The sequence below is a fragment of the Xenopus tropicalis genome, chromosome 2 (assembly GCF_000004195.4).
Source record: "Xenopus tropicalis strain Nigerian chromosome 2, UCB_Xtro_10.0, whole genome shotgun sequence".
NCBI lineage: Eukaryota > Metazoa > Chordata > Amphibia > Anura > Pipidae > Xenopus > Xenopus tropicalis.
Genome location: NC_030678.2, coordinates 145,040,234 through 145,112,322, shown reverse-complemented (window position 1 = coordinate 145,112,322; position 72,089 = coordinate 145,040,234). Strand labels below are relative to the sequence as shown.

Sequence of the window (72,089 nt, the reverse complement as noted above, 5' to 3'; positions counted from 1 at the left end):
AATTGGAAGAATAATGATCTTCTACTTTATCTCATGCTGGGGATTAAGGCTGATGCCACACGTGGCGTTTTTCCGCTGCGTTTTTTCTCAGCCTAAAAACGCCGTACAAGCCACACAGTTTTTCAGCCTAGTACTGGTGACGTAAGCAAATCCCGTTTCCATGGTGCTAATAGTGCGAAATAGCAAAAAACGCTGCATATTTCCGCTAGGTCTGGCAGCTGCCTTTGCGTATACATAGGAATAGCTTGCTTTGCAAATACTGGCGTATTTCGGCCTACGCTTGAAAAATCCGCGCTATGGCGTTTTCTAGCGTATTTCCGCATTGTGTGGTTTACTTCGAGTCTTTTCAAGCTATTTCTATGGATGATGATATCAGGCGTTTTTCAGCCGCCGAGAGAATTAGAAAATACGCAGCGGAAAAACGCCACGTGTGGCATCAGCCTTAGTAGCTAATTTCTAGCTGGCTACAAGCAGCTGCTATTCGTCTCCATTAGAAATATAAGCCTAAAAAGGTTACTAATGGTCTGTAGCTACACTCAGAATAGCTATTTGGTCACATGCTTAGGGCACAGTCCAGCTTGGCTCCTATAGTAGTGCCCCTCAAGCAAGTCTCATTTCATCTCATGGCTGAAACGTCCATGGCCGGTTCTAAACAAAAGGTCGATATAATCCAATTTCCCCATAAATCATTTTTGTGGAGGAAAAGGAGTTGGGGAAGAAATACACCTCATGCTCCCATTAGAGAATAATATTCACTGCTTGGAATCTCTTAGAGGAGCTTGTGGTGGGCAGAAAGACTATAGTTCCATGTCTATGGTGAGTCATGCCTAGCTTTAATCTGCTATATATGCAATGGGTCTGGAATCTTTATATGTCTGTAATTATTGTGAGGTCATCCATTAACAAGGACATTATTAATTACAACTCACATTGCTGTCAAGCAGGGGTTTCATCTGCATTTTGTGGAAGGAATAGAAGCGCTTAACACTGAATCTATGATCATTTTTGTTAAGTTAACTGTTTGGTTCCTCAGTTTTGTATTAGCCATGGTTCTAGCCTAAAAATCCTGTCAGTGATGCCCACCATGGCCGCATGTGTAAGACTGTGGGCCTATGAGTAACTCAGTGGTTGTATCTCACAGGTTAGTGGAACACAGTATTGACACATTTTCTGGAAAAAATACAGGCCTTCCTATAGTTTAATCTTTTATCCCTATTAATAACATTGGCTTCAAACACTGGCCAGTCAGATGGCAACCCTGGAGGAACTTGGTCATCCAAATGACCCACTTACCCACTGTAGGGTGAGCTTAAAAAATGATAGCCTTCACACTGTTGCAAAGATTAATCACCATGTGTAAAATATATTATCATTTACCCTGCACAGCCACACAATTAAAAGTCTAATATTCATTTTTCTAGATGCTTCAACTAGACAATATCGCTTGTTATGGGCGTTTTCATTGGGGCTGGATAGGGGTTCTGGCAAGTTGACCTATTCTACCAGGATATGTTGAAATTGTTCATTAATTACGACTTTATTGGGCCCTCTACAATCCTGGCCCCCCTGCATCATCTGTAGTTATGCCCCTGGTAGCCCTGGAACAAGCAGGGGGGACAAAGACCAGATTTACAGGACAACTAGTAAGTGATAGGTAACAGTGTCAATGATGGCTACAGGAGGATAGAGTGGGTGAGATTAGCACTGTATCTATGGGTTATAAGGGAGGGTATCAGCTCTATATCATTATGTCCCATGGATGTCTTTCCGTAGTTTGGATCATTTAAATCTGCTAAAATATAATTTAAGCAATAATTAAACCCAATAGAACTGTTTAGCCTCCAGTAAGTATAAATTTAAATCTTATTTGGGATTGAGTACAAGGTACTGTTTTCTTATTAAAGTTATTTATAAAGATTACAATAATTTGCTTATAATCCAGTCTATGGGAGATGGCCTTCCCGTAAATTCATAACTTTCTGAATAATGGGTTTTCAGATAATGGATCTCATACCTGTACTCTAATATTTTGCAGATTATTGTGTCAGTTTAATAACTCCTGTTACAGATGTAGAAAATTATGAGCAACCATAAAAGAGTTGGGCAAGCTGGCACTGCCACAGTCAGACTTTCATTCCTAATTATACCATGGTCATAAGTAGAGCATGCCCTGGAGAATATAGAGCCCACTCGTGCTATGGTGAATGATCTGAGAGAATTGATCACAAGTAAGAGGCCCCACCCACTGGACATGGTAATTACAGAACCCTATTAATTATAGAGGAGCAGCTGGGCTCACCCTTCTGCCTTCTAGCGTCTCTTTTGCTGCTGATTTCATCAAGGATCCTTAAAATAACTCCCAGTAATGCAGCTGATCTGACATGCATGGTAAATGGTGGTTTGTAAACACAGCCTGTGATTGTGGTGGGATGTCATGTACTTAAACATTACTTTCATCTTGTAATTGCCTTCCCGCACGAGGCACCTTTTGATGACCTGCAGTGCTCTTTGAGGTTAGACACCCTCAGATGTGGTACAGAGGATTTAGGCTTCACTGGTGTCCTGATACTAGATTGTAAGCTTTTGTGAACAGCACACATAGGGCCCGATTCACTAAAGTCCGAAATAAGGAGTGCTATTTATAGCATGTGTTAAAAATCTTATCACTTCTTATTTTTCGCTCGATTCACTAAAAGGACACTTGTCATAATTAAAAAGCGATGTTCTTGGCGTTATTTATCTTACGATGACATATTTTAATGAAAAAAACTATGCGATAAGCGTTATAGGGGCCGATTCACTAAAGGTCAATAACGCTTATCGCATAGTTTTTTTCATTAAAAAGCATGCGATAAATAAGTGCCGATTCATCAAAGTCATTTCGCATGTGTTAATCCGCATATCGCACGCACAAAAAAAACGCATTGCGTTAATTAGCGAATAGAAATAGTACTAACGCATGATTCACAAACACATATGAAGCGTTAAATGTGCAAAATATCGTGTTAATCTGTGTGAATATTAACCCTACTTGGGGCAGGCGGTACTTAAAGAAAATTGCGGTTCGTGAGCTATTGGCAACACAACATGGAGTTTGCAGTCGTATTTTTTCAAGTAAATGTTGGCCCTAGAGTGATGCATCCTCCAGTTTTCAGGGAAATGGTGGTTTTCAGAAAGTAATGGTTACGTGCGTAATATATTGCGCTCTGCGTAATATATTGCGATCTGCATAAAATATCGCGCGCTGTGTAATATCTTGTGCGCTGCGTAATATATTGCTTGAAAATATGTCATCATAAGATAAATAACGCCAAGAACATCGCTTCTTAATTATGACAAGTGTCCTTTTAGTGAATCGAGTGAAAAATAAGAAGTGATAAGATTTTTAACGCATGCTATAAATAGCACTCCTTATTTCGGACTTTAGTGAATAGGGCCCATTGTATGTTATATCCCAAACAGTATATGCATGGCTACTTAATATTCATTAGCCTCTTAGTGTAGGTGCTTTTATGCCCTCTGGTTTGCGCCTGCATAATGTTTTTACTACTATAGATATACTGTTAGACAGAATGGGGAAAGGTAGGTATGGCAGAATGTGGGTGCTGTATTTCAGGCATGGCAAGCCACAGCAGCAGCACTAGCTACTAAACCTGAGCAAATTTCAGGAACAGGTAGGGGGGGTGAAACATGAAGACCAGTTGGCCATGGACTGTCTCTACTGTAATCTACTGACTTAGCCAAGGTGGCAGCTAATAGGTATTTGTAAGGGACCCTCCTGATGGCCTGCCCAACAGATATCTGGACAAAAAACAGCCAGATGTCAATTGAGCAGGTTAGAAAATCCCATTAGGCGACAGCTTCATGTTGCAGGGCAGCACTGATCTTATTTAAATTAAACTGCAACCAGTTTACCACTGCTAGTTGCATTTTCTAGACATTTCCTTGAATGATCTATTAATTTGCCCTGTGCTCAAACAATTAGATCAACCTAATTTGGCCAAATCAGTAGATATTTTAGTGTTTGGCCAGCTTGACAAAGCCCCATTAGGATATCTGTGGGGGGCTCACATGCATGCCAGCCGGCTACTGAAACTGGGCCAGCCGGCAGCCAGCCACTGCTGTGTATTGCACCTTTACATTATAAGATTTATTGGGCAGGAAATGTCTGTTCTGGAAACACTGCTATGTGCAGAATTGAATTGCTGACCATGCACAAGAGTAAAGTTCAGTTTAGAATACAGCAACTGCTGAAAAATCTCCTATGGGTTGTTTTCTTAATTCCTTTGGATTTTAGGCCTTTTTGCCACAGACACAACTTTATTTATATAAATGATAGCAAGAAGCCACTGTGTTTGGTTGTGAGCAATAGGATCACTTTATAAATGGCATGTCCTGCCAACTGTTCCATCTGCAAAACAACACATATATTAAATACTGATAACATAAGCATACCGCAATAGTGCAATGTACAGTGAGAAGCACATCCATGGCACATCCATGGCAGTAGCTGTTAAATGCAGCATTTTGTTAGGTTTCCTGACTGCAGAACTCCAGTCCAGCTCCAACAGCTCCTCTTATCTCTCTGGGAGATAAACATATTGAAGTGGTTGGGCTGCTTGCTGTTTGTGCGCCTGAGGCAGCGAGCCAAGTGGAACGGTTTGAGTTCACGTGCTAACACGTCCAGTTGTATCATTATTATAGTTTAAAACCGTTATCTTAAATGGCTGGTTTGCTAATTATGGGTAGGGAGTCTATGGGAGAGCAAGTGCTTTCCTCGTGTCAGGGGATAGAAGTTGACTCAGGAGTTACTTTGCCTTTTATAGCCTTGTCTGGGATATACCAGTGTCAGTGTGTCTCCCAGGGAAGCATTGCTGGGGCTTACACAGACATAGTGCTGTCTCATGGTGCTAAATAATGTCTTTATCATGGTACTTACTCACTCACACGCACCAATGTCCCTTTCAGCATCTGCTATGGTAAGCTATGACTTTACCCTTTAGATTTCACAATTGATTACAGAAATAATGAATAGTAACAATGATTTCCAACAGAAGCCTATCAATCCCTTCCATATCTCACTGTTTTTTTATATGTGTATGTGTGGTTAGCACTTAAAGGGGACACATTGTGTTATAAAAAAACAAAAATGTGCATTAGTCTTCTAAATATAGAAATATAAATATGTTTTATAAAAATTTGTGTTTTATTTATTAAAGTTAAAAGTTCCCAAAACCCTACTAGTCTTGCCCCTCTGCTCCACTTCATGCTGCCTCTTTTCCCAGGCCGTGAAAGGGAGTTGGCGACTCCCAGAACATTGCACTGTAGTATAGGGACCAATCAGCAGCTAAGCTGACCTGATAGGGAACTGAAGCCTGTCTTTGCTTGTGTGCCTGCATGGCTGTGATTGGCTATCCCCCTCCTACCGTGCTTCTGGCAGGAACCGTCAGGACACGCCCACCCCTCATTTGAAACATGAACAGGGGCTGTAGAAGATCTACAAGGAGCTCCAATAAAGGGGCAATAATAAATATATTATAAACATTTTATTTTTAGCAAAAGTAAAACCAGCACCATATCTTATTCATTATTGCCTACAAGATTTGTCTGCACTTGCTGAAGTAGACATGATGCCCAATGTGTGCCACAATGGACCACAGCCCTGGGAAGAGAAAAATGACAAAATGGTGATGCCACAAGAAAAAAGCAAAGAAATAAAAATAACAATGATGTAGAGCTCTTCCAGTTGATTATAACGACATCTGATGCTTCTGCCAAACGTTATCTTAGGTGAAAAGTGTGCGAGTGGGCCCCCAACCCTGGTGGGTCCTGGCCAAATGCTCCTTTTGCCCATTTATTAAAACAGCCCCGTTTGCACCCTTTCCCACCCTGAGAGCATGTGCGCACAGGTCTTTGCCCTCCATAACAAAGCACTTTTCAGCTGGATACAGCACTACCTGCTTTTGGCAGGTCACTTCAATGACAGACGTTAATTCACTGGCAGAGCAAATAAACCTAAAGGGTCATCGGTGTTTCTCACTTCTGTTCTATTCCTGAGCTGGCCCAAGTTATATAGGTACCCAAGGCTGTCTGAAACCAACCTCTGCCCCCACCACCCCTCACTGTCTGCCTATAACCCCTGCCCCATCACTTGCTGACACCCACCTGCTCTCTGCCTGCAACCCCCTAATTTGCTGCCTGGTCACTGCCACTTCTCCCCATTTCAGATGAGTTTAACCTTGGCCAAAGCACCTGCCTGCCCCTAGTTCTGGCCCTGACCCATTCCTTCTACATTCCTTCTCCAAGATTGAAGCCTTGGGATGCCTTCAATACCCATAAATCATATAAGTGAAATATGAAAGGATATGGGTCAAAGGAAAGACAGTGCAGTGTGTAAAGAGAGCCTGATCTCTTCTCTTTCCTTCAGTGGCACATCCAAAATGGTGCTGCCCATGGGCACCACATGGGACACGGTGCCGGCACAGTAACGTTAACGCACAAGCAACCAGGTTCATTGTCCAAATATAGGACTTATTCTGCACATGCCTGTGTGCATTCTAAATTGCTTTTCTGATCTACCAGTTTCTGGCTTCGCTGTCCTGTTCTGACTAACTTGACCTGTGCCTGAAATTGACTTAGAGACTTTCTAAACCCTTTGGATACCTTGTTTGTATTAAGTGTTACCTGCCAGTAGTCTGTTTCCTCTTTGGTCCCAACTCCAACCCATAAAAGGATGAGCAGGCCCTGCAATGTTCCTCTTAAGGGTGCAACTGTGATGCAGGCAGGGGGAGGCTGAAGGCTTGCCAGAGGATGCTGCAGGAATCATTTCTAGAGAATCCTTGCTAGTCATGGCCTGATATCTATGCTGGACTATGGCCAGGGCTGAACATCAAACAGAACAGGGCCTGACAGCCCAGCAACACTAAAAAGATGTGAATATCTAAACAATGAAGTCAAAGGAGATTTCAATACTTGTGCTGGGCTGCCAAAAACTAGTAATACTAGTAGTGACCCAGTCTTGGGATTTTAGATTAGCATCAAAATGAACCACTGAGCATCGTGGGTAGATAAAAATCATCTCTGGGAAAAGTGAACAGCATATACATAACAATTCCCCACTTAAAGGGTCATTTGAATGGGTATATCTACCCCTGGGTCTATTGTAATGGACACTTCAATCCAAGACATCGGGACTTATTGAACAACAGAGATTGTAAAACGCAAGTATAGCTGCCAAAAGCAACAAATCAAAAATTAGCTTTGACATTATTATTATTAACATTTATTTATAAGGCGCCAACATATTCCGCATCACTGTACAATAAGTTTTCAAAGTAATTCAAAGCCAAAAGCTCATTGGTTGCTATGGGTAACTGAGCTGGTGTCATTGATGGATATGCATACCACTAATAATAGAAAGAATGTAGGTTGAGTTTTGCCACTTCTAATGGAAATGAGGATGAGATATTTTTTATATTTCTCCATGGACCAATATATGCCAGTGTAGAAACTGCCTTGTGTGGCATTAGGTACATGGCATTTCATATAATCAAGATAACACTATGGTTACAGAAGACTAAAGGTGCCCATACACCTTATGATCCGCTCACTTGGCGACGATATCCCCCATCTACGGGTGGGCGATATTGGGAGAATCCAGGCTAATTTGATCGTTTGGCCCCAGTAAGGGGGAACTATGATCTATACTGCTACTTGAATTTAGGTCCCCATACACGTGAAAATTCGCTTGCTTGGCGTGGTCACCAAGCGAGCAGATCTTCACCTGATATCCCCACCTACTGGTGGGCAATATTGGGGAACGTGTAGGCTAATTTGATCGTTTGGCCCTGGGGCCAAACGATCGAATTATAACAACGGGTATAGGCAAAGTCGGTCCGGGGACTACATCAACGAGCCGATGCGGTCCCCGATCCGGACCCCGATCCGACTAGATTTGTTAACCTGCCCAATCGATATCTGGCTGATTTCAGGCCAGATATCGGTCGGGCAGGCCCGTCGGTAGTGCTCATACATGGGCCGATTCTAGCTGCTGATATCGGTCCCTTAGACCGATTCGACAGCTAATCGGCCCGTGTATGGGCACTACCGACCTTAAAGGAACAGTAATACCAAAAAATGAAAGAGCTTTAAAGTAATAAAAATATATTGCACTGTTGCCCTGCACTGGTAAAACTGGTGTGTTTGCTACAGTAACACTACTATAATTTATATAATAAGCTGCTGTGTAGCCATGGGGGCAGCCATTCAAGCTGGAAAAAAGGAGAAAAGGCACAGGTTACATAGCAGATAACTGATAAGTTCTGTAGAATACAATAGTGTTTTATCTGTTATCTGCTATGTGCCTGTGCCTTTTCTCCTTTGAATGGCTGCCTCCATGGCTACATAGCAGCTTATTTATATAAATTATAGTAGACTTTCTGAAGTAAACACACAACTTTTACCAGTGCAGGGCAGCAGCACATTACATTTTAGTTACTTTTATACACTTTCATTTTTTGGTGTTACTGTTCCTTTAAGTGAAACCTATTTTTTCAAAATGCTCCTTCTGGAGGTTCCTAATCTCTTATCCTTATCTCTTATTCCCTAAAAAAAACACACATTTTACCTTTTTGTGTTTATTTGAATACTGGAAATGCACTTTTTACTTGCCGTCTCTGCATGCAATGTACAGCATCTAGTATAAGAGCTAAAGGCTATAATATATTTATTAGTAAAGCTTTTTGAATAAAAAGTTCTAATGTACAGGTATGTACTAATAGGGGTTTTTGCTGTAAATGTGATCTCTATAACGTAAAGGGATTCTGTCATTATTTTTATGGTATACTTTTTATTTCTAAATTACAGTGTTTACATAGGAAATAATTATCTCTACCATTTAAAATTTTATTCTAGAACCAACAAATGTATTTTTTTTAGTTGTAATATTGGTGTTTAGGCGCCATCTCAGTGCATTGTGCCTGAGTCTGAGCTTTCAGAAGGAGCCAGCGCTACACATTAGAACTGCTTTCAGGTAACCTATTGTTTCTCCTACTCCCATGTAACTGGAGGAGTCCCAAGCCAGACTTGGATTTCTTACTATTGAGTGCTATTCTGATATCTACTGGGAGCTGCTATCTTGCTCCCTTCCCATCGGCTGCTGGGAGGGGGGTGATATCACTCCAACTTGCAGCGCAGGAAGTTGGAGTTTATGAGAGCACAAGTCTATGAGAGCACAAGTCACATGGTTGTGGCACCCTGGGAAATGAAGAATATGGCTAGCCCCATGTAAAATCTTCAAATTAAATATAAAAAAATCTGTTTATGTTTTTGAAAAACAGATTTCAATGAAGGATTCTGCTGGAGAAGCTCTATTAACCATGTTTTTATACGACAGTTTTCCTGCCGGTTCTTATTTTTTGACATTTGGGTGAATCCCGATCCTTTAATATAGGAGCCAAACGACAGGGTTAGCCCATATTAGGTGGCCCTATCCAAATGAGCGCATCTTATAGGGTATGGCCAGCTTTAGTTACCATCAAGCACAAAATACTGTTTTATGATTAAAGATAACTATGTATTCAGCACAGTTCCTGATTGCATATATATTCTGTCTCCCAATACCCTGGATCACCCTGATAGTGCGGTACATTTGCTTCACCTTGGAGTTTGCATAAATGGGGGCATATTAAGCAGAGAAGTCTGAAGGCTACTGTCATGGGGTCAGATAAGGTAAGGACAAAGTGTCCTAGAACTAAAGAAACTTTCTTTATTAGACTTGATTTACAACACTGCTGTCATGCTATATAATAGGTCACTGGAAGAGGAAACAATATATTAGTCATTATTATGATATGGATTTGATTATTGCTAGTCATAAAACACAGAATGCTTGGAATGATACAGAGATAACTGTGCAAACATTGTTGATTCCAATTAAGGACACAGAAGAACTTTACAACCTGCTGTATTAGGTCTAGAATGAATTGTACATAATAGGTCATCACACTGAGCCAGGAAATGGGGAAAAGGATTTTGGCTGCTTACACATTGCCATGTGTCATGGACAGAGGCAAATGGGAGTGAGACAAGAACAGAACAGATTCACAGCTTAAAAAGGATATAAATATATTGTCTGGGGAACTTGCATTTAGGTACAAATGACACTCAAATACATAACTGAATTAGCTTGTTAGGCTCAAATACCACTGGGTGTTTCCTAGGAGAGCAAAGGGTTAAAAGGTGCACAAAGTAAATAAGCGGTGACAATACTCATACACAGTCTGACAGATGATTCCATTATAGGCTGGGTTTCCTGTGGCACCCAAATGACCACTATATCCATGTCACTAATTCAAATCAGCGGGGATCAGATGTGAGCAGCAACAGGACTAAAGGTGGCCATACATTGGGCGATTCTAGCTGCCGATATTGGTCCCTTAGACCGATTTGGCAGCTAATCTGACAAACCATTCATTTGCTCAGGCCGTACCATTTTAACCAGATGGACATCCATCATGTCTGATTTGCGACAACATGTTTATGCAGTTACATTAATTTTCACAACTGGACGCAATTGTGCGAGACACGGCACAACTCCGTTAGAGCAATGCATGCTTGTGTCTCAATAATGCTTGCATTCTGGGAAAAAACCTTGCATTGCGGGGGAAAACAGGGCATTTGCGCTGTATAATTGCACTATGCTGACTGCAGACCTAAACGAGTCCTATTAAATATAGGGCCCTCTAATACCTGTCAGTTCTGCACTCTGCTCTGGATTTTCAATTAAGAGTGCAGTACCACTAAATGCAGGCAGGGGCACACGTACTAATTATATGTTCCATTGTGAGATTCTGTCTTTATTACAGAATATTGAAACCAGCAAGGTCCAAATCCAGGATCTGAGCTGAAGCCATTTCTTTACATCACTGCTGGATTTTAGCCCCTAGACTAATGTCTGAAGCACATGTAGCAGTGATAGACAGGCGTCGGTTCAGAAACCAGTGTTTTTGAGTGGGGGTCCTTGTGTTACCGCATTAATATGGGACAGCTGGTGTAGAAAATTTTGACCGCTGCTGGACACTATATTTAACATTAGCCTTTACGGCATTCATTTGCCAAGTGATTGAGATAAGGAAGTTTAGCAAGCCAAGGGAAACAATGCCACAGCTGGATCTTATTAGAAAACAAACATATTTATTAAGAGAAAATTGTGCAGAACTAATTGGGAGTGTATAAAAGGGAAATAGAAATATTTAAAAACAAGAGATTTGGACCAGATATTCCTTTAATACTAAGGGCAGGGGTACACTGGGAGATTAGCTGAGCCGCAACAAATCTCCGTTGTCGCGGGCAGCTACTCTCCCCGCAATGCAACTTCGTCGACTTCGGCAAATCACGGCACCGCGTATGCCATCCTACAAGCGATTTACATTCTACTTATTGTACAGCGCTGCGGAATATGTTGGTGCTTTATAAATAAATATTAATAATAATAATAGCCGGTGGGATGGCATTGCGGGGAGATTAGTCGCGGTACAACTAATCTCCCTGTGTACCCCTGCCCTAAAGCTACTTATAAATCAAAACAACCCCTCTAAGCAGGCAATTTATAGATTAAAATGATCTCTCATATTGGACTCCTTTGTTAAATGATTTATTGCCTGTATTTCCTGACCTGTGCAGCAGCCGCCTACAGACTCCCAAATACAAACATGTCCCTGTCCCAATCTGTACTAACTCTGAGACTCATGGCCAGCACCCACAGCTTTGCTCTTCGCTCCAGTACAACCAACACTTGTTTCAGCGTATCTAATGAACTGCCAATAGGCTCCTACTGTATGTGGTGGCCCTCCTGCAGCTCACCCAGTAGTACCCTAGGTGCCTTCTGCCCTGTGGTGTCACTCATGAGAATCATTTATCAACAATGGGCAAATTTACCCTGAGCATTAACATAGGGCTAACAATCACACACTTGTAGACATATAAACAAGAGTAAAGTTGGCCATGCTATCTACATGAGTTGGTTTAGGAATTGGCCACATTTGCCTATGCATCATGTTGGCATAAGTTGATAAGGGAGTTATAAGGAGCCACAACTTTAATACTGACCACATATTGAATTCACAAGATCAAGAGATTTTAGCAAGTCTCTAGATTGGCAACTGTACAAAAACCAACATCAAACAACTGCCTCCAATCTATCAAAGGGTTAAAATGCATGGGCTTCTATTTTTATTACCAGAAAATTGTTATTGGAAGACTTTTCTGGATTAAACACGGACTCTTGTTAAATCTTAGAACAATAATCGGTACTGTAATATGGCAGCACAGCGAGGGCCAGGAAACCAAGGTGGCTACACATAAAAATGGGTGATGCCTGGCTTGCAGGTGGCCACGGCTTTCAAGAAATGGTTTACCTCTGCTCTGCTAATGCAGTGTAACAGATGTCAGTCTGCATCGGGCCAGCAAGAGCCACACACGCAGAGCCAGAACAGATGTAAGTCAGTTTATATACGTGACATGGTGGATAAACAGTCCTGTTCCGGGCTGCTGTCTGCACTCCAAGGCCCAAGGTTCTTGTTTAAAGGAGAAGTGATGTATAGGTCCATCTTGCACTAAGATCAATGCAGCTCCCGGACCAATAATCATTATTCATCTTTCAGTCTGTCGTTCAAGTAACTGTCTTGTTGCTATGGACAGTGAAGCCCTAATGAAATCATTGTAAAATAACCAACACAAAATATATAAATGAAAAAAGCTTAATAGCACATAGAATAGTGTTTCTTTGTTTAGAAACATTCTAATATTAGGGTGAATTCTGTCTTTAACTATGTCACCATAGTGGGGAACACTATGGGGAGCATGTTAATCCGGTGCATAGCTTAGAGGGTTGGCACCCTTACAAGAAGGTAGAAGGAGGTTGAGTGGCACAATGAGTATCGAGTAAGGAGTATCATGCAAGCGGGGCTTAGCCTCTGCATGTTTATTGAAAGTATAGCAACGTTTCGGGGGTGTAGCCCTTCCTTGCTATGCTTTCAATAAACATGCAGAGGCTAAGTCTCGCTTGCATGATACTCATTGTGCCAGTCAACTTCCTTCTGCCATAGAGGGGAAAACACATTAAAAGCTACTTCTCATTTAATTGGAGAGAGTTACGTTCCACTGAGCCTTTGTTTTCTCCCGTTTGTTTATTCACACTCGCCACGAAAAGCGATTCCGGAGCAGATAATCAAACAATTAACATGAGAGACTTCCTGAGAGCCTCAAAGAGAATGGTATTTGGTATAAAGAGCACGAAAGCCGCCGGACCCTGGCCAAGTACTGCATGGCAGGCTTGTAAAGGCCTGGTGGTCCTGCAGTGGGTGCCCATGAATTTTTATGGACAGATGGTAAAAACAAACACTTTTACAGTTGAAGGAGGGAGTTTTATTTAGGCAGTAGTGTTACTAGGGATGGCACCTTTTGGGCAAAAAATAACAATCTTCTTTCTTATAGAGAACATTAATACCAGCTCCATTTTTACTGACTATAGGGAACCCTTAGTCCTTGGTATCCATTAGCCTTGCCATAACCCCCATATCTTGTTCACTGATTGGAAGCTAGAAATAATTATCATGTGCACTCTCTCCGAGGAAGCTGTGCATAAGTTTTGATTTAGTGACTTACAAACTGCAGAGAGCAAAGGTGTGAGTGGCACAGGATGGGGTTGTGAGGTGCAAGTAAAGGCTGGGGGGTTCAAGGTGCAAAAGTTTGGGGACCTAGGGGTTTAAATCCTGACCCCAGAAAATAAATTGTGTTGTGAGACTACAGCTTTAAATATTATTATTATGTTCTATTGCATGTATGGGATCCCTTATTCAGAAACCTGTTATCCAGAAGGCAATCTCCCATAAAGTCCATTTTAAGCAAATAATCCCAATTTTTTAATGATTCCCTTTTTTTATAATGATAATAATAAAACAGCACCTTGTACTTAATATTTAATGTTTCAATGATTTTTAGCAGACCTATAGTATGGTGGTCAAAATTATCAGGAAACCCCCATGCCCCAAGCATCCAGGATAACAAATCCCATACATGTACTTCTATTCAGGCTAAGATCATTTTTTGCCAGGTTTCACCCATAGACTCCAATGGCCACAAAAAAGTTGCGCAGTCACCACAAAAAAATACCCATTGACTACAATGACTTTCTCAAATTTTTGCCATTTTCTGAATTTTTTGGCAAAGCAAAATGGGACAGATTTGTTCATCACTAGACTAGCAACCAGATAACTGCTTGTCTGGCTCTATAATTCCCTGCTTTCTCTCTCCCTAGGACATCTTTTAAGTCCTAGGGAGAGAGAAGTTTAATATGATTAAAATGGGCAATAAGTAAACTGAGCAAGCTCAATTATATTTTTTTACTTTAGACCTACTTTAAGTCAGTGATTTTGCTGAAGAGAGGGCCCTATTTATAATGTTTACAGGTAGGGGAGAAGGAATATCTTTCCAAGAGTCAGGGGTCATTGGAGGAAAAGTGTTGTGGGAATGGCATCCAGGATGTAACCAGAGAAAATAGGGGGTAGTCAGGGATAGACAGGGCCCAGACAGTGGGAAGTTTAAGATGGTACAGAGAGAATGCTGCTGGTGGAAAAGGAGCATTTAGATGCTGTTGATTGATATAGGAAGCAACAAATTTGGAGCCGGGGTCATGAGGGCAGCCAAATAGATGGTAGGAACACAAGGGCCAGACAAAACTAGATCTGTATACAGGACAGAAACAGTTGGATGCAAACAGAGAGGTAACTGGGAGAGAACCGTCAGACAAGAGGAATTTTTAGGACAAACCATGGTAAATATGTAAGACTACCAGAAGGTATTTGAAAAACTGGGTAACTGCTACAGGGGCCTGGAAAGATAATATGAGATTATGGGTGCATAGGGTACACTGTCAGTGGGAAGATTGTAAGCTCTCTTGGTTAGGACCCTCTTTACTTCTTGCACTAGTTATTGGTTGTTTTGTATGTTGCTTTGTATGTTTAATGTGTATACCTATTTATTGCACAATGCTGTGGAATATGTGGGTGAGTTATAAGTATGTGTTAATAATATTAATAGTAATAATAGGGAGATATAAAACCAAGAAGAAGTGGAATCCACAAAACAAAGACCATGGAGGAGGGAGGGCAGGACACTGTAAGAAAAAGTGCAAATGGGTGATTTGCCCAGGGCCAAGCAACATAGGGGCTCAATTTAAGGGTGCTCGACAACAATTACCCAAAGCGCAAAATGTAAATATGTTTCTGGCCAAAATAATCACAGTTGAACTTACAGTACATTTCAGTTTTTATCATGGCCTTGGAAAGCTTTGGGGATTATGATCCCAAGGTAGGAGTTCACCTATGGCATGGCAATATGAGAAAATGCCATCTCCTGCTGTACTGTATGCTGACTGCAGATGACAGATAATACTTGCTGCATCACTAAGCATACAGCACTTTTTGGTTGAGGGATTCTGTACTGACAAACCAGACACATATCTGTCAGCAAAGTTTTATTTGAAAATACATTATCTCTGTTCTGCCTTAAAACCCAAAATTGCTCAATGTAAACGGTGGGCTGTTATTGCACAGAGCAGTGTCATTCCGTTGGCTCCTTGCTCGGCTGCAATGTTGGAGAGCCATATAAGGTGTGAGGGGCAGCTCGCTACTGGCCCCCCTATATAGGACAGTCAGCAACTCTGAACAGATCAAACAGCACAGAACCAAACATTAATAGCAGCAGGTCAGCCAAGAAAAATAAAACATGGTTTATTTGCCTCTGAATTTGTATAACTTTGACAGTCCTGGACTTTGTTCTTGATTTCCTTGCCTTCTGAGTGATCCATTACCTGTCACCGGTGAAGTCATTAGTTCTCTAAATGATATTCTATGCGTGTTACAGAGTCATATCTATGGGTTAATCTAACATAGCAAGGGCCTTTCAGTCTTCGGTGTTATTAACAAATCCAAATGATGTAAATAAATTCAGCCCTATGCAGTCACTTTATGGACAGTACCTAGTGCAGGTCATAGGGAAACACTGGGAAGTAACATAGTAGCTGGATGCTAAAGCCAACAATGGTACAGATATGTTGTTATATTTGTGATGGATTCCATAGCAAGAGGGGGTGATGAATGATTTAGTGGTTGGCTTCTTAATGGGGTGAATACCTTTCTAGCAATAAAGCACATTTATTATTGTGATGTGTATAAACAGTCGGCAGCAATTGATCAGGAAAGTCGGGCAACAGTCATCTGGGGGTCATGGAAAAATTCAAAGTTAAACTGACAGTTGCTGGATATATTTGTTTGCCTTCCTTTGCATAGTTTGGATTTTTGGAAGGGTTGAACTTGGTGAATGAATGCCTTTTTTCATTCTAATTTACTATATAACAATGTAAGAATAACCCTGTTAGCCTACCTTGTGTCATTATGTCTGTATATTCCAGTCAGTTCTCACCTTGCTCACTCATAATCTGCTTTTGTAGGGTGCATTAAATCTGAACGGAAGCCCAGAATAATGTGATACTGAAGAAGAAAAATATAAGATGATATACAATTCAAATGGAACCTAAATTGCCTGTGACTCTGAGCTCGGCTTCAGTAAAAGAAGCGTTTGCCTTTCTGCAAGTCCCTCAACTACCTGGTCCAAATAACAGGGGGGCACTCAGGTTACACATTCATGATATTATCATAAAAACAGCACCAGGCCAAGTCCTGGTTGGTATCATCACCCCCTCCCCGGCATGTGGGGTAAGTGATAGACCCTTCCCCATTAATGTGCTCACTCCTAATTCCAGCCCTGACTGCTAATATCATGAAATCTAAATACAATTTGCAGCAGTGCTTAGAAGAGCACATGAGCAATGTTGCATGGAATTGTACATGTCCCCTTGTGATATACGAAAACAAAGGGATTTCAGACCACAGACTCATTTCTGAGTAAGACTGAGCTAGAATCATGAGTAGAAGAGAGCAGGAGAACCTATTTGCATCAGAAAATATGCAACTATGCATTAAGGGTATCCCTTGTCTCATATCAGAGAAGCCAATTCAGTTATATGATAAACTGCGTGGCCCTGGCCAGACTTTCTAATGATGCCGACTGTGTTTCATGAATGGCGGCAGTCTGGTAAAATGCAGGTACAAAGTCTGAAGCTGGCTCACTGGGTGTTGCTATCTCTACATATAATGAAATGTTTAGGATTAGAAAGAAGGAAGCTATGAATAGTGGGTCCCAAATAAACAGAATTTCTATGAGCAAATCCCTCACAATCCTTTCACCTTGAAAAGGCATTCTTTATGACTGCGCAGCCGTATATAACATATCCAACTTTTCCAGCAAAAGGAAGTGTTTCCATAGTTCTTGTGTGCTTACGTACCAATGGTGATGTAATGTCTTAATCAGCATTCCAACCATCAAAGCAGCCAAAGTGTAGGCCAAGCTGCCCTTAAATAGACAGAGGCCTGGCATGAACTGAGTGTCTGTTGGGGAAATAATAACACAGACCTCCCTTGTTCAGACATACACCCAAATATTACTGTGCGCTGCATGGTGCTGGGTACATATTTCATATATATAGAGCCAACTTAATCTCTCCATAGCAGTAATGCCATATAATAACAATAACGCTTGATCAAAGATGCAGCGTAGGAACCAGATAGACTGATCAGTCAACTCTTTTTCTAAATGACCCCCCCAAACTATTGTAGATGGTTTGAGTAAAAGTAAAAAAAAAGTGGATTTACAATTTGAAAATACAGCAGCCTTTTACAAATGTTGCTTTGTAATTACCGGTAGTCCACCAAGGTGAAAAGGAATGAGTATGTTTTAAGACACTACTATCTCCTTAGGGCCAATTTCAAAGCCCAGTTTGTGCACAAAGACATCATAGCAATGCCATTTAGAACCTATTTACCATTAGAAGTGCAAAGGAAGCATTCTGTGTGCACACATTTGGCCCCCAGTCACAAATCATAGGTTTTTTTATGACCTTTGTAAAAACTTATGTTCATCAGCTTTCCACTATGGCATCTAAAGGGGCAGTGTATTCTCTTGCTCAATACGAGCTCAATGAATAGAGTTTGATTTGAATGTTCTTTTAAGAAACAAATATAGTTTTCGTTATTTCTTCCCTATACTTTTACTTTCTAACTTCCTTGCTAGACAATAAAGCACTTTCTGGCTCTTTGGAGGAGAGAAGGTGTTTATCTAACGCAGGTAAGCCCTATAGAGCTGCTCCTTACATCAAAGTCTAACAAAATCTGCAGCTTAGGGGGTTGTTTATACAGAGCACATTATTTCCCTTTAAACAAATTATATTGTTTACAGGGGGAGAAAGGAAAGGGAGTTTAGTGGAAAAACATTTTCAATTAGTGCTTTATAAGTGCAAAAAAATATATATTTTTGAAATAGGCAGAATTCTGCTAATTTTAGCCAAGATATATATAGGTATATACTGTCCCTAGGAGGGAGATGCCCATGTGAACTTACATCACTGCTGTGGATCCTTGTAGCTTACAGACTGACATTCATAATAGGCCCTGGCATTTCAAGTACATAGAGGCCCAAACAGCCCCCACCAGCCCACTAAATAGTGACTATGGCAGTAAACCCAGTGGTCTGCCTACAAGGGGTGATAGACAACATATTACCCACCAATGAGGCCAGAGTTTGGCTAAGATCCCTTGTGTTTTATGCCAAGAAGGCAGTGATGATGCACTGGATGGGAAGTACCCACCCTCCATAACATTCTGGAGGTAGTTGGTAGATGGGGCACTTCCGCTTATTAAATTAATGTATGAAATAAGAGGAGCCAATGATAAGTTCGACAAAATGTGGGGTACCTTGTGCGACCCCAGCTCCCTGGAGCCAAAGTTTATTTTTCATTAAAAACAATAAAATTTACATTAAAAAAGTAGTGACTATGACATCTTAGAGCAGCCCCACTCGCATTTGCCAGAATCCAGAGACTGACAGTCCGGGCCTGGTTTGGTCCATAGGAAAGACTGTGGTTGAGAGACTTAGCCAAATGAAAGAGATCAGTGGGCACTGAGAAGGGTGCACTGCTTAATAAGCTGTGGTAGACTAAAGACCAGAATTTCTATGGCAGCAGCAGCAGTAATACACATCATGATATGAACCATCAGCACTCTTGATAGGAACACTGCTCCTCTCCTGCGTACAGACAGTTAGGGCGTGTCTGTCATCTGCAGTGTCTGGATTCAACGCTTATGCCTCACTATAATAAAGACTTTTACCACCTGCATTTTGATGTGCTTGGTTGTCTGTCTGCATTAACATGACAGAAGAAATGCTATAAAGCAATAGTAAGACCCTCATTATCTGTATGATGTGGTTGGGCACTTGACTACAAAGCAGAACAAGGGAAAATAGTCATTTTTTAATTAAAAAAGAAAACTGCTCCAAGTTCTCTGTGGCTGAAGAAGCTCAAGGTTTTCCCGGAGAATCATTTAAGTAAAAAGTGACAATAAGAAGAAACCAGTTGGATTCAATAACAGGTAACTCAGGAGATGACTATTTAGAAAGGCTCTGTGCTCAGAAAGCAAGATGATGGTTACCGCACTGTGCCATGCCATTCAGCAGCTGTCGCCAAAGTGTAGCCTCACTATATGGGGCACTACATGTTAATCTGGTGTTTTGAAACACAAATGTCAGAATTGATTTTGTGATAAAAGCAAGATCTTCTGATGTTGCTCTGCTTGGAAAATTAAATTAGTGAGCAGTGAAGAGTCTTTTGACGTTTCTCTGGTGGTTAGCAGATGTTACAAATTCATAATATTAGTAGTTTAAAAACTGCTAATAGCTTACAAACTAGGGGGAAAAATGAATGCAAATTGCAGTGCTTCGAACAGCAAGGACATCAATTTGTTTTCATCATTTACAGTTCTTGTAAAGAAAGAATGAAATGAATATAAAGCTTGGATTCAAATACAGCATGTTCTCCAAAATAAAATATAATTACAGGTAAACTGGTATTTTAAATACGCACTTCATCAGCACATAATCAAAAGCTGAGCAAAGCTTCATAGTGAAATCATTTTGTAACATACCCTCAGCCAGCAGGTGGAGCTCATGTAGCATGTGGAGTTGGGAGGATCCCATCTTTTATGGAAATGTATATTTTTTCTTCCCTATTAATAACTTTGGCCTCAGCTATATGTACCCGCTGCAGCGCTGCCAATGCAAATACCCTGACTTGCGGTAGCTGCAACTGATGGGAGCCAAGTAGCTCATTGTTTATATCCAGATTGTGCCTGGCTTGAACATTGGAGGATAAAGAGAAGCCTAATAGCTACTTTTTGTTCTTCTCAGATCTTCCTACTTATGAGCCACATTCTGTTCCAGTTCCAGTCTCTCTGCCACAGCATTAAGAGCCTGCCTGCATAATCCCTAGACACACTCACAATACACAATGTACTTTGATTCTATAGGGTATTGAAGCACCCCAATGCAGGCTTAATGTCTAATGCAAATTAATTTCTTCTACAAATATGGGATCCATTATCCAGAAAGCTCCACATAAAGGAAGGTCATCTCCCATAGACTCCATTTTAAATAACTACAATTTTTACAAATTATTTACTTACTGTTGTTAGTGATGAGCGATTTTTTTCGCCAGGTATGGATTTGCAGCGAATTTCCGCATTTTGCCATTGGCGAATTGTTTTGCGAAACTTCTGTGAAAATTCGCCATGAAAAAATTCATTGCGCAGAATTTTTTTTGTTGTGCGTCAAATTGGGTGCGGCTGCGGCAAAAAAAACGCGGGCGACAAAAAATGTGCGGTTGGCAAAAAAATAGACGCGGGCGACAAAATAAATTGTGCGACAAATGTGTTTCGCAAATTTACTTGCCTTTTCGCGAATTTTATGGCGAAATGGGACAGATTCGCTCATCACTAACTGTTGTACTTTTCACTCTAATGCGCATGCGCCGCTCCAGGGAATTCGCCGCAGAAGAAACACGAAAGAAGGAAGTGCTCTCTGCAGGTACCCCAGGCTGGTGCGGTTCTCTCCTAACAGGGGCACCAGCTCGGGGTACAAGGCAGGCGATTTAAGTCACTTGGGGGTGCCTAACATTTTGGCACCCCCCAAGTGACTTAGTCTTTCCTTCTCCTTTAAGGTTTGGAGATCCAAATTATGGAAAGATCCCTTATCTGGAAAGCACTAGGTCCCAAGCATTCTGGATATAAGGTCCCATACCTGTATGCAGCATTATGTATTATGTGTTATTTACGTAGTGTCACTTTTTCTGTTCAGATCCTTTGTTTTATTTGTCGTCAAATGGAAACCATTGCTTTAGTGAAGCCACATGATCATGCAGTGCGAACTGTTATAAGTGGTGTATACATGTATAGGATCTATTATCTGGAATACTTGGGACTTGGTGTTTTCCAGACAAAGTATTGAGATTTAAATTATGGAAATATCCCTTAAGTCTATTAAAAATAATTGAAACATTAAAGGGATTCTGTCATGATTTTTATTGTGTACTTTTTATTTCTAAATTACACTGTTTACTTAGCAAATAATTTACTCTACCATTTAAAATTGTATTCTTAACCAACAAATGTATTTTTTTTAGCTGTAATATTGGTGTGTAGGCGCCATCTCAGTGCATTGTGCCTGAGTCTGAGCTTTCAGAAGGAGCCAGCGCTACACATTAGAACTGCTTTCAGGTAACCTATTGTTTCTCCTACTCCCATGTAACTGGAGGAGTCCCAAGCCAGACTTGGATTTCTTACTACTGAGTGCTATTCTGATATCTACTGGGAGATGCTATCTTGCTCCCTTCCCATTGTTCTGCTGATCGGCTGCTGGGAGGGGGGAGGGGATATCACTCCAACCTGCAGCTCAGCAGATTTATTATTACAGAGAAAAAGGAAATCATTTGTAAAAATTAGTATTATTTACTTAAAATGGACTCTATGGGAGATGGCCCAATTCAGTGCTTTCTGGATGTCAGCTTTCAGCCCTTAGGTGAAATCCAGCCCTGGCTATAGGCACGTGCTTTTTCTGCCTTCCACAAAGAGCCAGCCCCACAGTTTGTGATAAATCCTACAATTTTTCCTTGCACAGTTTTCTCTATTTGTGAATTCTGCACCCACTAAAAGATGTGCTGCCTTCATACATTACATTTATTGTGAGAGAAAATAAATGCCAGAATATCCCAATAAACAGTATATATCTGCCTTTATATGTCCTGTTCTTGACAGTTGCCACCTGCATTTTATTTGGAGCAGAACTTTTCACAGATGGTTTTAAATGGCCCATGTCAAGGAGAAATTATTTGTGTCTGAAACCCCAGTGTAATGCTGATTAACAAGACATGCTGCTTTAAAACAATATTTACTTTAATGGCAAACAGTGTTTAATCAGTGCAGCCCTTAAAAGTGCATTTTTATTGGTCTGCTCCGACTCCCAGACAATCTGGTAACTAATGAGAGGAGCATAGTCCAAGGCACTCATTGGAAAAAATGTATGGGTTTCCTCTTGTATCATGCCTTTCATTCTTATATATTAATGTACTTATTGTACCCATACAAGAAGATATTCCTACACAGCTGATTAAAGCATATGACATACAGCACAAGCTTAATTATGACAATATTTTTGCACTTTGATAATAAAGTAATCAGTGAGCCAAGAGCCTTAGGGATCTATTACATGGGTCTCAATACAGATACATAAGTAGAAAATTTTCCATCTTGTTTATTGCATTTTAATGAAGTTGTGCCTATATACTGGCCTCGTTCATCAGAACAATTAGTCCCTATGAATGTGAGCTGTGTGTGGATTTACTTCCACCTGCTGTTAAAAACAGGCACTGACGTTATGTAGCTTTGCTACTGAGTTAGAAGCACAGTAATCCAATGCCACTGAGAACATCTGCAAGGCCATCTCTGCTGGTCCAAAGGGAAGGAAAACAACATAAGACTATTAGAGACAGAGAGAGAAGAGGCTTGGGGAGAACATAAGCTGCAGTACATCACAAGCACAGGGTATCTGAAGGCATGATTAAGTGGCAGAGTTGAAAAAGAAAGAACAGAGGACTGAAAGGCTGAGGCCACCCCCAGTTAGAGGAGAAGAGCCTACAAGAAGGAGGGTTAAGATTAGATTTAGGAAAGAAGGGACAAGACTACGGAGGGCTGAGGCCAGCCATGATTAGAATATGGGGGCCACTAGACTGAGGAAGTCTGAGACCAGTGCCACAGTTAGAATGAGGGGGCCACTAGACTGAGGAAGTCTGGGGCCAGTGCCACAGTTAGAATGAGGGGGCCACTAGACTGAGGAAGTCTGAGGCCAGTGCCAGAATTTGGAAAGAAGGTTGAGGCCAGCACCAGTTAGAAAAGAAGGGCCACAGGACCGAGGAGGGTTAAGGCCAGGACCAGAATTAGAAAAGATGGGGCCATAGGCCTTAGGAAGGCTGAGGGCAGTGCAAAAGTAAGAATGAGGGGGATACTAGACTGAGGAAGTCTGAGGCCAGTGTCAGAATTTGGAAAGAAGGTTGAGCCCAGCACCAGTTAGAAAAGGAGGGCCACAGGACCGAGGAGGGTTAAGGCCAGGACCAGAATTAGAAAAGATCAGGCCACATGCCTGAAGAGGAGGGTAAAAGTTAGGAAAGAAGGCACACAGAGGATGGAGAAGAGCTGGAGCTTTAAAAACTTACAGATAAAGGAGCACAGGAGATTGCAGGGGTTATTGGCAGAGAACTAATCATGAACTAATAGATGTATTTATATGAATTACATATTAAATTAATGGTTAAAAGAATTGGTTTTACCCAGGACACCATCTGTCTAAGAAGCTGGGTGCCCACAGAAAAGCACCTTTCTACCCTAATATGTGCCAAATGCCACAGCTTTGGTTGCCAGTTCCATCTTAAAGGATTATCAGTGCTCTGCAGCCCTGCACAACTGTATAGTAAATATGCAGAGTTGTGCTTGTTGTTCCCAGCACTGCATTGGCACAAGGCATTGTACAGCCTGTTCTTTTACACAGCAAACTTGATAGATTTTCATGCACTGACTCACACAGAGGGTAGGTTTATGCCAGAGAACAGGGTGGGTAGGCTATAACTCCTGCCACTTCTGACCTTACTCATTATTAAAACCACATTGATGCTAAACCAATGCTGCTTTATTGCTGTTAAGTAAGCCAGAGATAAAATACAGCAATATACAATTTGAAACAATCATATAATTCTGAATCTTCCTTTTACGATTAATCACCGTAACTGGTAAACTCTTTTTTGTTTTTGTCTAATAGAAAGAAAAGATTTCGTAATAATTAAACCTCTGTATATACAAACCCTTCCCTCAGTCGCTACCTTTATTAAACCTTGTTAGAAGCAGTTCATTATACAGATGATTTCCTGGTAGACTGGTGATTTCATTGATGTGCTTATACAAACCAGGAAGTAGAATATAACTTAACTTTCAATTTCAGTTTCTCTCTGTATTATGTCTATGAAGATTCTCATTCATCCAGGTCATGATATACAGTATCTAGTAGAATTAAGTCTAAAACAACTGGACTTTTCTCAGTTTTTCTTGAAAACGTTTCACCACTCATCCGAGCTCTGAAAACTTGTGGGTACCCAGACTGGACATTCATCAAAACCAAATCAAAGACCAACAGAAAGACCAGACCTACAAACAGAAGGGAGGAACACAGCAGGCGAAACAACATAGTCATTCCATATGTTGCTGGAACATCGGAAAAACTTAGGCGAATTTTCAACAAACATTGCATTCCTGTGTTTTTCAAACCCAGCAACACCCTGAGACAAAAGCTGGTGCACCCGAAAGACCCAACACCCAAGCACATGAAAAGTAATGTGGTCTATGCTGTCCAGTGTAGTGAAGAGTGCTCAGACTTATACATTGGGGAGACAAAACAACCTCTCTGTAAGAGAATGGCCCAACATAGGCGGGCAAACTCCTCAGGACAAGACTCAGCGGTCTATCTACACCTCAAAGAAAAAGGTCACTCTTTTGAGGACAGTAACGTGCATATTTTGGACCGAGAGGACAGATGGTTTGAAAGAGGTGTGAAAGAGGCCATTTATGCCAACCTGGAAAAACCATCCCTCAATAGAGGAGGGGGCCTGAGACACCGCTTGTCACCAACATACAATGGCGCGTTGACATCCTTACCCCGGCAGTTTCACAACAGTTCACACTTCCAGTCATGTACTTTGAAGGATTAACACCTTCATCAATGAGAATCTTGGTACCATTGTGATTGGATCATACCTTCTTACACCTGTCAGTTTCAGCTAACACCTAACTGAACAAGTCCAATGGAACCATTGTGATTGGATGTCTGTGACTCTACTACCATCAAGAGTTTAAATACCGGGGAATTCCCTACCAGTCATTTGAACTGAAGAAGCCACTCGGATGAGTGGTGAAACGTTTTCAAGAAAAACTCTCTGTATTATCTCTCCTGATTCTCCAAGGAGTAAGAGAAGAGGTATAGATGGTATAGTTAAAACAATAATCTTGCTGCTTTATAATGCAGTAATAAGTAATGCATTTTTAATGTCTTTTTGGAATGTGTTTTCGTAACAAGCCCTATGTATTCGGGTTATGACCATAAGTGTATATTGCCCCTTTAAAGAACAGGGCTGCAAATCTTCACAACTTCGTTCCATGGGCGGCTATACTTATAAAGCTTCTTCTTACTGAGAATTCAGTAGAAATGTATGTGACTCAGCGGAAGCACAATAATAGTCATGTTCCCTTTCCCTCAGCTAAAAAAATGTTACTTCCTTGATTGCATTTACTAAAAACAAGCATGATTGGTCTTGGTTAGGGAACATGGATGTGGATACAAAGGAAGGTGTACATATTAAAGGGATACTCCAGCAAATGCATCATCCCACGTGTTTTTTTTTTCTTAGCGTCATGTCAGAGTCATCAATATATCTTCTACTGGAACTTTATGGACACACTGAGGTCCGTTGTGCTCCCTCCTTGTAATCTGGGTTGTTCGGGTCCAACCCCCCTCTATGCTCTTACCTTCATCCTTTGTCAGCCCTCCTGCATCAGCCACCCAAATACTAAGTCTTACCCTAACTCTAAACACCAGGGCCAACATCAAGGAAGTTCTCTAGTCACATGACAGAGAAGGACACCCAAGATGGTTAAGTGTGATCTGAGGGTCCTGAAAGAGTCAGGGCTTGTACAGAGGTGGGCAGTTTTTACACAATAGGGGAGTGGCCACAGCAGAGAGGCATGGCTGTGCACAATGATTTCAGCTGCTGATTCGTGTCCTTCAGAACGATGTGGCAGCTTATCTGCTCGTGTATGGGCATTCCCAATGGGCCTAACCAACTGCTATCTGGGCTAAAATTGGCCAGATTTTGATTAGGCAGGTTTGCTTTCCTTTTGGATCGGGGACCGAATCAACTCATTGATGTAGTCCTCGGCCTGACGGCCCATATAACTGCTGTTTTAATTCGATCATTTGACCTTAGGGGTGACAATATGCTCATAAAAATCACATAAAAATGTACCAGATCTGATGCAGTGCAAGGCATACATGTGATTATGCACTTGCCAAAAGATGTCCTAATATGTACGCGTTACAGGAGCAGAAGTATCAGTTGTCAGACATCCTCCCTTCTCCATCAAGTGTCAGCCCTACTGCATCCATTCTTGGTCCCCTTCCTTAGATTGCTCTTTAGGGAGAATGTTAGGGTGTCTATCAAAAAAAGAAAATTTAATGAAAAGTTTCTTCTGACTGAAATAAGAAACTTTATAAATATAATCAAACATTCTGTATTGTTTCTGAAATAACCAAGTTACTCTTCAGGTTTTGATTGATAGTTAGGTCTAATTAATCATTTGGGAAGGAAGGGGGTTTGCACTCTTTGCCTAGAAGAGGTATTAGAGCGAACTCTCAAAATAACAGACTTTTGGCAAAACCCCTTTTTCTCTACATGCAGTGTTTGTGCCAAAGTCAGTGATTTTGTTAGATTTAGTTTGTGCTGGAATCAGTTGAGTGAGCTCAACTTAAAAAAACCCCCCCCCCAATATCTATGAGAGCTACCTGTCAATTAATATCTGATCCCAACTTCTGCATGAAGAGAGAAAAAAGAAAGACAACTTTCTAAATAAAGTTCAGCACGTCCCCTATTTATAGCAAAAATGTTATCCAGAATATTTCCATAATTGCCATATCTTAAGTCTACTAAAAAATCATTTAAATATTAAATAAACCCAATAGGATTGTTTTGCCTCCAATAAGGATTAATTATATCTTAATTGGGATCAAGTACAAGGCACTGTTTTATTATTACTGAGAAAAAGGAAATGCATTTTAAAAAAGTTAATTATTTGATTAAAATGAAGTCAATGGGAGATGGATTTCCCGTAACCCGGAACTTTCTGTATAATGAGTTTCCAGATAATTGATCCCATACCTGTACTGCCATTTTAAGGTGTATTATCCCTTTTATTCTGCCACAAGCAGAAGGCAGATTTCCTTTGCCTTAAGCGCAGGATGACAATGACACTGATATATGGCTCATTGCTATGATTACCAAATGTAACTGTGCTGACAGTGTAGGTGATTAAGAATAAAGTATAACCTTTGAACTTACAGGTTTATGGCAAAATGGGTTTTTGTTTTTTTATACGTCCCCTCAGTCTGTGGTCTGACCCCTGAACCCAGTGCTGGTAACTGCAATATGATTCCTTCTCTTTATTGCAACCTCATGAACTAGCTGTAAGCATCAAAGGGCCTGTACTCAAGGAACTATCTATAACTCCAATATAAGAGCTAATCTAGCAGTTTCTGTGCCATTAAATGCTTTACAGGAGCAGCCAGAAATCAAATGGGGCATTTTCATTGCTTTTCTTAAGGCTATTTATTTTTACTGTGATGCCATTCCCATATCCTTCCCCATAACTCTATGTCCTTGTTATAGGTCTGCCTAACATATGTAAAACCAGGCCATCGTCTACTCTGCAAGAGTTACAGTTAGGCTAATGGGAGTACTTAGGGGCCTATTTATCATGCTATGTAAAACACAGTGATCAAATACCACACACATCACCAGGTACTGACAGATAAAAAAAAAAAGGATCAAGCTGTGTACAGATTTTGGGTGCCAGCATAAAAAATCCAGCATAAAAAGCAGAGGCTATTTTACCCTGGAATTTACTAGTTGTCTCACATTAAAGGGGTTGTTCACCTTTAAATAAAGTTTAATTTAGTGTAGGGTGTTCTATTCTGAGACAGCTTGCAATTAGTCTTCATTTTTTATTTGCGGTTTTAGACTTATTTAGCCTTTTGTTCACTAACTCAACAGTTTGGAATTTCAGCCACTATCTGGTTGCTAAGGTCCAATTTAATCTATCCACCAGGCTGTGGTTTGAAAGAAAGACTAAGATATGAATAAGAGAGGACCTGAAGATGTAAAAATATAAATTAACATTGTAGCCTCACTGAGAACTTGTTTTTTGGCTGCTGGGGGTCAGCGACCCTCATTTAAAAGCTGGAAAGATTCTGAAGAGAAAAGCAAATAATTCAAAAACTATAAAAAAAAATAAAAAAATAAAAATGAAGGCCAGTTGAAGAGTTGCTAAGAACAGGCCATTCTATAACATACTAAAAGCTAACCTGAATTTGAACCACCCCTTTAATGGCTAACATGAGGAAAGAATGGGTGTAAAACAATGGTGCACAATTCAGCAAACAATGGTGCACAATTCAATACAAAAAAAAAAAGAAATTTAATTAATAAAAAAAACTTATATGACACAGTTTGATAAATACTGTAGCTTTGTGCCATCTTTTGACCCGAAGGGCTTGATGTCCGTGCTTATTCTCCTTCCCCTATGAGGACAACATAACGCCTCCTTCTCCGGGCATTAATGTAAATCATGAATAAATCTGCAGAGTATGCTTCCTGCAGTAGCCCAACGTTGCTTCGTAAGGCACCTGGGGTCACAATGTGATATATGTTTTCCCACTGGCATTATTGTAAAACGCTAGCAGGAAACCGTAAGTATTACATAGTGACCTGAACTAAATGCAAGTGTTGTGAGAAAGCATTTTAACATTTATTATGGAAGTCAGAATCAGTAGCATGATGGGTTTCTCTCTCTCCAGTGCCATACCCTGCCCTGTCTGTGAGCCCTAACCTGCCTGCCCTGTGGTGCCCGAGTATGCCTTCCTCTGCCTGGCCTGTTTGTGGAAGGTGACACGGAAGGGAGGGTTGTTCCGGGAATTTGTTTGCATTCGGAAATAGCTTTAATATAATATAAAAAAACTTCTTTCACATATGAAGAATGGGTGATAAACCTGCACCAACAATTTGGGTTTTTGCTGCGCTACCACCATTAATGTGTGTATGGTCTTAAAAACTCTTGTGATAACATGGACGTAGTTTGAAGTGGGTGTGGTTTAAAAAAGGTCCAAACTGGCTTTTAGAAAACTTCCTGCCAATGACATGTAGCTTTTTGTCAGCACCACAAATTGACAGAAAATTTCTTGAATATGCTGGTGCCCAGAATCGGGCAGGTTAAACATTTAAAACAAAATACTTATCACAAAAACAATTGAAAATAATTTTTTGCAGAAGAATGGCGTTTCACTTTGTAACCTTTAAATAATCACAGCTCTCATTAATAACTTACATACCGTATATACTCGAGTATAAGCTGAGTTTTTCAGCACCAAAAATGTGCTGAAAAAAATCACCCTCGGCTTATACTCGAGTATACGGATTTGAAGATCGGAAGATGTAACTCGCATTCCCATCCTATAAAGACACTGGCATTCGTTGGCCGCCGCACCACCAGGGGGTGTGCAGCCAACAATGCCAGTGTCTTTATAGGCACAAGGCAGGATGGGAACGGCGCAAGGCATGTATACTGAACCTCATGGAAAATCTCTGACATCATGCTGATCCTTGCTAAAATCAATGGGCACACATGGGTTAAGAATTTCTGGTTAAAGTTACTAAGGTACTCAGTGCAGTGCTAACTAAGTCTCAGTTTCCCAAGATACAACATTAACTGTGCAATGAAGAGGGATGCAAATGCTAGCCATTTGTACAGAATGCAACAAAATAAATGTGGCACCTCATAAAGCTGACAAGGTAAAAAGTAAGTATGCACTCAGGAATAATGTGAATCAATAGGGTAGATGCAGCTATTAGTCCTTCCTTTCCTGCATAAATTGCTTTTATAGGACTATATGTACCTTCGACTAGGCAAATCAAAATTTCATGTGCAATGACAATAGCATTCAGCAACACAGATTCCTACGCACCAAACTGGATTAGAAGGGTTAAAAGAGGGCTGGGTGATTAAAAGGCCAAACTGCTGACTGTCCATCTAATGGCACCCAGCTGCAGGTCTTTTTTTATTAAAAGCTCTTTAAATTTTTTTTATATCAACAAGATACTGAAAAGGATGAAAATTGGTGGTTGTTTAATAAAAGTAAACACACTGAACTTTGTCTGTTTATGAAATGGGGTATGATAGATGATGTGGCCACATTAGTACGTTTAGCACTCTCAGGACGCCCATTATTAGTATGGCAGCTTCCTTACCCTTCCCAAACTTGCTTTTGTCTGCTGCTGTAGCATTTTTCTTTCCCTGAAGTTATCAGCAGTGCTCTTCAAGGCAAGGGGGGGGGGGGGGGGGGCGGGCAAAGGGTCCTCCATCCAGCTTTCCCTAATATGCAGCTGCCAACATGATATATTTATGAAGAGTTCACAGGGGGTCACGCCGAGTGTCCTTTTATTATTTATTTGATTATTGAAACTTAGCAGTAGCTGCTGCATTTCCCACCCTAGGCTTATACTCGAGTCAATAAGTTTTTCCAGTTTTCTTAGGTACAATTAGGTACATTGGCTTATATCTGGATCGGCTTATACTCGAGTATATACAGTATTAGCTTCTGTGCCCTTACAGCCTGCTGGCAATCTGTCCTTCCATAGCCTGTAACGCTTTATTAACAGCACCCAAAGACATGTGAAGACAAGCTAGAATCAAAATATTACTTTATTTAAAGGTTAATCAACAGAGGGAAGATGGCAGTTTAGATCTCACATACCACTTCATGTGACATCCTGAAGAACTTTTAATAATCTGACCAAATCCGTAAAACATATACATAACTATATTTGCAAATGATAGCATTTATATTAATATTATGGAAACTTTATTCTATGTATTCTTACCACTGTTTTTTTATATTTTACTAGCAGAATGGCTAAAGCTTTGCCTAAAATGATGTAGATTGAGGGCAGGATGTAATGATGGCATATTAACACCATTACAGGAGAAGGAAAGGCTAAGTCACTTGGGGATGCCAAAATATTAGGCACCCCCAAGTGACCCCGGGCTGGTGCCCCTGTTAGTAAAGAACAGCACCAGCCCGGGGTAGCAGCGATCGCATCCTCCTTCCTTCTCGCTTGCGCGCGCATGCGCAGTAGAGTAAATAGTGGAACTTAAACATTAAAGTCGGCTTTTCACTCTACTGCGCATGCACCGGCCGATGGATTTCGCCGGCAGAACAGAAAGGAAGGAGGAAGTGCTTCCTACAGGTACCCTGGGCTGGTGCTTTTTTCTCCTAACAGGGGCACCAGCCCAGGGTACAAGGTAAGCGATCTAAGTCACTTGGGGGTGCCTAACATTTTGGTAACCCCAAGTGACTTAGCCTTTCCTTCCCCTTTAAACAAAGATGGCCTCCCTGGGCTACACTCTGGTAATAAAACGAAAATGTACACAAGTTATAAGTTAGCTTCCAATAACTGGTGCCGGAGATCTTGGATGCACAGATCCTGGGAATACTGGCCAGAGGTTCAGAAAGTTCTAAGAATTTTGCTCTGAACAGGACTACTGCACTAATAAGCCTGGCATGTGGGTACTAGATTAAAGGGCAACTAGTGGAAAAAATGTGTCATTCTCCAGAGCTGCAGGCTGACAGCCCGCACAGCAGTACTATGATGCACCTTTCCCCCCCCCCCCCCCCAAATACACTTGCGCACAACCTGGAATCCAGGCGATGGGTGCATACGCATAGTGTGTTCTGGCTATAGGTCACTAGTTAAACCTGTGCATGTTCCAGCATTGCCTCCCACACTATCATTAGGCACCAAATTTGAACCGCCACAGTACTTGGTGGGAGTGATGGTTCTTTCGTAGAAGTACTGGGTTTCGCCCCTCCATCTGGAGTGCAGGAAACTGATTTCTAGCAAAAGGTGGCCTCTAAATGATCCTGTCCAATCATGCACGCAAAATTAAATGGCTTCAGATGTCACTGGACATACGAGAAAACACAGGTTTACACTGCGCAGTGTGTTTGTTGGTACAGATAATTAAAAGCTATGTGCGTTTTAGAAGTGAGTCACTCAAACCATCACTATTTGCATATTTTTTTTTTCTCAGCATTTTTATAAACCAGATGCTGTTTCCCCAGCTCAGTTAGGTCAACAAATTGAACTCTTAGGTTAACGCAAACGCAGTGCATAATGAAGTGAAGAACTTTTAACCTTCGTCTTTGGATATTCTGAAAAAAAAGAATAAAAAAAAAAAGGAACAGGGGATAAGGTACATTATAGTAACTGCATTTTCATCTCACTAACTCTAAAAATAGGATGCCCTAAATCATGAGTGGTAAAATTAGCAATCAGCCTACGAGATTAAAGTTGGGCAGCGCCAATCTAGATGTGATGTGATCAAAAGTAATTATTTTCAGATAAAATCAGAATGAAAACAAAAGCAAAATTTTAGGTTTGTTAGCATAAGTTGTGCTGCAGTAAAGAAGGCACAGATGTATACAGATTTCTCTATTTGGCATCTGACTAAACTAATGGGGTAGTTCACCTTAAGATCAACTTTTAGTATGATATCAATAGTATTGTGGCTGCTAGGGTCAGTGACCTCTACTTGAAAGCTAGAAAGAGGCAGAAGAAGGTGCCAAATAATTCAAACAAAAAAACAAGCAATAGAATAGCTGCTACGAGGACTCTATTATATTTCTAAGTTAACTTAATGGCAAACTACCCCTTTAAATCAAAACAGCTTCCAAACATAGTGACTCTCAGCAGAATCAGTATAAATCAGGCAAACAGAGCTATAATTATACAGTAGAATAACCAGCAGTGTGCTCTCTGTTTTGGGTGAAAGCGCAGACTAAAATAAGCGCCCAAATCAGAGCAATGTGGAACGGAAGGCCTGCTTTCAGAAGGCAGTCTTTTCACATGAACCGTTAATTGACATGTAAACCCTATATTTCTGCAGCAGACTGCACAGCTAAAGCAGAGTTTCTATGGAAACCAGCAGTGACATCTCTTCATTGGCTGCTAGACTGGAGGGCGTGTTTGGCAACCTGAGTTGAAGAGAACTGAGCATGCTCGGTACGCCAAGAGCCAAAGTCAGTTACTAAGGGAGGGGGCCGAGTTGGTTAAAGGACAAGGAAAGTCAAAATCTATTAAGCACACTATTAAATAGTACGACTATTGCTGTGTAAAAATGCTATATTTCTGGCTTGCCTATTGAAAGATTTACAGAGAGATACACAAACTAGAACCTGCATACTTGTTTCAGCGAACGGCGCCGCCATCTTGTCCAGCATGTCTGTAGGGGCTATTGCTGAAAAGCACATGCCAGCCTCCGATCCCCGCACCTGCCACAAGCCCCCCCGGCTCCCCGCACCTGCCACAACCCCCCCCCCCCGGCTCCCCGCACCTGCCACAAACCCTCCGCCGCTCCCCGCACCTGCCACAAACCCCCCCCTCGCGCACCTGCCACAAACCCTCCGCCGCTCCCCGCACCTGCCACAAACCCTCCGCCGCTCCCCGCACCTGCCGGGTCTGCATGTCACAGAGCAGAGTTCTCCTGTCGGCTGCGTCGCCATAGCAACCAGATGCTCCTGCTGTGTGCACATGCGCCGCCTACAGTCCCAATGCACCAAGTCTGGGCAGGAGTGTTGCATTATGGGAATCTTCTCTACCCTGCTCAGCATTTTTTTTTCCAGTTTGGCTTCTGATCTTCTGAACAGGTGAAGTATGGGGAGACTTAAGGGCACTATTGAGACAACTGTAGGTATGCCTGCAGCTTGAGATTAACTCTTTATTAGCCTTTCCTTCTCCTTTAAAGGAGTATAAAGGAGTAGAAGGAATCCTAAGTGATTAAGGGGATGTTGCACCCTTACTATTAACCTTTTAAACAGGAGTGCAGGAGTGGCCAGTATATAAAAAATTTTAGAGAGGCTCTTAACTGATATTTTTTTTTTTGGGGGGGGGGGGTTGTTAAAACAGCTAAAATACCATGCCATTACTGGCAGCCTTTTTTTTTTTTTTTATTAATTCATGGAAAATGTCAACAAATTGTTAAAGTAAAGGGTTAGGTATGTGTAATGAATAATACTTCATTGTTTTACCACTCTGATTTGCTCAGTGGTGGTGGCCATGATCTGTGTTCAATCAGGACTTTAATTATACACGGCTGCAGAATATGCTGGCACTAAATGTGTTAATAATGACTGGTTTAATGAAAAAAGGGATAATATGCACCTGTTCTTTTTTTAAGATGTGTAAACAGCACGCAAACAGAATAATACAGTTAATAGAATAAATACTTACAACTGGATTAAATCAGTCTCTCTTTGTATCTGTCAAAACACAACACAGAATTAAAGACTTACTTACTTAATTACTGCTACTTACAGTATTATTCAAAAAATCACCATGGTTTGTCTCAGTGACAAATGAGACACTGCTCACAGAAGCTTCCCAAAGATATTAATGGTAGAAACCCCACAGGGTAGCAACAATGTGCTTAGTTGTAAGAATACAATTTGTCATATACCCTAGAGGTCTGTTAGATATGACACGCTATTAAGTTCTATGTTGTGTGGCACCTAATGGATAATGGACTGTTAATGGACAGCAAGCACTGCCTCACTGGAGAGATTGTTGCATTATTCCTTCATTGTGGATGCTGGCAGCGGTGGTAAAATGATCAACAGAAATATTTTCATTGTCTGTAGTTTACCAAAATGTAAGATTATTTTGCATTGCCAGACTAACCCTCTCTTACAATAATGCATTTGCTGTGAATATGGTCTGATCATTAGGAACTGCTACATCCCCAAAGTAAAAGCAGAAGTTTTGGTAGTTCAGTCTGGAGAAGCATACAAAAGGTTAAGAGCAGTACAGTCCCTTTTCAACATTGGTGCAATGTGTGGTAAATAATTAAAATCAGCAGCAGGGAGATAAGAAGCAGCTTCTCATACAAAGGCTTTTACATTAATATTTTTCCTGATTAGTGCAAGAAATAAAACACACACACACACACACACAATTTGAAGCAGCATAGGTGGTTTGCCATGGTGAGGGGGGGTGAGGTTGTGGAATGCCCTGTTAATGCCTTTAAGAGGGGCCTGGATGAGTTTTTGTACAAGCATAATATCCAAGGCTATTGTGATACGAATATCTACAGTTAGTATTGATGTATGTGATAGTACAGATAGGTCAACATAGGTTTGTGTGTTGGGTTCCCTTGGAAGGGTTGAACTTGATGGACTCTGGTCTTTTTCAACCCTATGTAATGAGCCATAGTTAAAGCTCACTGTAGGGAAGCCAAAACAAAGTTCCAAGTGCAGTTAGTTGTGTGGTTGGGGAATAGAAGGGAAACCAGAACAAGAGCATTTGTTGGTCATAACAGAATAAAAACCAAAAGGATGGATTTACTACAATTCAAAATATGGCATTGCAAGATTTCGAGCAGGTGTAATTTTAGTGAATTTTTAGTGCTGGGAGTTTTTGACCTATACAAGGGAGAAATCTCCATGAAACTATATATATTTGGTATTGGCACGTTCAGAAGACATGGGACTTTCTAAATCAGTTGCATTTTCATACATAAAATAATTTTTGTTTCTGGTATGTGTATTATGTTAATATTAATGTGTATTATATATTAATGTGTATTATGGAAATTTGATTTTTTTCTTAATTTTTTAGACATTTAGAAGCCTATATCTTGTTACAAAAATTGTTTTGTTTACACAAAAATTCTACCATATTTTGAAAGCATAGGTTGTCCTGAAAAAAACAATATAGTGTTTTCCTGGGTAAATTAAATGTCCCCCTGAGGAAAGGCCCCTAAAGTAAAAAAGTGCAAAATGTTCAAAAACTGTCTGGCAATACAAGTTCCACTTTGACCAAAACGGCTGGCAGTGAAAGGGTTAAAAGAGGACCAGTTCAGTGTAAAATAGAAAGTGTTTATAATATACTGTAGTTAGCCAAAAATGTAATCTATAAAGGCTGGAGTGAGTGGAATAATTGCCAGAACACTACTTCCTCCTTCGCAGCTCTCTGGTTGCTCACTGGTAACAGATTAATCAGTGACTTGAGGGGGGGGGGGGTGGCATATGGAACATAACGGTTTGCTTTTGAATCCGAAGTGCGCCCAGGATCGAAAGCGAATTAACTAAACAGTTATGTTCCATGTGGCCCCCCCACTGATTGGTTACTCACTGGTAATAGAGGAAATAGTCTTGGTAGTGCAAAATAAAAAATGTTCCTAATATAGTTGGGCAAAAATGTAATCTATAAAGCCTGGTGTGAGTGGATATTTAACATAACTATATTAGGAACATTTTTTATTTATTTTGCACTACCAATCTATTTACCTAGTTTTATTTTTACACAGGTGTTAATTCATGTGAATATGTTGGACTACTTTGAGCAGTTCTTTTCTATTGAGAGTAAAGCTGCAAATCTGATCTTGAACTCTCCTCAGAATTCTTAATCTGTCATACAATTTGTAAAATGGGTTTAAAGATTCATTCGTCAGTAAAACCGTCGGGGTATATTTTATTTACTTAAAAAATTGCAATTATTTAGTGATACAGTGGAAAAAAAACTCTTCAAATTATTCATGTACATTAAGTTACCTTTAGTTCATGTTGATCATTTTTCACTGATAGATCTGCTTTTGTAAGTGTTACTTGAAGTTCTTCAACCTGTCAGTTAGCTTGTTAGCTTCTAATGCGAACATACTACAGCTGCACAAATATGGCAGCCCCCTTATAGAGGAACATGGGGGATCAATAATGCAAAAGCATTGGGCAAATATTTTCAAGGCAAATCTATAAACAGCATTCAAAGGCAAAAGTTATGATAGATGTAAAATAGGTTTAATTTTTGGTGCCAGTTTCTTTTAATTGACAGTGAATGTCAGCCGAAAACAAAACAGCATTACTAAGAACCTTTAACCAGTCACCAAGCACAGTGGTTATGTTTTTTTTTTTTTTTCCCAATTTGTACATTACACATTGATTAAAAACAGTGGTGGTGACATGGGTTACAATGCATCTTGATAGAAAAAAAAATGGGTAGTGTCTATGGTGACGGGTGATGTTTTATGTCCTGTAGAAGTGGGAGATGATGTTTTGTCCACAGTCCCTGGACCATGTGCAGTCACTGGAAGCATCAAGAACTCCTATTTATTGCAGAAATTGTGGGTCCATTTGTTTTACAAACAACCCTGGCTGAAACAAGATTTTGGAATAGTCAAGGTGGACCCAAAATTAAAAGCCAATAAAAATCTGTGGCAGGCCATGAAGAAAGCTGTGCAAAAAGAAATGCCTTAAACATTAATGAACTAACAAAAGTGTAAGGAGAAATGGGCCCAAATTCCTCCAACACGATGCAGGAGAATGTTGTTACTGCTGGTAAAAGGTGGCCATACATTTTACTTATCACACAGGCCTCTCAACGTTACCTTGTTTATGTGGTGACATGGCCGTTTTTAATTCACTATTTATTCATGTTAGGAGGATTAGACTACTTAAGTCTTGATATGCATAAACAATGGATTTCCAAACATTTTATATATTACTTTTCTTCCATACAATCCTACAAAATGAATATAATGCACCTCTAGAGCATTCTTCAAAGGAATTTGATTGAATTAGGTTACTTACGCATCTTCCAAGGCAAAATGTAAGGTAGCGATTTAGGAGCACGTAGGCTTGAACCAAGGCTGTTTTTAGGATCCATCAATATGTTTGTTCCAGAACTGCTATAATCCACAAAAAGAGAAAAATATTTCACTTGTATTAAAAAACAAACAACTTTTACCCACAAAGAACAGAAAAGAATATAAAGGAACTGTTTAAGGGCACCTCTCACCCCAAAATTGCAGGCTAGTAGTAATTCGAATTAGCCAGATATAGGGATATTAGGTGGGGATTCTGGAAGAAGATCTGCTCATTTGGTGACCTTGCAGCCATCTCAGTGCATTGTGCCAGAGTCTGAGCATACTCTCAACAAATGTTGGTATAGTTTTTTTTTTTGTACAAGCAAATAAAAAAAAACCTAGGCTGACCACATTGTATATGTCTCCTGGATGGATACACATAAAACACAAGTCTTCCATTTACCTAGGTACAGGGTAAGAAGGGATGCCCCACATAAATGTTGCTTTATCATTCTGCAGATCTGAAAAAAAGAAAAAAATACTAAATTATAAGTTATTTGCTACAAAGAACAGACAATTAACACATTATAATAATGCAGCTTCTTGCACGGACAACCAAAAATCCCCAACATGAAAATGGTTATTTTGTTATTAAGAAAGACCAAAATATATGCAAAATATCGCAGAAACCATTAAAGTTAATGTAAATCAGGGGTCCCCAACCTTTTGAGCACCACAGGCCGGTAGGAGGCCAAATATTTTTTTCACGGACCGGAGGCACAGGGGAGGGGGGCGGGGCGCAGCATACATGCGATGCGCTTGGGGGGGGTGCGCTGCGGCCCACTGCCTTGCCGTCCACGGCCCGGAACTGGTCCGTGGCCCCGCGGTTGGGGAGCCCTGATGTAAATGACAAAAGTTCTAAGAGAAGAAGTCTAAGTATACATCAGTTTGTTTGTTTAGACCTAGTTTAATGCTAAAATGGCCATATAATTCGTTGATACTCTGACTGGCATGTGGATAAATAGTTATAAGCTGGCTGGGACTACCTGAACTGCATTAGTAGAACCTCCTCTTCACTTCCTTATCCACTGATGCACCATGCCCTTCCAGTAATGGTGCATTAACAGTTTTTTTTTTTTATTTATTTTTTTATTTTACAATACAATAGAGGATGGCCAGTCCTAAGTAGAAACTTGCACCAGCCTGGTGTACATTCGCTGCCATCTTTACTAATTTCCTAGAGATGCCTTGTGACTGATGGGGTTTAACAAAATGGCACAGCCTTTGTCTTTCAACTGCCAGATGATCTGTGTTTTGGCTGAAAGTTGCATTACAAAAAGTGATTATAAATGAAGATTTCTAGTTGACCATTGTTGTTAGTGGAGGGCCTCATGGGTCTGTCCCATGGTCCTTTGCTTTTGTATCATGCAAGGAACATCTGCATTTGCTAATAATACTTAATTGTGCAAAATAACAGGTTGTCTGCAGAATGTTTCCACTTTGCACAGGTTGGGAAGCAAATGACATTCAAGGCTATGATTTTGATGAAAACACAAATGCTAGTTATATAATGAAATCTGAGGCCTCTAAATGTTTTCCAGTGCAGTTCCCTCTTGCACAAGTAAATTTTTGATAATATATAATAAGCTAGTGAACATGTCACTAAGAAAACAATATATTGTAGTCGTTTCTTTTTTGTTTCTTGGTTATTTGCATTAAATCTGTATATTGTTTTGTAATTTTAGCCATTCAGATCTGTTATAAGGTCTTAAGGGGTGCAGCATCATCTGGGATCATGTGGCATCAGCAAGATTCAAATTGAATGAAGTGTCTAGATTTTTTTCCCCCATAAGCTACCAGGAAGCCTATCAAATTTGGGTTCTTAGAAGAGGCGCTTGCAAGGGAGCAGTTTAATTCTTTATAAATACTTTAAAAGCATTTTCAAAGTGCTAGGGAATGTTTTACACAGAAATAATAGGCAAAGGTGGACACCCCTTTAGACAAGAATACAGGCATTTTCACCTGAAGCAATGCAAAATGCTCCCCACTGTGAGGGATATGTGACCTAGGAATGCTCCAAGTGGTAATTCCTTGATGACAGATTCCATTAATGTCTTAAACACAAGTAGATGTATTACATATCCAGTTCTTTAAGTAGTTCCATACATGCTACACAAGTTGCATTAAATACAAAGGTTAAGACAGTTCAGCTTGATTCTCTAGATCAGGCCATGAATCTTTTAAGCAATATATAAGACAGGCAGGCTGGAAAGAGACGTGGAATCTATGTTACTTACAGAATTATAGTTTGTACTTAAAAAAAAGTCCATCAAGTTCAACCACTTGAAATGACCCCCAAAGCAAATATACACGCACCCATACAGACCTATCAATGCACACACACACACTAAAACTGTAGATCTTTAGATCACTATTGCCTTGGATGAAGTCATCCAAGCCATTCTTTAAAAGGCATTTATAGAATTTGCCATACCAGTATCACACTCACTACGGTATAATCATTTTTCCTTTTTCAAATAAATGCCCTCTAATGTATTTGTAAAGAGAAATCACGAGCCACAACAAGTGACTTTTCTCCCAAAAACCCAAACCTTGACAGTCTTTCCTCATAGTCTAATGGGCGGAGTTTGTTTCTCTAAATCAAATAAACTCGCATATTAGAATTCTCGCTTAAATTATTAAGGAAAACCCATTAAAAAAAAAAAAAAAAAAGCCTAGTCCTACACTTAAAGGCAAATGCCCATACCTAGTGCACTCTTACCTTCCAATTAGTGCCTGTATGTTACCCAACAACTTAGACTGTAAGCTCTATGGGGCAGGGACCTCTTTCCTACTGTGTCTCATACCACATGGTACTTAATCCCTGTGCATTGTACAGTGCTGCGTACACTTGTGGCGCTTTATAAATAAAGTTATACATACAAAAAAAACCAACCTTGAATACCTCGAATTTGACTTTACAAACAAACAAAAAAAACAAACAAACATACAATTCGAAAAAATGTAATTGAAAATATGGCTTAACTTTGCCTAGGACAACTCCCATTGACTTATATAAACTCAAGCTTTTAGATGGTGAGAGTTTTGGGGTTATTTTTGTACTTGATAACACCCTTTTATTATGCAAGACAGTACTTTATTTGCTTTAGTAACTACTGAGTGACACTGCTGCCCAGTTTCTCTAATTTAGTTAAATCCCTCTGTGAAGAAGCAACATCCTGCATGGAATGTATAATTCTGCACAATGTAGCTTCAGCAACTTCAGGTTTAGACCTCCATCAACACCGTTTCATAAGAAAATGTTCCACTTACCACCACTCTTTGTACACTGTACTTTATCCTTTGGCCAATTCTCTACCCAAGTAGAAACATTATGTTCCAGGCCTCTAACCCTTAATTTATTCAGTAACATTCTGTATCAGATTGCTTTAGCGAAATCTAAGTAGATTACACCCACTGCCCTAATATCTAGGCTTCTGCTCACCTTCTTATAGAAGAGAATTACCGTATATACTCTAGTATAAGCTGAGTTTTCCAGCACTCAAAATGTGCTAAAAAAAAAAAAAAAAAGGAATCCTCGGCTTATACTCGAGTGCAAACGAACTGTCTTACATCGCACCCCCTACCTAGGGCCAAAGGAGGTGCAGGTAGGGGGTGCGATGTAAGGCAGTTTGTTTGGAGTTTCCAGGAGCTGGACGATGGCTTCTCCCAGTCTCTGCTGATCGGGGAGGGCGGATTTGGCTGTGTCTATAAATGCGGAACACTGACTATGCAGTCAAGCGGCTGAAGCAGGTGTGGTTCCTGTCACTGGCTACTGGGTCTCTCTCATTTCCCATCATCTGACCCACAGGATATTGTTGTGTTTTACAGAATTTGTTAAATGATAGCCCACCTGGGGTGAGGTGGAGATGAATACTGAGCCAAGCAAGCAACACTCTGTAAAAGTCAAGGGCCGAGTTCCCCGTTAGTAATGTGTTGGCAGTGCAGCCCTTATTTTATAGCAGTGTGGCAGGAGAAGCAGTAATTATAGAGAGATAAATACTTAACTACTACACTTGTGGTGGCCCAAGTGTAGCACACTGCTGTTATGCATTCTGCAGCATTATTACTCCAGGGGGTATGGCATAACATACAGTTACGGCAACATATCCTAACAGGGCAAAACTGTGCAGGACTATCATTACCTAGACACTACAAAAATTAAATGAGATATTAACCTGTACAACCTTGCATGTGGTTATCTTATGTTGGATGCGCCTCATTTTTCAGCCCACACCTTGTGTTTATTAATATGGTAGTCATGTAAGCACTTGTGAGTGTCCTTTTATTAAATAATTTGATTATTGAAACTTAGCAGTAGCGACTGCATTTCCCAACCTAGGCTTATACTCGGGTCAATACGTTTTTCCAGTTTTCTTAGGTAAAATTAGGTACCTCGGCTTATATTCGGATCAGCTTATACTCTAGTATATACTGTATGTCTGGCAAAAGATATTTAAATTCACACCATGACACCAGTTACAAAAAAGTAAATTTTTGTTAAAAACGTTGTAAAACTCATGTTATTAAATGAAAAAAGCCTCATTTTGCCTCCGACACTTGGCATTTTGGGGTGAAAGTATTTAAATTTATGCAGTTAAGAGACTATATCCACTGTGCAGATGAGAATGTATCATGCTGCAGGTGCTATGCCATATATTCACCCCCTACTTTGGAAAATATGCCTTCCACTTCTAAACATCAACCTGAACACCATCATACATCTTGTATGCTTTAAAACACCATCAGACTTTTTATTTTTATAAACAGCTGGTAAAGCATTCCCAACATACTTTTTGTCAGCACAGTGTTTTCACCAAGATGTGCCATTTTTTTTGCCACCTACCTTTGTCCCAATCTTCATCACATGGTGGGGTTTGCCATCTACAAGGGCTTACATCTCTTTGGTAATAATTCTTCTCACCAGCTAAATAAAGACAAATGAAAACCGTAATATTCTTAGTTTATAACATTTTGTTCACATGGATACTGACTAACCAGGCAAGAGCCAAAACAAAACAATGTTTTTTTTTTCTTCTTAAATACTTATAACAGCAGACAGAGGACATTTTCATATCGATGTGTTTGTCTCCGCAAAGCTTTATTATGTTACTAAATGAGAATTTGTTGAGAAAACCCACTTATGAACTACTATGGGATTCTTTATCTGGAAATAGGATATCCAGAAAGCTCTGAATTACAGGATGACCTATCAATGCCACTTAAAGCAAATAATTCACATTTTTAAAAATTATTTCTCTGTAATAAAACAGTATCTTGTACTTGATGTTAACCAAGATATAATTACTCCCACTGAAGCAAAACAATCCTATTGGATTTATTTAATTTTTAAATTTTTTTTTTTTTTTTTAGAAGACTTAAGGTATGGAGATCCAAAACATGGAAAGACCCTTTATCAAGAAAGCGTCAGACCCCAAGCATTCTGGATGACCGGTCCCATGCCTATATTTATCTCTCAAACACTACAAGAAAAAGAAATTATGTATCTACTAAAGGTAGGGTGCACATACTCACCCATCACAATTTCCCTTTTTTCAATAAAAAGGGGTCTTTTCAGGCTGCTGGTAAGAACTGCCATATTGGTTACTAAAACTAGTAAAGACCAAGACCTCTTACACATGGTCATGGCTTTTTGCGAATCCTGCTTACCTGAACACAGGAGTTAACCAACCTTTGTCTCTTTTGGATCGCCAATACGATATTATCGTGACCAATCCAATTTTTTCGTAAGCATTTTCGTGATATTAGCGATCATCAGGAATTATCCTATCTAATCCGAATTTTACCCAGGATTCGAACTTGTACTTTGATGAATAAGCCCCTAAATCACCATAAAGCAGATTTGGGTCTGTCAACCCCTGCATTTCCACTGAATTCAATCCTGTTTTCAGTTACTATTTGTGTGCTATGGGACAAGCATTTAAATCTTATTATGTTGGGTTGAAAACCCCAACATACTGTTCTTCGACTTTAGCTTATTCTTCCGCTTCTTCTTCTTATTCTTAGCGCCCCCCATTTTCTAAACGCTACTCCTCCTACAGTTTTAGGGGTACAATACCCAAACTCCCCACACATCTTCGCCCTATAGCGGAGCAGGTTGCTTGTGCTTTTCTAAGCGATCCGGCCCCCCGTCTTTTTGTGGTGCCGCTCCGAACCCCCCAATTTTCCCATTGACTTTGACAGGGAAGATTTTCAAACTGCTGCCACACTTACAGCTTTGAAGCTACACCCCCCAAACTTGAATAACATAATCATGGGGTCACCCCGGATGAAGCAGCAACATTTGTTGGATGACCCCAAAGTGGGAGGGGCCAACAACAGCCAATCAAATTTTAATGATTGACTTTAATGGGGAAATTGAAACTGCTGCCAATCTTACAGCTTTGAGGCTACACTCCCCAAACTTGAATCACATAGTCATGGGGTCAGCCTGAATGAAAATAGGATGATTATTGGATGCCCAAAAGTGGGCGGAGCTGTGAACCGCCAATCAGATTTTACCTATTAATTTGGCGGAAATCCAACCTGCTGCCATTCTCACAGTAATAACGTCGGGGTCCCCAAAATTTTTACACTTGGTCACTAGGGGACTGCAGTTAAAGTTTTTAAAAGTGGGCGGAGCCACCAACAGCCAATCAAATTTCACCTATTGATTTTTATTGGTTTGATGCCAGATTTTCCAAACTTTGTACAGTCAGTCACTGGGTGACTATGCATTCAGGTTTTTTTTTTAAAACCCACAAAGTGGGAGGGGCCAACAGCAGCCAATCATATTGTACCCATTGACTTTTATGGGGAAATTGAAACTGCTGCCAAACTTACAGCTTTAAGGCTACACTTCCCAAACTTGAATCACACCGTCATGGGCTCAGCCTGAATAAAACTATGATGATTGTTGGATGCCCAAAAGTGGGCGGAGATGTGAACAGCCAATCAGATTTTACCTATTGACTTGGCAGAAATCCAACCTGCTGCCATTCTCACAGTAATAATGCCAGGGTCCCCAAACTTTGCAGAGTTAGGCACCAGGTAACTGTGGTTCAAGATAAGAAAAAGTGGGCGGAGCCACCAACAGCCAATCAGAGTTTACCTTTTGACTTTCAATGGGGAAATTCAGCCTGCTGCCATTCTCACAGAATTAACACCAGGGTCCCCAAACTTTTCACAGTTGGTCACTAGGGTCTGCAATTTTAGTTTTGAAAAGTGGGCGGAGCCACCAACAGCCAATCAAATTTCGCCTAATAATTTTTATTGGTTTGATGCCAGATTTTCCAAACTTTGCACAGTCAGTCACTGGGTGACTACGCATTCAAGGTAAGAAAAAGTGGGCGGAGCCACCAACAGCCAATCAGAGTTTACCTATTGACTTTCAATGGGGAAATCCAACCCGCTGCTATTCTCACAGAATTAACACCGGGGTCCCCAAACTTTTCACAGTTGGTCACTAGGGGACTGCAATTTTAGTTTTGAGAAGTGGGCGGGGCCACCAACAACCAATCAGATTTCACCTATTGATTTTTATTGGTATGTTGCCAGGCTTCCCAAACTTTGCATAGTCAGACACTGGGTGACTACGCATTTAAGGTTTTTTGTATTTTTGTAAGTGGGTGGAGCCACCAACAGCCAATCAGATTTTACCTATTGACTCTAAATGGGGAAATTCAACCTGCTGCCATTCTGACAGTATTAACACCAGGGTCCCCAAACTTTTCACAGTTGGTCACTAGAGGACTACAGTTTTAGTTTTGAAAAAGTGGGCGGGGCCACCAACAGCCAATCAGATTTCACCTATTGAATTTTATTGGTTTGATGCCAGAGTTCGCAAACTGCACAGTCAGTCACTGCGTGACTTTGTACCCAAGGTTAGAAAAAGTGGGCAGGGCCGCTAAAAGCCAATCACATTTCTTTCATTGTTTTCAGTAGGAACATTTTAACTGCTGTCGTTCTCACATGTTTAATGTCAGGGTCCCCAAACTTTGCACAGTTTGTCACTAGGTGACTATATTCCAAGTTTAGAAAAGTGGGTGGGACCAACAACAACCAATTAGATTTCACCTATAGACTTCATATGTTTAAATTTAAACTGCGGCCATTCTTTAAATATTAATACTAAGGTCTCCAAACTTTGAAGAGCTAGTCACCTGGTAACTGCAGTTCAGAGTTAGAAAACGTGGGTGGAGCCAACAACAGCCAATCAGATTTTACCTATTGATTTTCAATGGGAAATTCAGCCTGCTGCCATTCTCACAGTATTAACACCAGGGTCACTAGGGGACTGCATTTTTAGGTTTTAAAAAGTGGGTGGAGCCACCAACAGCCAATCAGACTTCACCTATTGAATTTTTTTGATTTATATTTAAAATGTTGCTTTGCTCACACTATTTATGTCAGGGTTCCCAAACAAGTGGGAGGAGCCACCAACAGCCAATCCATTTCCACCCATTAGATTTCCTTGGTTTATATTTAAACTGATGCCATTATTTAAATATTAATTCCAGGGTTGTTAAAGTTTCCAGAGTTACTCACTGGGTATTTGCCATTCAAAGTTAGAAAAAAGTGGGCGGAGCCACCGACAGCCAATAACATTTCACCTATTTACTTTCAATGGTGAAGTGTAAAATGCTGTCAGCCTCACAATGAATGCCTGAGTCCCCAAAATTTGCAATGTTGGTCACTGGGGGACTGCAGTTCAAAAATAGAAAAAGTAGGTTGGGCCACTAACAGCCAATCAGATTCCATCCATTGAATTTTATTGGTTTAAATTTAAAATGCTGTCATTCTCAAACTATTTATGCCAGGGTGCCCACTGTTTGTCACTGGGTGACTTCGACTCAAGGTTAGAAAAAGTGGGCGGAACCACCAATCACAATTCACCTATTGACTTTTAATGGTTTAATTGCTGCTGTTCTTTAACTATTAATCCTAGGGTCCCTAAACTTCGCAGAGTTAGTCACTGGGTAACTGCAGGTTAGAAAAAGGGGGTGGGGCCACCAATCAGATGTCGTTGACTTCCAGTGGGGAAATTTAAGTTGCTGCCATGCAGACACAATTAAAACCAGGGTCCCCAAACTTTGCACAGTGGTTTTTACTGTATAACTGTGGTCCAAGGTTAGAGAAAGTGGGCGGAGCCCATTCAGTGACTTCATGTTTTTCAACCCAACATGAAGTTTGTTCTCAAACTTCCCTTTCTAGTTAGCATTGTTCTTCTGCACAAAACTCTTATTCAACAGACTGGTTTATCTGTAAATACTAATAAAAATCTGATACAGCTGCAAAATATTTCACATATTGGCCAGACAGTAATAAATGTGTAGATCTGTTAAAAAAAAAACAACTCCGTTTTATATTTACACTGCCTAATTATATAATTAATATTATAATAAATATTCTATAAATATCATTGTAATTATTATTAACAAAACATATGTAGGGAACAGGTGAACTTACTTGCAGGAGTGACATTTCTTTAGAGGCAATACACAACTATGTTTAACAGAAGGTTACAAGGAGAACAAAAACCCTACTCCCAAATTCTAAATTGATGCCTAAATAAATGTAGACCAATTGAAAATTATCTCAGAACATCATTGTGGACAACATAAAAGTTAATTTCAAGATGAGCTACAGATAATGTCCTACCAATATCTTGTTCAATGCAGCTCTTATCATCACAGCTTGAGATGTGGTGACTGAGTTCAGCTCTTGGAACAAGGTGACGAGCATTGAAGGGACAGGTTGCAAGGTGCATAGCAACATCATTGTGATTCTACAGAAAAAAAAAATGAATGTTTTTGGAACCACTACAGAAGTAAAGTAGTATTGCCTACCAACATTTTCTAGGTGTAGTACAGCAAACATCGGTTATTGCATAAGATGATATTTGAATGCCAGACATGAGATGTTTATGCCTATATCATTGCCTTTGACACTTTCACACAGTTGTAGTTCTGCTGCTTTTCCTATTTCTTCTGGATTACTGCACCTTGGGAGAGGGCTCAGCATACAAGGATTTGATTCGGTATTTGACCGAATCCATTCTCCTGGCCAAATCCAAAAAAAAAATCATAAGACTTTCTTGGAAATTACAAATTTTAACCCTTGCGTAGCCTAATTAGCATATGCGAAGTAGGATTCAGCCGAATCCAAAAAAGTGGATTTGGTGCATCCCTAATATTAAAGCTAAGCAGAAAACATAATGGTTGCAAATATTTATTATATTTTTATCTCCCATTTTCAGCAGACATTATAGTCCTCAGCAAAATAAGTAATCTTACTAACATGTATTTATAAAACAATATATTCCACAGCACGAAAATACAACAGATAGAGAGGACCCTGCTCAAAAATGTTAGGCACCCCCCCAGTGATTGTAATTGCTTACCTTATACCATGGGCTAGTGCTGCTGTTAGGTGAAAACCACACCAGCTCAGGGTAGCCGAGAAAAAGCGATCCTCTTCCTTCTGTCTTTATGCCGCTTGCGCATGCGCAGTAGAGTGAAAAGCCAAATGTTAACAAAATAGCCAGCTTTTTAACTATAGTGTGCATGCAATCGTTAAAAAAGATGACAGGAAGAAGAGGATTGTTTGCAGATAACCTGGGCTGATGCAAGGTACAAGGTAAGCGATTACAATCACTGGGGGTACTTTCCTTCTCCTTCATATCTTTCTTTGCTCTCACAGTATGCTGTGCAGATGCATATTTACACCAATGAAAGTCTTTGAGAGAACATTATTGATCACTTGTTATCAGTCTTGATACTACTGCTCTTTAAAAATACATGTAAAATTTAGTCAAAGTCACATGTAGAATCATAGTCATAAGTTCCAGGAACAATTTTAAAATGGCAGACTTACTTTCCTGCACTTTATCAAATGATACGGGAAACGGCAGGCTCTGATCTGGTGGTTTGAATCATATGGGCACTGCAGGAGCCTCTCTGGATCTTGTGGGTCTAAAATGCATACAGATGTCATAAACTGGACACTTATCAAAATAAATAGGTTTGATTTCATTTTGTGGCACTTTACTACCGGGGCATTTCCATTGCATAAAAATGCAGTGAAGCAGATATACAAACATAGGTGCAATTAGCTTTAGTCTACAAGTAAGAAAATGAAAACACCTTAATGGTTGTTACAGGTAACAGCACCTAAGTTCATAAATCAGCCTCAGTGTATTATTTGCAGGGACGCAAATGTAAGCACTGACATATACAAGTGACTATACAAGTGTATACACACACACACACACCATATATAGGTATGTTGGGGTCACAGTTTGATTTGCATCCTGTACTTTCTAAAAATACTGATAGCTAGCTATGTTTCCTACTTCTCACAGATGACTGAAATCTAATTTCCCCATTTTGGTGACCATCCTCCTAGCAGTCATGTAAACACCCAGAGAAAAACTGGTTAAGATTATTTTTTTTTTTATTGTTTCATACCATAAAATCTGGTTTCCACCTCAACATTCCTTGGTGGATTTGGCAGCAGAGTTTTCCAGTTTGTCTTCGTTTTAGGTAATGGGAGTGCTGCTGGCTTTTCTACAGGCTTGTTCTAAAATTCCACAAAAAAAATAAACACTTTATGCAATACTCACACAAACACCATTTCCCCGCCCAAGACACATGATCGGGGAATATCTTAATACAGTGAGTGGGTTACTCACTGCACAAATAATTCTAGTAGGAAATCATCATTTATGCGGTCATGAATTTTATCAAATGTTACCTTTGTTCAATACAAGCATGGCCTTATGCACTTCTATACTTTCATCAGCAGAGGGAGCTAATGTCATAGCATCAGTGGAAACCTATAGCACAAAACTTGCAAATTGCTCCCTAATCATTTGATTTTGCTTTTACATTTTATAAAGCACTCAACCTGTATGAAGAGTGATGAGTGAATATGTACCATTTCACTGAAAAAATTGAGAAACGGAAACTTTTTTTGCAGCCATTGGGGTCTAAGGGCGTCTTTTTTTTTTTTTTTGCCAAACCCTGGTGATAGATTTTGCTCATCCCTATTTATAAATTATAAGGCAGCATACATTTTTAACTCATGAAAGAACAATAACTGTTAAAGGCAATACCGGACACGTTGTTATGTGAATCCTCAGTTCTGTTCCTCGAACCTTGTGCTCAGAATTAAAAGGACAGAAGACAAAGTCCATGACTGTAGCTTGCTAATTTAAAAAAAGAAAAAAAAGTATATTTTAGTATATAGCCATACAAACATGCTTTAAACACACACAAGTTACATGTATAATGAAGGACAAAAACAAGCCAAGGAATGCAGTACTGGTCCGATCTTACACCATATACTGCAGTTCAACTTTCCCTCATGATAATCAGCCACTTTCCTGTGCTGTAAACTTCAGCGCTGATAAACCACAGGGCTTCAAAAGCCAATTTACAAAGGTACAGTTATGGGATCTGTTATCCAGAAAGCGCTGAATTACAGAAAGGCCATCTCCCATAAGCTCCATTTTAATCAAATAACTCACATTTTTAAAACCGATTTCCTTTTTCTCTGTAATAAAACAATGCCTTGTACTTGATCTTAAAGGAGGAGGAAAGCCTTAGTCACTTGGGGGTGCCAAAATGTTAGGCACCCCCAAGTGACTTAAATCGCCTACCTTTTACCCCGGGCTGGTGCCCCTGTTAGGAGAGAACAGCATCAGCCCGGGGTACCTGCAGTGATTCCTCCTTCCCGCTTTGCTCGCGCGCGCATGCGCAGTAGAGTGAACAGTGGAACTTTAACAGAGAAGTCGGCTTTTCACTCTACTGCGCATGCGCCTGTCGGTTAGTCGTTGCAAAACGAAGCCGGAAGGAGGAAGCGCATCGCTACAGGTACCCCGGGCTGGTGCTGTTTTATCCTAACAGGGGCACCAGCCCGGGGTAAAAGGTAAGCGATTAAAGTCACTTGGGGGTGCCTAACATTTTGGCACCCCAAAGTGACTTAGCCTTTCCTTGTCCTTTAACCATGATATAATCAATCTTATGGGAGGCAAAACAATCTTATTGGGGTTATTTTAACTCCACCCTCATCCGGAAAACACCAGGCCCGAGCATTCTCTTTAACAGGTCCCCATACCATACTTCCATCTAAAGGAGCGCCTTGCACTTTGGTGTTCATTCTCCTTCCTGTTCCAAACTTGCATGCAACTGCACCTGTTGATGTGAGGGGGGGGGGGGGGGGGAGTAAGTGATGCCAACCTGCTTTTGATTTGACATCAAAGAGAAGCAATTGTGTTGTTTTGATTTATCAATCCCTCGCTACCACAAAAGCTGGAATTATGGGGGAAACAATGCACTGTAGATAAAAACAGACTCCCAAATACTGACTCTAATCATGATAAGTCTGACATGCAGGGATTAGAGGGTAAATTGCTTACTCTCCGTTGCTTCTAAGAGTGTAAAGTTTCAAGTTTATATTCCAAGCTTCCACTAATACAGTCATATTTACCTTGCCTCACCTATGATCTTCAGACATGCTTAAAGGAGACATATTGGATAAATGGGAAAAACGCTTATTTTGTAGGCAATTGTGAATAATATACGGTGCTGGTTTCACTTTGTGCTAAAAATTAATCCTATCTGTAAAAATGGCCCCTTTATTGGAGCTCCCTATAGATCCTATCAGTTCTCCGTCCAGTGTGAAATGAAGAGTGGGCGTGTCCTAACGGTCCCTGCCATAAGCACAGTAGGAGGGGGAGAGCCAATCACAGCCCTGCACTCACACAAGCACAGACAGGCTTCAGTTCCCTATCAGGTCAGCCTAGCTGCTGATTGGTTCCTATCCTACAGTGCAGGGTACTGAGTGCCGCCGGCTCCCCAGCTCATCCAGAGAATTCAGCCAGCAGGAAGTGGCACAGATGGGCGGGGCTAGTGGGGTTTGGGGGAATTTCTCAATAAATCAGTCATAAACACAATTTTTTAAAGCACAATCCTTCTATATCTAGGAGTATAATTCACTTGTACATTCATAATTTTTATAGGATATGTCTCCTAAGCTTGCACTTCATGCCTGCCCGTGCTTGTAAATCACATTCCTTTTCTCCTTAAGGGTAACAGTAGACAGAATATTTGCCACCCCTGCTTAACCTCCTCTAGTGCAGCCAAAACATTTTTTTTAACTGAACATTATAACAGAGATTTCAATGCCAGTGGCAGCATCTAAAACACCAGCATAACATTTATGTTGTTGCAAAGACTGAGCAACATGTAAAAACAGAGCCAGCAAGCTGTATCCCTCCAACTCTTGATAGAATGCCAATATATAAAGCTTAGGCTATAGAAGTCACAGACCTACTGACTGGCTATTGCCTGTTTCTCCTGCAACCTGCTCCTGTGTAGCCAGTCAGACTTTAGATCAGGGGCTACATCCCTGTTCTGCTCCTAATGCTTCTAGCAAATAAAACCATTAATAAACATGAAATGCGAGGGCTGGAGTTAAAGAAGAGTTAAACAAAAGGGGACCCGGGTGTTTCTGGGGGGCTGGAATAGACCTGCGCACGGCTAATCTGATTATTTACCACAGGAACCAAAAACTTGCAGTTTCAGTTTTGACCTGCTTAAAGCAAGACATTTCTTTAGATACTTCTTAATTAAAATACAGGTAAGCCATGACTGAGGCGGGCTCCTCTTCCTCAACCCCCTACTGACTTGAGGTACTTTTGTACCTCACCGCCATCTTGTTCCAGCTATCCATACAAGTTTTCCCCTCAGCTAATTCTACGCAGGTTGGAAACCTCCAGCAATGGTTGAAGTTTTCTTTTTTTCTTTGTTAAAAAGGAGCGAGGTAGAAGATAAACAATTGAGGCAATGGAGATTGACCAATAAATTGGGCTTTATCCCTTAACACATCCGCAAAATGTACTTTCAACACAAGCCCCAGACACTAAACAAGAAGGTACACTTCCACTTGAAAATAATAATAACACATATGATAGGGGAAGGATATTACATGACTTGCGCGCAGTAATACGGTGAGACGCACACTGGCCGTTCTGAGGGGGCCGGGAAATGATTGGCAAAAGCGAATATACCAATGTCTCCCTCCTCAGTGTCAAGTGCCGCTCCCTCTGCCCCTCGCACCTCAGTATCGCAAACCAACACCTGCTGCTACTGCCGCACCGATATCTCCGCGCTGCTCCTAAATGTCTTTCACTCTTAAATAGCGCCACCCCCACCAAAATTCTCAGTCGCCCCGCCCTCTTTTTTTTATCCCCCGCTTAGCAATAGCCCTGACCTTCGCGTTGCCGCTACCGCCTGTGGCCTAGGTGCTTGGGTGGAAAGCAACCATGTGACTTTATTGGCGGTAGAGACTTTCTGCTTATTGATAAATATGCGTATTTCTCACCGGTAATTAATCTCTTCTGTGTGAGTAATATGGGCATCAGGTTAATGCGAAGGGACTGTGCCTCGTTGTCCTAGCAGGAAGGTGAAAAATCACAAATGAGACATGATGTCTCAAGCCTACCTTCCTCATCTGGTTACTCCCTGGGAGTTTTTTGTCAACCAAGGACAGGGGTACAGAGAGTTCCAGTTCAGCAAAAGCTTGATGTTCTACATCAGTGATCCCCAACCAGTGGCTCAGGGGCAACATGTTGCTCCCCAACCCCTTGGATGTTGCTCTCAGTGCCCCCAAACCAGGGAGTTATTTTTGAATTCCTGACTTGGGGGCAAGTTTTGGTTGAATAAAAACAAGATTTCCTACCAAATAAAGCCCCTGTAAGATGATAGTGAGCATAGAGGCTACCTAATAGCCAATCTTAGCCCTTATTTGGCACCTCCATGAACTTTTATGATGCTTGTGTTGCTCTCCAAGTCTTTTTACATTTGACTGTGGCTCACCAGTAAGAAAGGTTGGGGACCCCTGTTCTACATGTTGAATATGAACATTGGGGTCACCTATAGAAAGCTAAGCTGGCATTAATTAGATGTCTCCCAGAATATGCAGATGATGAGTGGTAACCTACAAAAATCAGTGAGGTACAACAACCACAGAGAACACAGGCCATGCACTGATTATCTTTGAGAGGGGCCTTTCCACCCAGCACAAAATTCACACATTACATGTGTAACAGGCAAGCATTGACTGGAATCAAATAGGCCCTGGCATTTCAAGTACATAAACAGCCCTACACCAGCTCAAAGAATAGTTAAAGCAGCCTCTGGCATTTGCCAGAATCTGCAGATTGCCAGTCCTGGGTAGCAGTTTTAGCCCTGCTCTTTTTATCTCATTGGTAGAGTATACAGCCACCTAGGGTTACAGGGGAAACATGAACATATAAATCACTGCTTTATTAGACATAACAACACGCAGAGTACCCAGTGGCCTGCAAGCACTACAGGTTTGTTAGGCACAATAACATGTTGCCTAATGAAAGAAAATGTAATTCTAAGCAACTTTCAAATATACATTCATTAAGTGGTTTTAACATCATTTGTAAATGTAACTGCAATGGAAAGCAGTATTTATCTTTCTCTTTTTGCATGGCTGTTTCTGTCTCTGGAAATAATGTAGCAGAAGTCAGATTTGAGGGCTCCTTCATTAATCTGTTGATCAGCTTTTTCAAAAGTCATAACCACCAGGGCAGCAAAATAGAAATGGAAGGAGATATTGCTCTTAAAGGAGAAGGAAAGTCAAAATCTATTAAGCACACTATTAAATAGTACTACTATTGCTGTGTAAAAACGCTATATTCCTGGCTTGTCTAATGAAAGACTTACAGAGATAAATATATTAGAACGTACATGCTTGTTTCAGTGAACGGCGCCGCCATCTTGTCCAGCGTGTCTGTATGGGCTGAAAAGCACAAGCCAGCTCCCCGCTCCTGTCACAAAGATTCTGCAGCTCCCCGCTCCTGCCACATGCCTGCAGCTTGGGATTAACTCTTTATTAGCCTTTTCTTCTCCTTTAATAGCATTTATATAAAGCAATCAATTTAAAACCACTGAAATTTTTTAATGAATGTAATGTGTATTGGAATGCAGGACTACATAGCTTTCAACTTTTTTTTAAGGGCTGTTAAGCTTTTGTTTGTGTGTTCCCATGTGAAGGCTTTGTGTGCTCCACCACTCAGGAAGGCAGGAGTTCACTCAGGGGTCCTCAACCTTTTTTACTTGTGAGCCACACTCAGATGTATAAAGTGTTGGTGAGCCACACAAGCATGAAAAAAATTATTTGGGGATGCCAAATAAGGTATGTGATTGGCTATTTGGTAGACCCATGTAGACTGCTGGCCCGCAGGAAGCTAAACTGGAGTTAACTTGTGTCTCTGTGCTTCCAAAACATGCATCAAAGCCAGAAAAGTAAAAATGTGCACCTACTTTGAAGCCACTGGGAGCAACATGTTGCTCACAAACCCCTGGCTGGGGATCACAGGGTTAACCAAAACCAATTTTCTCTATAAGCACTGTACCCATGAGAACACACTGAAAGAAAGTGCAGATAAAACAGTGTGTGCTCAACTTTGTGTTAAGTGTTTGCATGCACTTCTGTTGGTACAGTCTCAATAAACAAGACTAGTGTCAGTTAAAGGGGTATTTCTCCTTTAAACTGACTTTTATCTGAACATAGACAGGATATTTTCTTAAACATGGGCTTCTTTTGGGTGTTTGACACACATATATGCACACCTAAGTGCATAAACTGAAAGATTTTGAACTTAAACACACTTGCAAAAAAAAAGCATAAAAATGTGTATTTCACATTATGACAGATCAGCATGCATTTCAATAGATGGCCCTGTGCAGGAGCCCTAATACAAAGCATTGTGCAGAGAGGTGCAGCCCAACATCAGGTGTTCTGCATTCACTGTGAATGCAGATAACTGTGCCCTGCAGATAGTTCAACACAGTGGGTTTTTCTTATATCCATAAAGATATTTATTGATCTATATTCTTTTATAAATGTATTTTTTTCCTAATTGACAACATAGGGAGGAATTATTTAGAATGTTACTTCTGAAGTAACACCAACTGACCTACTTTGTAGCTTTGTATACAGCTCTGCCTACACTGATTAGCAGTACGGGCACCAAGTTCTAGAATGTAAGGGGAAAATGTCTTGGACTGGTGGAACTATACATGCATGCCATGACCTGCTCTAGATAACTGAATCTGAAAAAGGTGGTCATACACAGGACCAGTAAAAGCAGAGTCAGCAGCTTATCGGCCAGTGCATGGGGCCCTCAGATGAGCCTGCCTGAACAATATCTTGCTGAAAATCAGCCAGAGGTCGGGCAGGTTTAAATATCCCATCATGGCAATGAGTGCTTAAGCATGTTGATGCAGTCCTCATCCTGACAGCCTGTATCCTGTCAATCCGATATCACCTTGCCAGTCAAATGAATCTTCACGTGTATGGTCACCTTAACTTATATCTTACGTTGCTACAGGAAAGAACACCAGACCAGTATAAACAAACTGAATATATAAAACATTTATTGGTTAAAAAAGTTCAAGTAAATATGTATCATTAGTGATATAAAAACAATGCTTTATGTTAAAAACAAGGCTATTAAAAAAAGTTGGTATAAAGTATAAAATAGCAGCTTAACATTTTAAAAATCCACGTGTCAGACAAGTCATTAACAGGTCCAGAGGAGTCCTAAAAAAAAAAAAAAAAAGTAGATAAATATTCAGTTTTGAAAGACTGACCATACCGAACAGTGACAGTAATTACTCATATGTATATGGATTTAGAGTTCAGGATAATAAATAAAATCCCTCTGGTCAGTGTCCTCAAGCACAACAAGGAGAAACTATAAGGAGGGGGGGGAAGGAATTTCAATCTCACTCCACAGAGACTTTATATATTTTTTATTTAACAAGCAGAGTACATTCTTAGCACACAAATCCTATATTTTAGACATCTTCTGCACATTTCCTCTTTTGAAAAGTAGCGTTATAATACAGACAACAGTTTCAGCTTCTGGCAACCCACCTGCTTAAAATATGCACACAACATACAATAGCTTGGTAGATACTAAGGTTTGTTTACAAGGTTGTACCTTTAATATAGGGCTGCAGTATGGGTTGCCCATTTTGTGCCTTTAGCACCTAACTGGTAACGGTTTCTATAAAATCCAAAATCAGTTTCCAGGTATTGCTAGCAGTCAAAGTAAAATGTGATGGATATGGTTGAACGTGATGGACGTATGTCTTTTTTCAACCCAACTTACTTACTATGTATCTAGTAATCTGAATAACAGTAGCAATTGCAGAGCAGTACTAACTTTACCACTATACATCTTTTGTACCCCACAGGAGAGTAAAGTTCTACCCTACAGGAGAGAGGACACTTGACCAGTGAGCTGCTGGAATTGGTGGTAACAGGACAGCAAGGGAAGTACTAAGAACTAAGTTTCCACCAGTCTGGTCTTTTCTTCAGATATCTGACTTTTTTGCTGTTCAGATTTGCTACATAAATGGTCAGAAAAGTAATGGAGTTTGCACAGTGCTCATTTTAATTTTCAAGTGCCCTGCCTCCTAGAGGGTGGAGGTCATATGTCTCTCATGCTCCCCTAGCAGGTAAAGAGCAAAGGATTTAAGCATATTTAAAAAGGGAACTCCATCCAAACACAACATAAGCTTTTTCAAGAGTAAACATAATTCAAACAACTTTTCAATATACATTTAAAAAGATACGCTGCCTTTTCATGCTTTTTAATGTAATATGAAATTAAATCTAAGCCTGGCCCCCCTGTTCTGCTGATCATTAAAAATCATGCAGAAAGATAATTATGCAGCTGGATTTCAGCATATAAAAATTGTATTTATTCATACTGTAATTTGTTTATTCAAAAAGTGATAGGTATTTTAGGGGTTTCTGGGTTCTGTAGGGCTCTAACAAATTTTGGTTTGAAAGCCGGAGTTACCCTTTAACAATCAGTATAGATCAAACCAGCACAGTTTTGACCTCACTTATACAATATTATACATATTATAAACCTGTATTGCCACCCTCTTATACCCCACCCATATCTCCTCACCTGTTTTTAATGTTTAGATTTACTTCCTAATCCGTGGCTGGTGTCCAAGGCTGTAAGGACAGACATACAAATGTTACAATTGCTCCTATGCAAATACTACAGCACATATCTCTGTCCAGCTACAGTAAAGCCTCCAGCAATGGTAGGCAGGAATGCTGTGTATTAAGTAGCAGTGGAAGGGCCACATCTTAAATATTTAATATAGATTTTAGTAAATCCACTTTAAAATGCTTGGAATTATGGACAATTGTTTCACCTTCCTGAGAGGCACATGGATTTTGGAACCAGAAGAGTATTGTAGTCAAGAGCATGAAATCATTTCATAAGGGGAATGCATCCATGCGCAACACTAGTAATATTCCATTCTGGTTGCAAATATTTTTGCTTCAATACTTGTGGTGATCAAAATGTGTGCTCTTGCCATCTTGGGTTTGCTACAGGATACATTAGAGCTCTGGGAACAAAAATATCTAAAACGTGGAATAATGAATTTATAAGATAAACCTGCTTTAATCTTCAAGGAAGGAATTGATTGGGGCTTTCATTTAACTAGGTTACAGGAAAAAAAAAATTTAGAATTAAAAGGGTCCCCTAAAATTGGTCAGGCCCCTAGGATAGCCAATAGTGTGGAGCCTGCTCGGATGTCACCGATGATATCCTTCCTCAGCCTAAAATGCCAACAATAATTTCACTCCTTAACCACCCTAAAGAAAACAGGACTCCCTGCTGGATCCATTTACATTACATAGCAGCCTAATGAGTTTCAATAAGGACACAAATGACGACACAGCTTGAAGTTACACATCTAACTGATTTATGTAATCGAATTTACTTAACACTACCTTGGCCACTCTTCCAAAGAGTCAACACCCAACTGTTCTGGAGCAGCAGATGACCCTCCTGCGAAAAAACAAATTCTCAATACTAACACAATAGCTAAAGAATTCAGACAGAATGAATGATATGCAGATATCCAAATTATTATAATATTTGGTAATTGTTTACAATAATGTAGTGCAGCTCTCTGCACCTCTATGTTTAGCCTTTTGATAATGTGACGTCCGAAAGTGGTGTGATGTACACCGGGAGCAATGCATAATTTTGTAGGCTTTATTTGAGTCGTATAAGAAATTTCTATTTGTGTGCATTTAATGACTTAAAGCAAACTGCCTTTGTATGAGAAACTAACTACTGCCTATTACTTCTTACAACTCTGCAGCATGGGAAGATAATGATAAAGCAGAGAAATATGATGCACATCATATACAGTAATTTTCCTATTTGAATCAGCTAAGAATATTAGAAGTGCCATTTAATAGCGCTGTAATGTTGTGGGACCACACAAGATGTATTTCAGACCACTGACTGATTTTCAGGTTAGATTGATCAGAAAGTGCTGGGTGTAAATTAGATTTTCTAGTACTACATCATTTAGCCAAACATTGGTTCTAGATTTTTCTTTTATTACCTGGTTGCCTGCACCATGGATTTGCATTTGCTGCTACAGGTTTGTACCCATTCACCAACTGCGTCTTTTGAGTAGGAAATTCTTTGTTTCTGATGGATTAAAGGGAGATCTGTTATTTGCAGCACATCACATTCATTAAAAAAAAATGTTTTTTTTTTTTTAATTTAAATGTTTCTGTTTCCAGCTCTGGATTATGGGAATCTCTCCCCATTATAGGCCCCATTTTAATCAAATAGAAAATGATTTCCTATTTCTCTGTAACAAATCGATACCTTGTACTTGATCGTAACTAAGATATACTAATATAATTAACTTTTATTGGAGGCAAAACAATCCTTTTGGGTTTAATGTAATTTTTTAGCAGACTTAAAGTACGGAAATCCAAATTACAGAAAGATCCTTTATCCCGAAAACCCAAGGTCCCAAGCATTCTGAATAACGGGTCTCATATCAGAGACCCGCTATCCAGAATGCTTGAAACAGTAAAATAAAATGTGTTAGAATAAACCACATCTGTAATGAACACATACTTCCAATGGCTACGAAATAATTCTTAATACCTTGGCCACTCATCTGAAGAATTAGCACCCCACTTTGGAGCGGCAGCTCCTCTTGACCCTCCTGTTAGAAAACAAATGTTATATAATTACATCACATTATTGCTTATTAGAAGTTGATTTAGAGAGATTAAGACTGCACAGAATACCAATTTCTATGTATGTGTGCAACAAATAGATAAATATGATATAAAATTGACAAAAAGCTTTTGGACCTCAAAATGCATGAGTTACTAGTGTCCTTCACACAGTCCTGTACTGAAATCCACATTTTTAAAAGAGCAATTTTTGTTTTTCAACATTACCTAAACATTAGGTAAGTCATTTCTCTCATAACAGTCATAATTCCATCAGCCACCTAACATGGGCTTTAATAAGCTGCAGCCATTTTTTTCAGCAGCCTAAAAAGGATAGGCACTTCATGTCTCTATGGGGCTACCACTGCTCTGTTTTGGGCTAGTAGTGTGGACCTCTGGAGAAATGGTACTGTACTTTAGCAAGTAGAGAAATATTCCAAACTGAAGATGCTGCCTTCCATTCACAAGGCATTTTGTCTGCAGATGGTGACTGATCCACTGCTGGATTTAGTTTTGGTTAGTAAGTTCTTCTTACAGGGCTCAATAAAATTGCAGGCACTGCTCAATACACATCCATGCCAGAATGGTAGAAAAAAAGCTCTCTAACATGAAAATAAAGATTAAATAGCAAAGGCACTAGCTGCCTTGCATGATGCTGTGTTAGCTGTTTTTGCATGAATAAAATCATGTATAATAAAACAGACAAGGCTGCCCCCACAGGTTTTATGAATTATTCCTAGTACACACTTTGTAATATAGCATTAAAAGCTATACCATGACAATTATGAAAGTATCCCTAATTTAAGGAGACTCCGCTTTGCATGACAATTAGGGTTCAGTAAATCCAGTTTATAAAAGCCGAGATTACAATGCATATTTTTAGCAGAGACCCGAGTGTCTAAACCAGGGCTCCCCAAGCTTTCTTACTCGTGAGCCACAGTCAAATGTAAAAAAACTTGGAGAGCAACACAAACATCATAAAAGTTCATGGAGGTGCCAAATAAGGGCTAAGATTGGCTATTAGGCAGCCTCTATGCACACTATCAGCTTACAGGGGGCTTTATTTGGTAGTAAATGTTGTTTCTATTCAACTAAAACTTGCCACCAAGTGAGGAATTCACAAATAACTACCTGGGTTGAGGGTAGTGCTGGGCGGTATACCGGTATAAACCGAACACCGTTTTTTTAAAAAAAAAAATGATATAAATTTTTAACATACCGGCATACCGGTGTGCGCGCCTCCTGGCAATTTTTCTTACTATTTCCGGGTTGCACGCGTGACGTCAGCGCGCACACTCTACAAAAGCGCCGTCGCTAGGACGCATCACTCAGAGTCGGATACCAATGTGAGCTGTCGGGGGTGCCTGCGGCTGCCTGGCCAGTAATTTATATTTATGTGAAGGGGATGGGGGGGTGTTTGGGGTGGGGTGGGGCGGTGTTTGGGGTTGGGGGTGTTTGGGGTGGCGGGGGGGGTCACCTAATCATGCATGGGGAAAAAAAAAATACCGTCAAATACCGTGATACCGATATAATTTTGAAAAATACCGTGATATAAATTTTTGGCCATACCGCCCAGCACTAGTTGAGGGTACTGAGAGCAACATGTTGCTCACAAGTCACTGGTCTAAACCATGAATCCGCAACCTTTTTTACTTATGAGCTACACACGGATTGTTTACACAAGCATCTTTTTGGAGATGCTAACTAAGGGCTGTGATTGGCACATGTGGACTGCTAGCCTGCAGGTAGCTCTGCTTGGAGTAAAACTCTGTGCTTCCAAAACTTGTACCTCCAAGACAGAAATGTAAAAATGGGTACCTACTCTGTGGCCACTGGGAGCAACATCAAAGTGGGTTGTGAGCAACATCAGCCACTGGTTGGTGGATCACTGGTCTAAACCCTTGCCTACACCATATATATTTCTGCCATTACCTGCTTGCCTGCACCATGGGTTTGCATTTATAGTCACAGGTTTGTAGCCATTCATTGTATGTTGCTTTGGATTGGCTGGTTCATTGGATCTGAAAAATTACATTTTACATTACAGCAGTAAGGATTACAAGTTGCTATTAAGATAAACAACACTCTTGAAATATTTTGTTACTTTAAAGCTTTTTTCATTTAAGAGCTTAGAAGGCAAACATACTTTTCTCATTTACATTCAATTTATTCATCCCTTATTTGCTTCAAACATCTTTCTCTATGCTTCAGGATTGTCCTAAAACATACCACCAGAACAGAAAAAAAAAAAAAAAGTATGGGGCAGTGACATAAAGGGTCAGATTGGGCAAGGATTTGGCAGGTAGGGCAGGCTTATAAGGCAGCTGCCATAGAGAGTGCAGAACAAGAAGGGTTTCAAAATAGGCAAATAGATTGCCAATAAATGTGTAATAGCAGCTTTTATGTTACTGGCTAGAGTGAAATACTGGCCACATGGCAACCCTACTTCAGATTATGAATATATGTGGTTATTTTAACATATATGCACCATAATTCAGCAGAGCGCCAATCTGTAAATGCAGATAGTCATAGTTATATGCACCCTGTAAGCTATGCCCTAATGTTACTGCCAGTGTCTCAAAAACCAGATGAAAAATATCAACTTAAGCAAATGTACTTGTGTCCATTATAACACAATATTGTAGCCACATTCTAAAAATTAGCTATATTACAAATTGCCTAGATGCGGATCCCCAAAGAGACCTGCAGCAATTCTATCTGCAGGGCAAAAAGCTAGTGATGTGTGGGGTGGATTAGGCCTGTTTTTTGCACCCTGCCCTGCAGGTAGTAATTGTCTGCATTACTACTGCCTATTACTACCATATAACATGTATAACCACATTACTATTATTACTATTATATCTACACCTACCTAAAAATATACCTATCACAATGTGTAGAACTAAAACTAAACATTTACACAACAGGATACCACTATAAAATACATCTATACCTACATCATAACATGTATAGACAAAAATAATGTACACCTGCATGTCAATCCCTATGGCATATCTTCTCTAAACTATATTTATACCCATGACAAATATGTATAGCTAAAAAGCAACATTTAAATACTATTATTCTTTAACTACCCATAATATTTATGGGTATAGATACAACATAACATATCTACACATATATTAAAAGCTAATGCATATTACCTAGAACAGCAACTGCATTTATTAGTATAACAACTATACCAATAAAAAATGCCCAAAATACTTATAGCTATAACCACAATATATACCATCCACAAAATCACATCTATAGCTCTAACAGAGCATAATATGTATATCTATAAAATCAAATCCTATAACATATACACCAACATTTTTACCAACAAAAGCCCAAATAAACTGTTGCTGTTTCAGAGGTAATCCAATAGCTTCACTATACAGTTTTAGATAAACACAGAATTGTTGTGGGAAAATGTTCCCACATACAGGAAATCACTTACCGTGGGTTATAGTTGCAATTACTAGACGTAAAAGGCTCCGGTTCTGGAGGGAACAAAATTACATAAAGATCTGAAAAATACTGTGCAACTGCAGCTAATAATTTAAATACTACATTACAATAAATTTTAACTGCACATATGAGTACAGGGTTGGCATGTATTAAATTATTTGGCTGTGGGTAAAATCCTAATAGTAATCAGTCTTCTAAAATGCCAACCGTGCTTTCTCCTTACCAGGCTGATTCTGCTTAACTTGCTTGACAGAGTTACTAAGCTGGACTTTAGGTCTGCGGTCGCTGCTTAGCTCAGTATAGGGCAAATATCTAAACAAATCAAAGAGAAGATAAAAAGCCAGCTAACTTAAGTTGGATCTTTCCCCCATATAGCCCCATAAAGGTACATAATATTGGACTGATCAGATCATTTTGCCCTAGGGCCAAATTGGTCGGGTAGGCTGTATGAGGGCTGTATGGCCACCTTTAAGAAGAATACTCTGGTCCAATAACCCATGGCAACCATTCAAAAATATGCTTTGACAGGCCTAGTACAGTTAGACTGTAAAACAGGTCTGTGGGACAACATCACACAATTACCCAATTTTTATAATTCTGTGTGCTCCCTCAGAGATCACCTGATAAGAAATAATGCAGCTCTAACTGTAATAGGACAAAGTGCAAGTAACACAAATCTCTGTCTATTCATTGGCTGATGCACCATAACATCTATGCGTGCCCTTGGATTGTTTGTGTGCCCAGTGAATCGTTCCATCCAGGAGACATCCCTTAGTACTTAAATTTTCTATTTAAAATTGTCCAATGGCAGATACCACTAGTAAAATATATATATATATATATATATATATATATATATTATATATATATATATATATATATATATATAAATAAATGGAGAGACCGCCGGCACTCACGAGAAAAGTGTTGAAATTGCCTGGGTCAAAGTTGCAAAAACATTTGTGAGGAAACCATAAATACTGTGAATTTTTCACCTCTTTGTTTGATTTTCCCGCCATTCACAGTATTTATGGTTTCCTCACAAATGTTTTTGCAAAAAGTTCACATTTTGGCAACAAAATAAAAAATTTTTTGTTCTTCATAAGTCCTGCGAGTGCGGCTTTCGTATATATATATATATATATATATATATATATATATTTTTTTTTTTTTTTTTTTTAAATGGTTTATCTATATGAAGTAGCATTTTACATATGGGCTGTTTTATGCAATGTATTTGTACAGACACCTGCCATTTTCAGGGGTAGTTTTCCTTTAACAGGTACCTACCCATGTTCTTCAGACCTATTATAAGGCTGAGCAGGAGCAAACTCATTTAATATAAAAGGCTTAGGCTTTGACACGGGATCCTCATCTGCAAAATAGAAATACCATAAATAGGTCTGGCTGCATTACCAGTTGATCTTTTAATTACAGGAGAAATAAATTATCCAATAGCTGACTGATATATTAGAACACCCAATATAGAAAAATAATTTCCAAACAGAAAATAACTGAAGTAATTAAATTTTGTGATTTTTCAGTTTAGGGTTTTAATTCTGCAGTTCTCAAGCCAACAAACTGAGCCAGATTTGTACCATCAACATAAATTCTGTTATTTGAAAGGTTTTTTTGAAAGATGCCCCTTTCTTGATTTAAACACCGATAGGCTACATGGCCTGCCAATTATTTTTGTGGTAAATTCTCATATTTTATGAGAATAAGTGTAGTCAGATTACTGAAGGAAATCCTAGCCCATACAATAATACAGAAAAATACAAGCTTACTTTAGTGCATCTGAGCCTACCGCAGATGTACAGATAAAAGACAAAACCAAATATTACAAAATACACTAAACCACAAACACCACCAAATAATCTTAGTGGCAGGAAGACAATAAGGATAATGCAACTAACGCTCTAAACAAATCCACAGAACCTTCTAACTACAGTTGGTGGTACATGCTTGGTCAATAGGGGTACTATGAAGAAAAAGTTATGCTAATGTAAAAAACAGACAGACATTCATAATTCTACAGACTGAAAGGAACTCATGATACCGACTTGCAGGAACCATTACCCAACCTCTTTAGATCAAAGTCATTCAACCCCTCCCTTACATTTCCTCATTAAAGATTCTGTAAATTGAGGTCACTCTGAAGCAGAGTGCTCCAAACTGGACATTAAATTACTCTGTAAACCTCAGGTGGTTGGGAAATGGCTCCTAAGGGGAACTGTATTTATTAAATGGGAAACTCTAATTTGCACCCATTGATAAATACACTTCTAAAAATTCCATAGGAATAAATAAGCAGGTACTTCTTTCTGTGGTAAACTCTAATCTCACATTTTGATAAATCTGCCCCTAAGAGTTAGAGATAGACTATCATGGTTTCCTTTTAATCGGAGATTCATTTTAGGATATAAAGTTCATATGGATAAGCACTTTTTATTCAGCATACTTGTGTATGCAAAGTTTTGGCCACATTAGGGCTTTTATCAAGAACAGAATACAACTGAAAATGTGACTGTTCATATACTATAAACTCTCCCCTCAGAAATGCTGCCAATATGACATCAAAGCCAGCAGTGTGGAAATGGATTATTGATAATGTGATATAAAAGGGCCTTCTGTCGAATTTATACTATTGTTAAGTTGTATTCTATATAAAAACTACTTAAGTTTGAAAATCAGTTTTATATACTGCATACAGGGACAGTGATGTCATTTTAAGCCACCCATTGTTTAGAAAATACAGTGCATTCTATAAGTGTTTTATTGTCAATGTGTAAAATATTTTAGATAGTGAAGCTGACATAAAAGTATACAGATATAAGACAGCATTGAATTTCTAGATGTCAAGGTGTAGAAGGAAGGAGATAAACTGCAAACTTGTATTCAAGTGAAGCCGACTGGAACACTATTTTGTACAACCAACCACCAAAGCCACTTGCTAGAATCATTTCCAAAATCACAGATAGTAAGGGTGGTTTGCACAGATATTGACATGCCCAAGAGGAAGGATGATTGACGAGTATGACATTTTTGGAAAGGCAATATCCTGTAAAATTGATACATGATACTAAAAGGTGGGCCCTGAGCTTAGATCAGGAAGAGGCGTAATCTGAACAGGAAATTATCTTAAAAAAATAAAGATTGTTGTGATGACATGTATTAAATTAGCAGATATGGGGCAGAAGCAAAACACATGCAAAAGGGTGTTTTGAAGCATTGGTCTATACCAGCGGTTCTCAACCTGTGGGTCGGGACCCCTTGTGGGGTCGAACGACCCTTTCACAGGGGTCGCCTAAGACCAATGGAAAAAACATATTGGGCTTAGGAATAATTTTATGGTTGGGGGTCACCACAACACGAGGAACTGAATTAAAGGGTCGTGGCATTAGGAAGGTTGAGAACCACTGGTCTATACTGTCTAGTGATGACAATTTATTTAAAGAATTGCCCCAAAAGCCAAGATTTAGTTATAGTTATATAGAGGGAGAAGTTTAAAGGAGGGTTTGAGCCCCTCTGACCCTTTGGATAAAAATGCAAAAAGCCAGGTTATGTAATATGCAGCACTCTAATCCAGGGTATGGCCAGATATAAGAGAGGCATATTGGATTTTATGACTGTGTGGCACCTTGAGGGTTAAGTGGCCAAGCTTTTAGTTTACCTAAATAGTTTTCACCTAAGATTTTCTAGACAAAGAAAAAAGGCAATTAGACACAATTGCATTGGTTTTAAGTATTTTTTATTGCTATAAATTATGTTACAATTTAAGTGCAATGCATTTTTCATTATTTGTAACAGATGTTGCCTTATGATACATTGTGTATCTATCAATTCTGGAACTAAGTGTGCAATTTGTATGAACTTACATGTTTTTTTTTCGTTTGGACTATTTCAAATGGACTTTTTTCATTTATGAATATTCGCTTACTCAACGGTGACATCAAGTGGTGAGAATGTAAACTTTCTATTCTTACATTAAATGGGTTTTTAATTATAGATACACTTATTTAAATCATATTTTCAATTTGGTTTAATTAAAAAAATAGATCATTTTCAAAATAGCTACCTCTGAAGGTCATTCTGCATAGATCTCTAGGCCTATTCTCTGCCCATGATAGGTGGTTCACCCACCTGTATAAGCTCCTGTCCATGTCATTCTCACCTTACAAGTGGAGTAAGGAGTTGCGTGAAGAACAGGCATAGATACTGCACATGCTCAATTCATTTGCATATCTGATCTGATTGGCTGAATCATGCCAGCCAATTGGACCAATGAAAGGGCGTGCACAGTAGTAAGAATTGCCTGCCTCTCCCTGCAATATGAGACCCCTGGCTGGCACAGCAACAAGACTTATTTAAGCAGCAGGTAGCTATTGGGCCTTCATTGAACTGCCACAAAATGGACTATATTTCTATTAGGGATTAACCCAATTCCAGACAGAGAGAACACATTTCATTGCTGAAAAAACACAGAAGATATAAGGAGATCTTACCAGTTTCCCAGACTTCTTCACAAGGGGGGCATTGCCATGTTGACTTCTCCGCCACCATGTTTGAAAAGTCAGCTTTGCGATGTAAAAATACACATTAACAAGTTAGATATATTCCTTATTACAAGAAATCTGTCATGCAATCATAGAGGAGCTACATTATACGTAGTGCATATCAAACTGTACAGAAAATATTTTATTTTAAAGGGTCAAAAGAAAATTAAATTAGTCTGGTACGATTGGTTACACAGAAAAACCACCCTGGCACAAACTTATAGTATTGTGATTTGCAATGTATTTGAGTATCCTATACCTTATTACCCATTCCATTTATTGTTTCAAGAATAACATTTTAAATAGTCGAATTAATGATTTGCAGTGTAATTTAGTGATAAATACAACTCAATTATTTTGCTGGGTATCAAGCCTTTCTGCTTTTGAATTGTCCAACTTTTTTTCCCTAGCAGTTCAGTCCCAATGTGGGAGGAACCCAGTTCAAGGTAAACAATAACCTAGCTATGGACTGAAAAGTGCTTCAGAAGGTAGACTTTACCAGTCAAAGGCTCCATAGCCACTCTGTATTCACAGCTGGCCATGTGCAGATCAAGCTCCTGTTTCGGGACTCTGTGGCGAGCATTGTACGGACAAGTTGCTAGCTCTTTAGCCGCTGCACGATTATTCTGGAATAAAAAAAAAAGTTTTGTAATGTGCACATTTTAACAAACGAGAAGGAAAAACAAATGAGGAGGAAAAACAAATGAGGGAGGGAATCATTACAATCCAAAAACCTTGCTAAAAACATAGTTGTTAATGCTTTTTCACAGATGTACACACTTCTAGGCAAATGCCAACCGGCCTCCCTAACTCCAATCTCTCCCCCTAAAGTCTGTATTAAATACTGCTGCCAGAATTCTCCTCTTCTCATCCAGGAGAGTTCAGGCCCTTCCCCTGCTAAAGGCCTTATCGTGGCTTCCTATTAAAGAATATCTTACAAACTCCTTCTCTTAACCTTCAAAGCCCTCCATTCCTCTGCTCCTCACTACATCTTTTCCCTTGTGTCTCCATACGTTCCTGGCCGACTCCTTCGTTCCTCGCAGAGCAATAGTTTGGTTGCGCCCCACTACTACTGCTGTTTCCCGCCTTAAACCTTTCTGCCTTGCTGCCCCTTACATTTGGAATTCCCTCCCTGATTTCCTCTGGAGAGAATCCTCCCTCAGTCTTTTTAAAACTAAAGTTAAAGACTACCTTTTGGAGCACTCACCCAGCACCTGATCTGGGAATCAGCACTTATATTGTAGTGTCACCCACTGTGACCTACAGCACTTATACTGCATTTGTCTATTTGTGTCTATAAGTTACCCTCCCATATAGATTGTAAGCTCTACGGGGCAGGGACCTCCATCCTCTTGTGTCTTTGACTCTTAACTTATTGCAACTGTATTTATCTTGTATCTACCTGTATTTATTGTTGTACTTTGTATTTATCTATTATTATCTTAATAATCCCTTTTGTATTAATGTATTCTTCTGTACAGTACTGCGTACATTAGTAGCGCTTTATAAATAAAGATATACATACATATACATACATACAAGATTATTTTGCCCCTTGCCCATGTTGTTACTGCTGCAAGGACAAAATGCTTGAATTTGCCACTGCCCTTAGGCCTATGGCTAATATATAATTTAAACCAGGGGTGGGCAAACTACGGCCCATGGGCCACGTTTGGCCCGTTGGTCTTTTTAATCCGGCCTGCCGAGGATTGGTGTGTCTGGCTTTTCCTAACAGAGACTGCAGTGCCAGATTGCTACTCATGCCTTCAGAAAAGTTAACAGCAAGCCTTACGCTTCTGTCTTTCAGAAAATCCTGACTCCGCAAGAGACTTGGTGTCAAGACTGAATGTAAGCAGCCCGGCCTGTCTGTCAAATTTTAAAAGTCAATGTGGCCCCTGAGCCTAAAAGTTTGCCCACCCCTGATTTAAACTTTGCTACTAAGCAGCAATGAAAATGCTAGAGAGGCCAAAGCCCTAAAAGCTCGACACAGCAAACCAATTTCATAACCTAGGCCAGTGATCCCCAACCAGTGGCTAGTGGGCAACATGTGGCCCCAAAGCAGGTGCTTATTATTGAATTCCTGGCTTGGTGGCAAGTTTTAGTTGCATAGAAACAAGACTTACTACCAAACAAGATCTCCTGTAAGCTGATAGTGTGTATAGAAGCTACCAAATAGCCAATCACAGCCCTTATTTGGCACCTCCATGAACTTTTATGGTGCTTGTGTTGCTCCCCAATTCTTTTTACATTTGACCGTGGTTCACAAGTAAAAGGTTGGGGACCCCTGACATAGACCAAAAATAAATAAATAATACAGGTATGGGACCTGTTATCCAGAATGCTTGGGACCTGGGTTTTTTGGATAAGGGATCTTTCCATCATTTGGATCTCCATAACTTAAGTCTGCCAACAATAATTTAAATATTGAATAAACCCAATAGGCTTGTTCTGCCACCAATAAGGATTGATTATATCTTAGTTAGGATCAAGTACAAGGTGCTGTTTTATTATTACAGAGAAAAGGGAATCATTTAACCATTAAATAAACCCATTAGGGCTGTTCTGCCCCCAATAAGGGGTAATTATATCTTAGTTGGGATCAAGTACAAGGTGCTGTTTTATTATTACAGATAAAAAGGAAATCATTTTTAAAAATTAGAATTATTTGCTTATAATGGAGTCTATGGAAGATGGACTGTCCGTAATTCAGAACTTTCTGGATAACAGATTTCCGGATAAGGGATCCTATACCTAAAGCCGTTCTATGGAAACTTCCAGCCAAACACAATTCTTACCTCTCTGCATTTAACAAGGTGATAGGGAAACCTGCTGGGCCGAATCAAATGATTTTTGTCATATGGGCATTGCATACGATCATCAGATTCCATATTGCCTGGGGAAAACCGGATATATATATATATATATATATATTATTAAACAACGAGAAACTGCTGTACATTAAGGAACACTTGTTACACCGGGAGGCTCCGTTGCTTCCCGCACCCCAGAGACAGTATAAACCGTGTAACGGAGGCGGCTCCTACAGCCCCAATACATTACATACAGACACAAGGACAAGGAACCGAGTCTGCTATACAGCAACCCTAGGGCTCAAACATGTTACATACAGGCCAAAAGTCCCGATTTTCTTAATGCAGCAAAATCCGAAGCGCTATTTCCACGTCCCGCAAAGCTGATTGAAAGCGTTCGGCTCAGCCCTTTAATCCCGCAGCAGCCCGATCTCGCGAGATTACGCACACACTGCGCGATATTAGCACAGGCGCCAGAGCTCAGTACATAAGTACATCAGTGGCGCTAGCAGCGCTGGCATTTGGCGGGGATGCAATTAAAAGAGGCTTATTTGCCGTGCCCGCTGTATGGGTGCTGGCAATTGCGCTACAGCTGCCGTGTCTCTCTGCCCAGTCTATTGCTAGCAGTAATGTATTTCTGTGTTTGTGCCAGGGAAGAAAGCGAAAAGAACATTTTTGTTTGTGAATGGTTACCATAAAACAGAGTCTCGCAACATTACTACTAAATTTTTATTTATTTTTTTGACTTAGGGGCAGATTTACTAATCCTCAAACGGACCGAAAGCGTCCGAACGCGTTTTTTTTGTAATGATCGGTATTTTTGCAACTTTTTCGTCACCGTTACGACTTTATCGTATATTTTCCACGACTTTTTCGTCACCGTCGCGGAAAAATCGGATTGATTTTTCCGCCGTTTACAATTGCTTAATACGAAAAAATCGCGACGGCGACAGAAAAGTTGCGCAAATACGATAAAAGTCGTGACGGCGACGAAAAAATCACGCAAAATACGAAAAAACGGGATTCGTATTCGTGGATTAGTAAATGTGCCCCTTAGAGTT

At 39.9% G+C, this 72,089-nt stretch overlaps 2 protein-coding genes across 12 annotated transcripts; both read right to left on the bottom strand.

The window, feature by feature from the left end:
• Positions 1-31,052: 31,052 nt before the first annotated feature.
• On the bottom strand, positions 31,053-53,291 carry gtsf1 (gametocyte specific factor 1). Of its 10 annotated transcripts, none has more exons than XM_012956224.3 (10): positions 53,186-53,291; positions 50,179-50,271; positions 49,532-49,643; positions 48,939-49,036; positions 47,724-47,850; positions 42,910-42,990; positions 38,467-38,524; positions 38,008-38,105; positions 34,658-34,686; positions 31,053-32,580 (listed from the first exon to the last, which is right to left on the bottom strand). In XM_012956224.3, the coding sequence occupies exons 2-9, from the start codon at positions 50,257-50,259 to the stop codon at positions 34,670-34,672; spliced, it is 672 nt and encodes a 223-aa protein (XP_012811678.1). In that variant the 5' UTR covers positions 50,260-50,271; positions 53,186-53,291; the 3' UTR covers positions 31,053-32,580; positions 34,658-34,669. The 10 variants fall into 10 exon arrangements, with proteins under 10 accessions (XP_012811678.1, XP_012811681.1, XP_012811680.1 ...); XM_012956227.3 differs by having other exon boundaries at positions 38,008-38,102; XM_012956226.3 differs by having other exon boundaries at positions 53,137-53,239.
• A 3,231-nt stretch (positions 53,292-56,522) lies between these two features.
• LOC100145274 (uncharacterized) lies at positions 56,523-71,474 on the bottom strand. 2 transcript variants are annotated; one of them, NM_001126753.1, is given in 13 exon segments: positions 56,523-56,705; positions 58,090-58,139; positions 58,932-58,989; positions 59,558-59,646; positions 60,118-60,178; positions 62,124-62,212; positions 63,652-63,694; positions 63,886-63,974; positions 64,953-65,037; positions 68,168-68,239; positions 68,718-68,844; positions 71,014-71,111; positions 71,347-71,405. In NM_001126753.1, coding segments are annotated over 11 exon segments (837 nt in total). In that variant the 5' UTR covers positions 71,107-71,111; positions 71,347-71,405; the 3' UTR covers positions 56,523-56,705; positions 58,090-58,108.
• Positions 71,475-72,089: the final 615 nt, after the last annotated feature.

Bases quoted from the DNA above. Each gene is read 5' to 3' on its own strand.
- gtsf1 (XM_012956219.3), bottom strand. From the start codon at position 50,259: ATGGACTTTGTCTTCTGTCCTTTTAATTCTGAGCACAAGGTTCGAGGA. The intron at 42,991-47,723 runs GTAGGACATTAT...GTCTTTATTTAG, and splicing joins CTGCATTGAACAAGATATTG to CTGGTGAGAAGAATTATTAC. The intron at 37,573-38,007 runs GTAAGTAACCTA...ATCTTGTTTCAG, and splicing joins CATTTTGCCTTGGAAGATGC to CCAGGGTTGTTTGTAAAACA.
- LOC100145274 (XM_018091090.2), bottom strand. From the start codon at position 71,106: ATGGAATCTGATGATCGTATGCAATGCCCATATGACAAAAATCATTTG. The intron at 63,975-64,952 runs GTAGGTACCTGT...TGATTTGTTTAG, and splicing joins AATAGGTCTGAAGAACATGG to ATATTTGCCCTATACTGAGC. The intron at 58,140-60,117 runs GTATTAAGAATT...CTGTCCTTACAG, and splicing joins TCTTCAGATGAGTGGCCAAG to CCTTGGACACCAGCCACGGA.